The sequence below is a fragment of the Nicotiana tomentosiformis genome, chromosome 1, assembly GCF_000390325.3.
Source record: "Nicotiana tomentosiformis chromosome 1, ASM39032v3, whole genome shotgun sequence".
Classification (NCBI taxonomy): Eukaryota; Viridiplantae; Streptophyta; class Magnoliopsida; order Solanales; family Solanaceae; genus Nicotiana; species Nicotiana tomentosiformis.
Genome location: NC_090812.1, coordinates 72,803,558 through 72,875,646, shown reverse-complemented (window position 1 = coordinate 72,875,646; position 72,089 = coordinate 72,803,558). Strand labels below are relative to the sequence as shown.

Sequence of the window (72,089 nt, the reverse complement as noted above, 5' to 3'; positions counted from 1 at the left end):
GTACAAAATGAGGAAAGTTACAACAGTTAGGGGTGTACATGGACCGGGTTAGTTTAGTTTCATCAAAATCAAACCAAACTAACTATATTGGTTTGGATTGGCTCGGGTTTGTCGGATTTTTTGTGTTTTTATTTTGTTACATAAGTATTATTTTAATTTTACTTTGTTAAAGTTATAAATAAAGTTTGGATAAGCGAATATATGCTTAGTAAAAATTAAAAATACTGACAAATATATGATCTATTAAAATATTCTTATGGGAGAATTTTTTTAGTAATACATGATAGTTATTTTCTTAGTCGTCTAACAATAATTTTGTATTGATTTACATTTTCAAGGTTAACCGAATTTAATAATTAAACATAAAAAATTAATATGATACCTAAATAATAATATATTCTATTTAAATTTAAATTATTAAAATACCATTTCAAATTCAAAAAAGATATAAGAATTTAATAAGTTTTGATATATTAATATGGAAGAACAAAGATATTTACGCATTTTAGTAACACTTGATAAGAAAGTGATGATATAACCCATTATCTAAAGTAAACAAGAATGGATGCACTTCATTGTTCTATTGAATATTACATCATATGAGAGAATCCCAAATATTTATAAACATTTCTTAAAGAAAATTTTATATAGTCTTAAAAGTATATATAAAAATTATATATTTATATGTCGGTTTGGTTCAATTTTTTTTTTACTCAATACCAAACCAAATCAAACCAAAGTACTTCGAATTTTTTAATTAGTTTGGTTGACTTTACGGTTTGATATGGTTTTTCGATTCGATTTGAACACCCATAAATGGAGTATTGCACTACATGAAGTTGTTAATATTCTCAAATATGAAATCCGTTACTTGTGTGGAAAATGAGGAAAGTTATTTGTGTGGCTTTTTTTTTGTTAGTATTATTTATAGAATTAAAAACAAATCCTACGGACTCAACCAATTGGGCATCCGCTATTTATAAGGGCAGCGATTTTCTATTTTTACGGACAATATTTTCTTCAAAAGATCTTTCGGAAAAAAAGCTTTAAATTCACAATCTCAATGTCTAGGAAAAAATACTCGTGATATTGAAGCTTGTACAAATGGCGTAATAGTCTTATAGTGCCATACTTCTTTTTGGTCAAAAACAGTTTTTTTTTTTTTTTTGTGCGTGGCCAAAAGTATTTTTTTTTTCCAAGTTAAGATGTTTGATCAAGCTTTTGAATATAAGTAGAAGCAAAAGTAGTTTTTGAAAATTAAAAAAATTGTTTTTTCCCTAGACGCACTTTTAAGAAAAATACACTTAGAATCACTTTCTATAAATTTGGTCAAACATTAACTGATACTCAAAAGTATTTTTCAAATTGATTAACTAAACACAAATTGTCTGTCACCAAATAACTTTTCGAAAAGTATTTATGAAAAACATACTTCTTAAAATAGGTTGATTTAAGAAGCACAGCTGTATACGGTCGAGATCGAGTTCGCCTACGACATAAAAGGACATGCTTGGAACATGACAATGCAAGACTGAAGATCGGCCCCAAGTCACACCGGGCTAGAACTCGGAGTCAGAACACCTGCCTTCGTGTACATTGAGTCTGAGACCCCGGAGTCGACCCTAGCTCCGAACGAGCTCGGAGAAACATTGTTAGCATAACCAACGGAAGACCGAAATATCCGTAATCGGACAGATGTTGTGGCGGAAATCTCGGTGCATATCAGTAAGGAACCGACAATAAGCAAATCAAGAGATTTTTACCTTTTATAAAATTGTACCTAAAGTAGGACTTCTCTACTATATAAATGGGGGGTCTCATAATTTATTGAACACATTGTAACACGCATTCCAAAATAATATATCATTATTATTTCTCTTTAAGCTTTTGTTTTTCTGTGTCCTGACACCGATCGAAGCGTACCTCGCTCAAGGGTGATTAACCTTCCAAGGCTAAGACTGTTTAATTCGTGTGGTTTGCATTTACTTTGTCATTATTTATTTCAATTGCAATCTAATTTATCGTTTTGTGATAACTTAGTCCACGTATCCTTAAAACTGCTTACAAATTCAATTGTTATCCGATTTTGAGGGTAAATAGTTTGGCGTCCACCGTAGGGCTAAGGATAATAGTTGTTATTTGATACAAATATCCATAATACACACTACTTTACACTTGTTCTTTGAAGTGTCTCTAATTGCAGGTTAAAACTCAAAATGTCGAACTCTCAATCAGCACCCCTACATGTTGACAATGAGTCCAGTCATCACGGTGAAAATAATAACATAGCGCCCGGTGACGAGGTACCGCGGTACCGCCCATTGATCCCATCAGAATTCCGGCCGCGGACCCGATTAACGTTAATTCACATGAGGCTATCGACACAAACTTGCCTACCGACTCCGATAATAGCGTACGTGGTAGAGCCCGATCGGCAGCACAAAATACACAAAATATTGGAGGAGACGAGATCAGTTTACGGGTGATCTTCGAAATGCTGGAGGCTCAACAGATGGCGATAGCTTAGTTACATAATCAAAGTCGTACACCGAGCAGAGTTGAACCCGATCAACCCGGGAAGTCACCCGCAGGGATGAACCGGTCGCTGAAAAGTCAAATGAAAACAAATCGGGGGCTAACCCCGAGATCATAAAGATGCTCGAAGAACTGACAAAATGGGTATAATCAGGGGGAAAATCGAAGCTAATGACAAAAAGGTGGAAACCTACAATTCCAGGGTAGACTAAATCCTAGGGGCACCGCCGATATTGAAAGGCCTGGATTCCAAGAAGTTCGCGCAAAAACCTTTTCCTCCGAGCGCGGCTCCAAAGCCGATCCCTAAGAAATTCTTCATGCCCAAGATTGCTAAGTGTAACGGAACGACCGATCCAAATGAGCATGTAACCTTTTACACATGTGTCATCAAAGGGAACGACTTGGAAGATGATGAGATCGAGTTTGTCCTGTTGAAGAAGTTCGGAGAGACACTGTCAAAAGGGGCTATGATATGGTATCACAACTTACCTCCTAATTCTATTGACTCATTTACTATGCTTGCGGATTCTATTGTGAAAGCACACGTCAGGGCCATCAAGGTCGAGACCAGAAAATTGTACCTTTTCAAAGTTAAACAAAAGGATAACTAGATGCTCAGAGAGTTCGTGTCCTGGTTTCAAATGGAACGAATAGACCTGCCACTGGTCGCTGATGATTGGGCCGTTTAGGCTTTCACCCAAGGGCTCAATGTTCGAAGCTCGGTGGCTTCACAACAGTTGAAATAAAACCTGATAGAATATCCGGCTGTTACTTGGGCCGACGTGCATAACCGGTATCAATCGAAAATCACAGTCGAAGATGATCAACTCGGGGGCTCTTCGGGGTCTGTTTATCCTGTCAGAATCATCGACGGAGTCAAGAGAGACATCAATCGTGAACCGAGACCAAACAAGGATCGGTATCAGCCGTATAATGGAGACCGAAGAAGCAGTGGGTCCAGGCAGAACTCTATGATAAATGAAAGGAGAAGTGATCAAGGTCAAAGCAACCAGGGACTCATGAGCAAAAACAGCTTCGACAGGCCCATCGGGCCTAAAGAAGCACCGAGGTTATCGGAATACAACATTAATGTCGATGCTGCCACCATTGTATCAGCTATCGGACGCATCAAAGATACCAAATGGCCTTGACCTCTACAATCCAATCTATCCAAAGGGATCCTAACCATATGTGTAAATATCACGGCACTCACGGTCACAGAACGGAGGATTACTGACAGTTGAGAGAGGAAGTAGCCCGTCTATTCAACAATGGGCATCTTCGGGAATTCCTGAGCGACCGAGCCAAGAATTATTTTAGGAATAGGGATTCTAACAAACAGATCGAACAAGAAAAACCTCAACACGTCATTAACATAATCATCGGTGGGGTTAATGTCCTCTAGGGGCCTATGTTGAAGCGCACCAAAGTGTCCATCATGAGGGAAAAATGGACTCGAGATTACATACTGGAAGGAACCTTGTCTTTCAAGGACAAGGACGCGGAAGGAATCGTGCAGCCTCACAATGATGCATTGGTAATATCTGTATTCGTAAATAAATTTCGAAGTTAAGCGTGTGTTAATTGATCTAGGTAGCTCGGCCAACATCATCCAATCGAGGATCGTGGAGCAGCTTGGTCTACAAGATCAAATCGTGCATGCAGAGCGAGTACTAAACAGATTTGGCATGTGAAAACACTAAGGGGGAGATAACATTACCGGCGAACACTGTCGGGACCATCCAGGAAGCTAAGTTTTATGTGATCGAAGGAGACATGAGGTACAACGCTTTGTTCGGGAGGCCATTGATCCACAATATGAGGGCAATACCCTCGACTCTGTACCAAATGTTAAAATTCCCAACACCAGGTGGGATTAAAATAATCTACGGAGAACAGCCAGCCCAAAAGGAGATATTTGCGGTCGAATAGGCGATTTCGATATCCGCACTTGCAACGACAAAGGGGTCGGGTTCATCCATAGAGCAAGAAGATAAATAGCAATTACCGACACCAGCCCTGACTCAACTGGAGAAATAGGGGACTGACGAAGACGATGATTACGGGGTCTCCAGATCTTTCATAGCCCCTGATGACTCTGACGCTACAAAAGCAACGGTCGAGGAACTGGAACAAGTCGCATTAAGTGAATACTTGCCCGATCAAAAGGTATACCAGGGCACGGGGTTAAGCCACGAGCTCAGGAAAAAACTCATTCAATTTCTTATAACTAATGAAAATTGTTTCACTTGGTCCTACCTTGATATGACAGGGATCTCGCCGGAGATAACCACTCACAAACTGAGCCTCGACCCGAAGTTCCATCCGGTCAAGCAGAAGAGGAGACCCCAGTCCGAGGTCAAACATGCTTTCATCAAGGACGATGTATCTAAACTCCTTAAAATAGGGTCCATTCGGGAGGTCAAATACCCGTGTTGGTTAGCAAATGTAGTAGTACTCCCTAAAAAAGGGAGTAAATTAAGAATATTTGTAGACTATAAGGATTTGAATAAGGCATGTCCCAAGGACTCCTTCCCTTTGCCCAACATCGATTGCATGATTGATGCCACGGACAGCCACGAGATCCTCAGTTTTCTCGATGCCTACTCCAAGTACAAACAAATACGGATGAACCCGGATGATAAAAAAACCCTCCTTCATCACTAAGTACGACACATATTGCTATAACGTGATGCCATTCGGATTAAAAAATGCTAGTGCCACACACCAACGCCTAGTAAACCGGATGTTCGAAGAACAAATAGGAAAATCAATGGAGGTTTATATTGACCATATGTTGGTTAAGTCCCCGCGAGCAGAGAACCATTTAAAATATTTGCAGGAAACCTTCAGCATATTGAAGAAATATAATATGAAGCTCAACCCAAAGAAATATATGTTTGGAGTTGGATCCGGTAAATTCCTCGGGTTCATGGTATCCAACCGAGGAATCGAGATCAACCCCGATAAGATCAAAGCCATCGAAGATATCACGGTTGTGAACAACGTGAAGACTGTGCAAAGATTAACCGGGCGCATAGCCGCCCTGGGACAATTCATCTCGAGGTCCTCCGACAAGAGCCACCGGTTCTTCACACTATTGAAGAAAAGGAATAACTTCTCATAGACCCCGGAGTGCCAATGGGTCTTGGAAGAACTCAAGTGGTATCTATCGAGCCCATCGCTGCTTCACACGCCGAAGACAGACAAACAATTATACTTGTACTTGGCAATATCGGAGATAGGGGTAAGTGGAGTCCTGGTCCGGGAAGAGCAAGGTACGCAATTTCCAATTTACTATGTTAGCAGAACCCTAGGTGAGTTCGAAAATAGGTACCCTCACCGAGAAAAGCTGGTTCTCGCTTTGCTAAGCGCCTCTAGAAAGCTAAAACCATACTTCCAGTGTCACCCCATATGTGTCGTGACTACTTACCCATTGAGGAATATTATGCATAAGCCCGAGCTCTCAGGCTGGTTGGCCAAATGGGCCATGGAAATTAGTGGTTACGATATTGAATATCGACCCCGGGCCGCTATTAAATCTCAAATTTTGACAGACTTTATGGCCGACTTTACACCGGCCCTAATACTCGAGGTCAAAAGAGAGTTATTAATTAACTCAAGGACCTCCTCGGGGATCTGGAACCTCTTTACGGACGGCAATTCGAATGCAAAAGGTCCGGACTTGGCATCGTATTAAAGCCACGAACATGCAATGTAGTTAGACAATTTATTAGGACTGTGAAATTGACTAACAACGAAGCCGAATATGAGGCCATGATTGCAGGTCTCGAACTAGACAAAAGCATGGGGCAGAGGCGATCGAAGTCAAGTGCGACTCCCTCCTCTGGGTGAACCAAGTTAATGGGACGTTCGAGGTCAGAGAAGAATGAATGCAAATGTACCTAGATAAGTTGCAAGTAACATTACATCAGTTCAAAAAATAGACTTTGCAACACGTACCTCGGGATCAAAACAGTGAGGCTGATGCCCTTGCTAACTTAGGATCATCGGTCGAGGATGACGAGTTTAACTCGGGGGCAGCCGTACAACTTATGAGATCGGTAGTGGAAGAAGGCCATGTCGAGATTAACTCAGTGAGCCTAACTTGGGACTGGAGAAATAAATATATAGAATATCTGAAGACCGAAAAACTGCCCTCGGATACAAAATAATCAAGGTCCTTGCTTACAAAGGCAGCCCGGTTTAGCATGTCCGAATACGGGACCCTGTTCAGAAGAACATTCGATGGCCCACTTGCGATATGTCTAGGACTAGAGGATACCGAGTACGTTTTGAGGGAAATCCATAAAGGCACTTGTGGAAATTATTCAAGTGTCGAATCATGGTTCGAAAAATAATTAGAGTCAGCTACTACTGGATCGATATGAAAAAAGACGCGAAGGAGTTCATACGAAAATGTGATGAATGTCAAAGACACGCTCCGGTGATTCATCAGCCCGGGGAGCTGCTACATTCGATTTTGTCACCGTGACCGTTCATGAAATAAGGAATGGATATCGTTGGCCCCCTTCCATGGGCACCCGGTAAGGCTCAATTTAAATTGTTTATGACTCACTATTTTTCAAAGTAGGTGGAAGCCCAGGCATACGAAAAGGTTAGGGAGAAAGATGTCATCAATTTCATTCGGGACCACATCATATGTCGGTTCGGAATGCCGGCCAAGATCGTATGTGTAATGACCCAACCGGTCATTTTGACTTTTAAAAATATGTTCCCTAAAATAAAACTCCCCGAAAATGCTTTTATTAATTTATGACTTGCAAGGATGGTTAGTTCGGGATTTGGAAGCGTTTGGGTTGAAATTGGAGCACTTGGTTCCTTAAGTTAGCCTTAAAAGGCCAAGTTTGACTTCGGTCAACATTTTAAGAAAACGACCCCGGAATTGAGATTTGACGGTTCCAATAGGTTCGTATGATGATTTTGGACTTGGGCGTATGTCCGAATCAGGTTTTGCATAACCCGGGAGCGTTTGATGCTTAATAGTAAAAATCAACTATTTGAAGGTTTAAAACTTCTTTAAATTTGGTTTGGAGTAGGATTTTGAGTAATTGAAGTCCGTTTGGAATTTCGAGTTTGGGAATAGCTTCGTATAGTGATTTAAGACTTGCACGCAAAATTTCGTGTCATTCCGAGTAGTTTAAGTATATTTCGGCGCATTGAAAGTAAGTTGAAAAACTTGAAATTCTTAAGTTTGAATCAATTTGGTTTAGGGTATGATTCTTAGATTTGATATTGTTTTACGCATTCCGAGAGTTCGAGCGAGTACGTTTTATGATTTCAAACCTGTTGGTATGTTCGGGCGGGGCCCCGGGGGTCCCGAGTGTTAATCGGACGAGGCTCGGATCAATTTTTGGAAAAACTTGAAGAATAGCTGAAGTCTTCTGCTTCTGATAAGTTCACACCTGCGCTTGGACAGCCTCAGGTGCGACTCTCGCAGATGCGAGGTTTATGTGCAGAAGCAAAAAAGGGAAGGGAAGCCTACCATTGCAGGTGCGGAATCTCGGGCGCACCTGTGAACGCGTAGGTGCGAGAAAAAGAGCGCAGATGCGGAAACTGGGAAGCCAAGCTAAGCTCGCACCTATGAGGTTTTTCCGCAGGAGCGAAAGCCCCAGGTGCGGTACCTCTTTAGCAGGTGCAAAAGACTTGTTTGGCAGAAAGCTTAAAAGAACGGGAATTTACCATTTTTTCCCATTTTCTCTCCACATTTGGGCAATTTCAGAGCTTTTGAGATAGGGGTTTCAACTAGCAATTTGAAGGTAAGTTAATTCTACACCCCTTGAGTTAAATACATAGATTATAAGTAGATTACAACTAGTAAATCTTAGAAATCAAAGATTTAGATGAAAAACCTAGATTTTTATAAAAGTTTGATTTTAACCACGAAAATAGTTATGGAATTGGGTAGAAATTATATATTCAAGTTTTTGAGATTATGGGTAACATTTTCATCTGAAAATTTTCAGAATCCGAGTACGTGGGCCCGGGGTGAATTTTAGGAATTATACCATTTTGGATAGGGTAATTTATTTAATAGATGAATTTCGAATTATTGAACATATAATAATTATTTTATATAACTTTTGGATAGTTTCGGATTTTTCGGCATTGAATCAAGAATTTTACGCTACGCGATATTCGAAAAGTGGACTTTGAGACGAGGTAAATCTCTTGTCTAATCTTGTGAGGGAAAAATTACCCAATAGGGATTAAATTGAATAATTATTGCTAATTGCGGGGGCTACGTACGCACGAGGTGACGAGAGCTCGTGCGTAGCTACTATTATTGCTAAAGTCTGGGTAGTTAAGGACTCAAAGCATGAATTACTTGTGTAAATTGTATTCTTTGTTTAATTAATATTATTTGATATATTTATATATATGTTGTGAATTGTTAGATAAAAATATTAAAGGATGGGAAATTCATATGTTTGATTTTCTATTTAAATTAATTAATTGTTAAATTAAATTATTCTTCCTCCCGAATTTATCTTATAATAAAATATACTCTCCTTCCGGAGGTACATAAGAAAATGTCCTCCTTTCTTGTGGAGCGGGCCGAACGCCTCGATAGGATAGATGCATCTATGGATCGCGCCGCACGTCCCTTGGCAGTGTACATGACACTCTAGATCGGGCCGTACGTCCTCGGCAGAAATCGTGCTTAATAAGAATAATCACACGATACTTTAATAGTTTATTTCAGCTTGCGAAGCTAATTAATAAATTGAAAAATCCTTAGAATTTAATGAATTATTATTCTTGCTTGTTAAAGAATTAATTGTTATTCTTGTAAATGATATTTAATTGATAAATTAGAAATTTATTTGAATTGAAGGAATTTAATTAATATATTGAGAATTATTGCATTTGAAGGAATTTGATTATTTTCGTTGATTAAATAAATTATTTTAAATTCTGTAAATCATGTTGATTTAAATATCCTAGTTTTATTTCAATTATTATTATTGACCCATAGTGAGTGTCAAAGTTGGTCATCTCGTCTCTACCACTTCGAGATTAGGCTTGATACTTACTGGGTACACGTTGTTTACGTACTCATACTACACTTGTTGTACTTTTTGTGCAAGACCTGAGGCAAGTACTAGTGGGGGACCTATCGTCTTACATCCACGTTATCCAGGGGCATAGTGGTGAGTTGCACTTTCTGAGCCGTTCTGCAGCTACTAGTGTCTTTCCTTGTATTTTTATTCTGTCTATTTCTATTTCAGACAATATTTGAGGTTTTATATAATCTACTAGATGCGCATACACTTGTGACATCAGGTCTTGGCACACACATTGGTAGAATTTGGTATTTTATTATTTTTTTTGGTTTTTAATTGTATCAATATATGCTTAATTTAATAAGTTGGCTTGCCTAGCTGTAGTGTTGGGCGCCATCACGACCTATAGGTGAAATTGGATCGTGACAGTATGCGACAATGGAAAACAATTCATCGGCAGCAAAGTAACCAAATTTCTCGAAGATCATAAGATCAAAAGGATCCTATCGACACCCTACCACACTAGTGGGAACGGACAAGCAGAATCGACCAAATTAACCATACTCCAAAACCTCAAAAAGAGGTTGACCGACGCCAAAGGAAAATGGAAGGAAATTCTGCCCGAAGTTTTATGGGCATACCGTACGACATCGAAGTCCAGTACCGGGGCCTCCCCGTTCTCACTGGTTTATGGCGTCGAAGCTCTAATACCGGTAGAAGTCGGAGAACCAAGACTCAGGTTCCGATAATCACCCAAGGAATCAAACGGCGAGGCTATGAATACGAGCCTAGATTTATTAGACGAAAGGCGCAAAGCAACCCTTGTCCGGTTGGCCACCCAAAAATAGCGGATCGAGAGATATTACAATCGTAGGGCCAACCTTCGACATTTCAATATCGGGGACTTGTTGTTAAGGAAGGTCACGCTAAATACCCGAAAGCAGAACGAAGGGAAGTTGGGACCAAACTGGGAAGGCCCTTATCAAATTATCGAGATCACCAGTAAAGGATTGTACAAACTCGGAACAATGAACGGTGACCAACTACCGAACAACTGGAACATAGCTCACCTAAAGTGATACTACTATTAAGGTACGACCTCATTTAGTTCCTCTTATTTATTTGCATTCTGAACTAGGACTTGGAGGCAAGCATTAAAGTACGATACAATCTTTAGGTTTGAAAGCACGCGTTTCACTCTTTTTCCCTTGAACCGATTGTCCCAAATGGGTTTTCCGGCAAGGTTTTTAACGAGGCAACAGTAAATCGTGCTAACTTAGAATTGAAGGTCGGTTATGAATCGGTATCGAAGATCACAACAATAGTATTCGAGGCCTCTATATGATTAGCCCCGAATACTGGGGGGCATTAACCTCGGATAACGACTTTAGCAAGGAAAGAAACTTTATGACTGAATGGTCTCGGCTCGATCAATAAGATTTACTGTAAGGGCCAAACGGTCAAATGAACTGTGCTTGCATAGACTGCTCGAGCCCTGACACAAAATTTGTACACATGTGTAACTATTACGCACAAGAATAAAAAGAAGTTTCTATCTTGCGGATAAATATCTTATCCCTTAAGAATATCTCTTTTTTCTTTCCTCTTAAGGAATTTCCTACATTCGATCCCCTAAAGGTATTGATCCCAAGGGCAACCTTTATCCTGGTTCAAACGATCACTGCCAATCGAGGATTGCCGTCCAAAAACAAACTCAGACGGCTCGGGCTATCAGAGCCAAGGGCACAAGACCTATTAGACAACGCCCGAACCTTAAAGGGTACGACCATCCCTATTCGGGGACTGTTATCTTAGGCAAGCTCGGATAACTCGAGGTGACAAGCCCACGGAGCAACATCCGAACTAAAAAGGCTACGGTCATATTAAAATGGCTCGGAGACGTCCGTGACCCGTAATAAAAAACATGGCCTTGAAAAATTTCTAAACCGGTTCTAAAAGCTACCCTCGACAAACAATAATAGAAAAAATTATAAGTACCTTGGGGAAAATTTCTGGTCGTACCGAACCCCCACGATGCCTTAGAAACAATAATGTCAAAAGCAAGGCCCGTTCGAACCTTCGAACATTACCTAACTAGTTCATGCTAAGGCATTTTGATCTTTGCAAATATAAATAATAAAGCAAAGTACACAACAAAACTCAGAGATCGTCGAAGGTAAAAATAAGCCTTATATTATATATACAGTCTTTACAAAGGTCAAATGACCTTGACAAAAAGTACACAAGTACAAAAATACAAAAAATGTACAAGGCACTTGAACGGCCTGGTCTACACCAGAGCCCCCCTCGTCGCCAGGGTCTTCGAAGTCTCCTCCATTCTCGGATACGCTCAAACCCTCGGAGTCCTCCTCGGGATAAGCCAATCTCTTGGCCTCGGCTTCAAGCCCCTTAGCACTCTCGATTTTGGCCGATAATTTGAAACCCCGAGCATGAATCTCCTTGAAGGCCTCCCTTCGAGATTGCCGCTTCACGTGCTCGACGATATCTTTCTTTTGGACCTGGGCCGCCTCGGCATCTACCATATATTGGGCCACCATTTCGTCGGCATCGGCTTTAACAACAACGACCACCGACTTGGCCGTTTCCAGCTCCTTGGCAAGATTTCCTCGATCGGAGATGACCATACTTAGCTGAGACTGCACCTCGGCCTTTTCTTTTGCCGCTCGAAGCTGGGTATCAGCCAAAGCCAGCCGTACCCGAGCAGTCTCCTTTTACGAGGCTAGGCAGTCCATGTTTCCCCTCAATTCGTCGGTCTCAGCCTTAACAACGTCCATCTCAGCTTGTAGTTGATCGATCCGATCGATTTTTTGTTGGACCTACGGATTTCGACCATTAGTCACCGAGCCTAGCTCATCGTCACTAACTTCAAATATTTTTACCTGCTCAACCAAATCGGCTTGCTCATTCTGAGCCTTCTCTGGCTCAGCTCAGAGGCTCTTATCCTCCCGCTCACGCTGCTCGTTGAGGAGTTTGAAAGAGTCTCTCTTCTCAGTGAGCCCTCGGACCACGGACTCAAGCTGGTTTTGCTCGTCCCGATATCGGAGGAAGGTCTCATGATGAAGCGTCGAGGCCTAGAGACACAAAGAAAAATATTAAGGTTATCTACAAATTAGTCTAAGTATGAATTGAAATCATCAAGAGATATTTAAAGTTACCCGGTTTAGCACATGTTGTGCTTCGTTGAACAGGAAGGGCGCGTCTATCTCATTCATCTTAGCTTAATCCTCCTAGGTCACCAAGAATCGAAGATAGATGGCCACCCCTACGGAGGCAGAAAGGATCCGGGCATCCTACGGAACAAAGATGACGATCGACCGCTTCCGGTCGGGATCCACACTCGGAGTTGGAAACCGGTTGACCAGCTTCGGGCATGAAGAAGGCCTGTTTGTTCCCGAAAATGGACTTTTCTTCGGCACCACCAATTCACCTAACCCGGTGATATTTTCCGTGGCGGTAGAATCCACGCCATCAAAAAATCCACGGAAGGGGTTATCTGCTCCAATGACACCCTCGTTGGGATGTTCCTTCACCATCTGAGCCTCGGTGAACGAAGGCGACTCGGTGATATCGATCACGCCGTGTGCTTCCTTTAGGGTATCGCCCACATCCCGAGAAGTTTCTGCCACGGCCTCCTCGTCTGCCTCCCTAACTTGAGACAGATAGGCCTCATCTCTCTCCGATTTGGATGCCCCTTGCCCTTCGAGTTATGACGACACTCGGGCCACCAGATTAAAGGCTTCATCTTCTTGTTCTTCTTTGGATTTATCCCTCAGCCGATAGAGAGAATCCGAAGATGGTGCTCGAGCACTGGTGCTTTCTTTGGATTTATGCACTAGCCTTCTCCTTGGCTTCTTTTTTTTCCGAATTCGGAGAACTCGGAGCCCTTTTTCTTTTCTTCTCTTCACCCTGTCTCGGAGCAGGGGACTCGGTGGGGAAATCATCGCTACCGGATGAGGGCCTTATTTTGACATCCTTGGATAAACCTGCAAGTGACGACTTAATGATGCAAAAGAGAAACCAAATATTACTCTTGAAAGAGATCTCACCATACGAAACAGGCCTCCCATCGGCCCTTTGAAAGCTCACGCCACGAATGCTCGGAATAAGGCCTTTGTAAAACGATGTCATCGACCCACTCCTTGAGTTGAGGAACTGCATTCGGGATCCGAGCAACAACTGCACCACCACAGAACACCGATAAGAAGAAAGTAAAATAGCGATAAATTAAATCTTGGAAGCAAAATTATACTTACGTAAAATGTTCCACTTCTCAGGGAACAACATGTGCTCGACGGGGATCAAGTCCGAGGTCCTCACTCAGACGAAACGGCCTAGCCAACCCCGGTCCCGATTTTTATCGATATTCGAGAACGAGGCTTTACTATCCCGACGGGCGAGCTTGATCAGTCCCCCCAGTAGAGTTGGGGACTGTATAAACTCATGAGGTGGTCAATAGTGAAAGGGCACTCTTCGATATTGCTTACAAATAAACGGAGGAGGATTACGATCCTCCAGAAAGAAGGGTGAATTCGATAGAGGGTAACCTTGTATCTTTTGCAAAAGTCGGTAATAATCAGGTCCAAGGGATAAGTGTAAACACTTAAAACTCCTACGACATGGGTGGTGATGGCTTCGTCAGGTTCGGGAACCACCACATGTTTGTCAACCCATTTACGATCCTTTTTGACCTCGGAGAAAATATCCTCGCTTACCGAGCAGATGTACCTCGAGACCTCCTCGCACCGGCCTGGTACAAAGGAGGGCTTTTCGACTTTAAAATCAGTATTAACCTGGCACCCCCTCCTCGGGATGAACATTTTCAGAGGAAGTTTCGGTATTGGTTCCTCGACAGCAGTACGCGAAGACCGAACAGAAGTTCTTTAAAAAAGATCTCAAATAACCGAAATATAAGTGCCTGAAAATATTAAGATTGCTAAGGTATGAGGACAGAAGCTTTGAATGTAAAGTTTGAATGAGCAAATGAGGGGTATTTATAGTTTTTCAACGACGGTTCACATCCAGGAGTGGACGACCAGCGACTGACAAATATTTAATGCTATTAAAACTTGACTGACGAGACGTTTCGACTGTTTTATCATTTCTGTCGTGTGGTGTTGAAGAAAGAATCGAAAGTTCATGTCGTTTCTCGTCGTCTACTCTCCAAAAATGAGGGGACTATCTGTATACGGTCGAGATCGAGTTCGCCTATGACATGAAAGGACATGCTCAGAACATGACGATGAAAGACTGAAGATCGGCCCCAAGTCACACCGGGCTAGAACTCGGCGTTAGAACACCTGCCTTCGAGAACATTGAGTCCGAGACCCCGGAGTCGACCCTAGCCCCGAACGAGCTCGGAGAAATATTGTTAGTGTCACGACCCAAAATTCCACCACAGGCGTCGTGATGGCACCTAGTCTCTAATATTAGGTAAGCCGATTTAAATTACCTTTTGAAGCCATTTTTTTAAAACTAACAGCGGAAATAATTACAATGCACAACCTCCCAAGACTGGTAGTACTGAGTCACAAACTCTAACTAAATACATGGAATGATCACGAGGACCGAATATACAATACTGTTTGATTACAAATTAACAGTACAATGAAATGAAAAGACTCCAAGGGACTGTGACGACCAAGCAGCTCTACCTTGAATCCTTACGATCGCGCTTTAACTTTGCTCAAGTCCGATATCTTCAATACCTGGCTCTGCACAAAAATGTGCAGAAGTGTAGTATGAGTACACCACGGTCGGTACCCAGTAAGTATCAAGACTAACCTCAGTGGAGTAGAGACGAGGTACAGTCAAGACACTCACTAGTCTAATAACCTGTGCAATATAATATACAAAATAATAGGAAACAAATAACAATAAGGGCAGAATAAAACAACCAGTGATATATACAACAGACAACAAGAATACCATTTATATCACTCAACAATTAATAAACACAATTACACCCAATTAAATCAAGTCCTTCAAATAAATGTCGTTCACATATAATTCTTCCACATAACTCTCTTTCAAATATAATTTTCTCAAATAATTATTTTTCAAATATAATTCTTTCAATAAATCTTTTAAAATATAATTTCCTCAAGTAAATATCTTTCAAATACAATTCTTTCATATAATACTTTCTAAGTAAAAATCCTTCCAAATAAATATTTTGAATATAATTCTTTCAATTAAAAAGTCACTATGTGACACCTCATTTGATAATCATAAAAATACGGGTCTCGGCCCATTTTTATATTTTTCGTAAACATTGGTCTCAGCCCATTTTCATATTTCTACGGCACCTCGTGCCCATAATTAAATCATCATATTTTTCCAGCACCTTGTGCCCTCATTGCATATCACAACTGCACGGACAATTCACGTGCCAATTATCATTATCATTTCATCACAGCACCTCATGCCCACATTTCATATCACAACTGCACGAACAATTCACGTGCCAAATATCCTCATTATTTACTCATGGTACCCCGTGCCCACATTTTATTTTATAATCCGCCTGACAATAGCCACATGCGCTCAATTTCAACATAAATCAGATTGTTATCAATTTACCAACAATAAGACAAATTGCACAAGGTATAAAAATAAACACAAGAAAATCACAACATCACATGAAAATTATCAACACCACAACCCCCACATCATCACATATCGTCCCTGACAATAGTCGCCCTTATCGCTCCTATTGCCACCCTTATCGCTCCACCCAGACAATACCAATATACACCCTTATTGCTCATATTGCCACCCTTATCGCTCCTATAGCCACCCTTATCACTCCGCCCAGACAATATTCCAACAAATACAACAACAGTGAAATGCCACCCTTATAACCACATAATATCAACGGTGAAATGCCACCCTTATATTCCCAAAATAATAACTCACACAACACAACAATTTACACGAAAAATTAACATGGCAACATAATAAAATCAATTCATATTATAATTTGCCCAATGGCCACAACCAAATTCCAAAAATATATCAAAATCAATTAGTTTCAGAACAAATAGCTTAAGGCTCCACACAATGTATATAACACCCAGAAACAATCAATAGAGATAGAAATTTCTCAGCATAAAGCAAAGCCTTCATTAATACAAATTTAGATAATTATATTAACACTTCTTCTTAAGATTGCTTAAATTAATTATTTGCATAAGAAAATTCATATTGGAATTAATTTCCAAGAAATATTATACCAACAATACTCACAAAATTTCATAAATATGTCAAGTAACAATCACATCAAATTATCATATAAAAACAAATTCAACAATAAGGATTTAGGCATGACAAACAGATAATTTAATAATTTTTCACAATTTTTCAATTTACTACACCATAATGCCTAAGATTTTAATTCAATGAATTTTTTACGTATAAGCCCGAGTACGCACTCGTCACCTCGCGTATACGTCTTTTCATATTTCACAAATAGCACATAAGACTCAATGCCTAAGGGATAATTCCTCCACTCAAGGTTAAGCAAGACACTTATATTTTTGAAGTTATGCCGATATTTCAAAATCGTCTTCTTGCTTGAATTGACCTCTGGGCCGCTCAAATCTAACCAAATTAATTGTATAACTTCATTAAAATTCAATGAAAATAATTCCGGATAATAATATGTCGACTTAAAAATTTATTTTAAAAAGTCAACAAAAGTCAACGCGGGGCTCGCCCCTCGGAACCCGACAAAATTTTCAGAAAATTCGAATACCCATTCCGATACGAGTTCAACCATACCAATTTTATTGAATTCCAATAACAAGTCGACCTCCAAATCTTAATTTTTCGTTTTCAAATCCCTAAGTTCAAACCCACGATTTACACCTCAAAAACATGTAATCTAATCGGATTATTCAGTGATAATTCAATATTATGGAGTAAAAATGATCACAAGTGACTTACCTCAAGTTTTCCTTGAATTCTCTCTCAAATTCGCCCCCAAAACCGTGCTTGAAGGCCCAAAATGGCGAAAACTCGGAACCCCTTTGTTTTTAACATTCTGCTCAGGATTTTCGCACCCACGATTTTCGTACCCGCGGTGATTTCTTCGCACCCGCAATGATTTCTTTGTGCCTTCGGTCTACGCACCCGCGATGACTTTTGCACCCGCGGCAAATTTTTCGCACCCGCGATCTTCGCATCCGCGGCAAATTTTTTGCACCCGCGGTGCCTGGCCAGCCCATGAATTTTCCGCTTCCACGACTCATTTCTCACATCCGCGAGCTCTCACCTACGGCCCTTTTTCGCGCAGGTGCGATCATACCATATGCCCAACTGCTTCAACTCCTCCAAATCCAAATTCGATCCGTTAGGCATCCAAACTCACCCGAGCGCCCCCCCTCTCCCCCCCCTCCCCGGGACTTCAACCAAACATACCATCAATTCCTAAAACATCATACGAACTTAGTCAAATTCTTAAATCACATCAAACAATATCAAAACGACGAATCGCACCTCAAATCAAAATCTATGAACTTTGAACTTTTAACTTCTTTATTTTGTGCTGAAACACATCAAATCAATTCAGAATGACTTCAAATTTTGCACACAAGTCATAAATGACATAACAGACCTATTCAAATTTCCAGAATCAGATTCCGACCTCGATATCAAAAAGTCAACCCCTCCGGTCAAACTTCCCAAAAATTTAACTTTCGGCATTTCAAGCTTAATTCTACTACCGACCTCCAAATAATTTTTCGGACACGCTCCTAAGTTCAAAATTACCATACGGAGCTATTGATATCATCAAAATTCTATTACGGGGTCGTTTTCTCAAAAGTCAACTCTCCGGTCAACTCTTTCCATTTAAGCTTCAAATTAAGGATTGTTCGTTTAATTTAATTCCGAATCTTTAGTAAATCAAACTCTACCACACCTGCAGGTCATAATACATATTGCGAAGCTGCTCGAGACCTTAAGTCATCGAACGGGGCGTAAATTCTTAAAACGACAAGTCGGGTCGTTACAGTTAGCATAACCAACGGAAGACCAAAATATTCGTAACCGGGCAGATATTGCGTCGGGAATCTCGTCGCGTATCAGTAAATAACCGGCAATCAGCAAATTAAGGAATTTTTATCTTTTACAGAATTGTACATAAAGTAGGACTCCTCTACTATATAAAGGGGGTCTATTAATTCATTGAATACATTTGTAACACACATTCCAAAGCAATATATCATTATTATTTCTCTTTAAGCTCTTGTTCTTCTGTGTTGGTGTATTCTGACACCGATCGAAGCGTACCTGGCTCGAGGATGATTAACCTTCCAAGGCTAAGACTATTTAATTCGTGTAATTTTCATTTACTTTATCATTATTTATTTCAATTGCAATTTAATTTATCATTTTGTGTCAATTTAATCCACGTATCCTTAAAACCACTTACAAATTCAATTATTATACGATTTTGAGGGTAAACAACTGCCAAACATGCGGCTCAAAGAACACAACTGTCATATACTGTCTTGCAATTAAGCTTCATCCTTTAACTTAGTAATGGAAATAAGGAAGCTCCGAAATGGCCCAGTGGACCCTGCGTCCTTGGGCTCATCTAGGGGTGGCAAACGGGCGGGTCGGGTCGGATATGAACGGGTCGAAAACGGATAATTCAAAAAACGGATAAATCATCCGACCTGAACCATATTTAATAAAAAAAACTTGTTACCCAATGGATAATATGGATATGATATCCATATTATCCATGACTTCTTGAATATGTTTACTTTTGAGAGAATTTCTAGTCTTCCAAACTTGAGTAATCCCTAATTTGAGGCTTTACAAATGTAAAAGTAAAGCACATTAGTTATCCATTGGTTATCCATTTGGTTGGCCATTTTCTAAGTGGATAATATAATTCTTATCCATATTCGACCCGTTTTCTAAAAAGTTCATTATTCAACTCATTTTTTAATGATTAATATGGGTGAATAACTGTTTTCTTTTAACCATTTGGCCACCTCTAGGCTCATCCAATTTTAAGGTTCAAATTGTAGTTCCAATGTTCCAGCAAGTAAAATTATGTCTCATTAATTTCATTTGATGCACAAACAACCTACTGCATTTAAAGTGACAAAGAGGATTCTGGAATATCTGGTCCCAAACCAACTCCTGGTTTAGCCATTTATGGGCTGTGGCCTCTGGGCCTTCACTGTTGGATTTTGACGATACTTTACCAACTACGTCCTAAATTGTTATACGAGAACATTATCATATAGTACTCCCTTACCCAACAAAATAAAGAAATGTGTGTGGATTGAACTGTAAATTGGGCCTTATTTCATTACTCCCTTACAGGGAGAAATTCAAAAATAGCCATATTTACAAGTGTTAATTCAAAAATAGCCATAATTTCAAAAGTAATTAAAATTTAGCTATTTTTCATGTAAAGATAAATCTGAACGAAAATACTGTTCAAAATCTGAAAAATATTCCAACATAATATACTGGAGTTCCAGTATAATATACTGGAACTCCAGCATAATATGCTGGAGTTCAAGTATAATATACCAGTCCAGCATAATATGCTGAAAGTTCATACACAAGTGCTCCAATCTTCAGTATATTATGCTGGAACTTTCCGTGTGTTGAAGTTTCAGCATAATATATTGGAAGTTCATACACAGGTACACTAATCTCCGGTATATTATGCTGGACCGGTCCATGTTGCAGCAAAATAGTGGCTATTTTTCAATAACTTTGCAAACGCTGGCTATTTTTAAATTAGCAGTCCGAAAACTGGCTAGCCCGTGCTATTATTGCTCCCTTACATCTAAGCATTGTTGAGCAACTTGGATACCGTTTTCATATATGAGCCTGTAGTTGGTAGGTCAAATTCCTTTGTCCAAGTGATTGAGTTGGAGCTTGAGACATAGCTGATGTTGTTGAATGGAATTTTTTATGCCCGGTTTAGATGATAATTAGATTACCATTTGCATCAACATTGGGTAAAGTTCATTGATTAGACGTGAATTTTTACATTTAGACAAAAGTTATAAGTTGACAACTCATAGTGAATATGATTTTTAGAATTTTGTAGCTAGCTCTACTTTTGAACCTCTATAATTCCGTTACTTGAAATCTTGTTATAAAAGTGTTTTTAAAATTCACTCAGGTTGAAATTGAAGTGGATCCTATATCGATAAAACAAATTTCTGTGGTGCATTAGTGACTTTTCCTTGTCAGTGTATTTTTGTCGAAAACATTCAGAATTTTCCTTTCCCAAAGGACAAAAAAAGCTTTCTTTTGGTCCAATATTATGTATAGTATATTGACTAAGACTAAACAAAGACAATCAAGATCTACAGCAACAGCACGAAATGTTTCCATATATACGTTACTAGAAAAATCAGATTCGTCTACAGATCTATACACTACAAGTTGCCTGCTATTGTACTCTCCATTGTCAATTTATTAGAAAAATCAACTTTGTTGTAAATATTTATGAACTAGCTGTTTGAGGAATATTTCGAGTGAAATAATAATTTTTACTCACAAAATTTTAACCTTTTTTTTCAAATGAAAAGCTTGCCAACCACAATTAATTTATGTACTAGTCACTTTCTTTGCCGTTTAACTTCAAATGCTTTTTTTTTTACTAATTTCAATCAAATAATATTGTCCAAATGCCTACTATGAAATTCGGAGCATGATATTATACTCAACATTTATTTTAAGCCACATGTTAATTTCTTAGTAAGTCATATATATGTGATGATCACTATAGAAATAATGATCTATGTCCCTACTTGCATCAAAATTATTCTGTTGTTTAGCAATACCACAAACACGTTATGGAACACGAGGTCACGAAAGAAAAAAATAGTAAGACCCTTTCTACATCTAATTGTATAGATATTATGATTTAGGCCAATTTTAGTGTGAATTGCTGGCCTCCATATTCCAAAAAAGTTAAATAGTACATATGATTGAATGGTGAGTTATTTATTCAAAGAAATATTGATTAATTTTTATTTAAAATTTTTTTATTTATAAAAATTCTAAATCCGCATTTGTATAAGTGATTTTCAAAGTAACCCACTGTTTTTCCCACGATGATTTTATAGTAATAGAAGCACAATAAAACAAAATTCAAAGAGAGATCATGTTTATTTTTTATTTTTATATCTAGAATGTTCGTAGGGGAACATCATATCCTATAAGCAATCTTATTAGCCAAAGACAAGGAAAAAAAAAAATTGTTGGGAAGACGGTCATGTACCGTTGATTTTGTAATGTAGTCACAAGTTAGGTGGCACCAATTTCTACATTTTAAATTGTCGGTTTATAAGATTATCCATCCTTTTGTCACTTTACGATAATGTAGTTATTTTTTAATTTAGCAGCTAAAATAATGCTTGTGGTATCTGCACTACAATATGTAGATAACAAGAAACAAAATTGATAAGTACTATAATTATTTTAAAAAGTATACTAAATAAAAATTGACGGCTCCTTTAATTTACTAATGTTGACAGCTTGGCTGCCTCACTTTATTTGTTTCTTTCATCTATGTTAGTAGTTGAAAGTTCCTATAAGCATGACAATGAGTAATAAAATAATAACTTTTTTTGTGTATATGCACATTGTCTTATTCATTGTCTACTATAAGCACGTATGTGTATAAATATATGTGATTTAAAGTTACTTTATAAATATAGTATCTTCTGAACTCATTCGAAAACTAAAAACACTTTCCTTGTATCAACAGTACATCCTAGTTCAGAACATAAACATAATTTCTTTCATAATAAAATTTTATTATATTTGTATTTGCTGTTTCAAGAAAAAAAAAGGGGCCAAAAAAAGAAAAGAAAGAAAGAAGAAGAGAGATTAGTTGAACTAATTTCTAGTTTAAGAATTTTTTTTAAGAGGACGAATGTTACCAAATTGCGCCAAGTGGGCCGGGTCGAGCCTCAAACGGGCCGGTCTCGCGGGCTACAATCCCGATTTCGGTCTGATCTGGTCCGGTCCCTAAATAAATGGTTCAAACGGTCCCGGGTTAAACGTGCTTTCTGTAGGAATCAGTCCGGGACCGGACCCACTAACTCATGGTTCCGAGCAAAATAGGTCGGGCCCGCGGTCCAAACGAGCTAAATTGGCTCAACGGCTATGTAATTTATTTATTTTTAAAAACTAAATACAATTTAGAAACAAAAATATGCTAAAAAACATCTAAGGTAATGCCTTTTAATTTTATTATAGAATTGTAATCTAATTTTTGAATTCAAATTTAAACTCCTAATTTATAAATTTTCAGATTATAATCGTTGGTCCAACAGCTAATTTTCAAAAATAGTCGTTGCGACTGTTTGACTTGCAAATTGCATACAAGTTACATACTAATTTTTGAATTGAAATTTAGAAAAAAAATATTGTAAAAAAATATTCAAAGCAATGCATTGTAATTTTATTATAGCAATTAAAAATATGGCAACGTCTTTCTTAGTCTTCCTCCCCCCTATGGAATAAGCACAACAAGGTGTTAATACTATCATTGAGAAGATAACGGAACTAATCAAGAAGTGCCAAAAATACAAGTTACATACTAATTATTAAATTCAAATTTAAGCTCCTAATTTGCAAGTTATTGTGATGGGAAAAAACTTGCAAATATAATATTTAATATATTCTAAAAACTTATAATTAATTTTCATACCTATCTCTTACAAACTTCATAAATCATTCAAGGTTCGGAGGAAGTTCCGTTGGTAGTGGCGGAAAAGTAGCTTGTTCATCGCTGCTTCCATTGTCGGATGAAGCAGCATCCTCAGCAAGTTCAACTAGCATTTCTTTATAAGTTTCGTCTATCTCTAGTTGTGATTCAATAAATCCAAAATTCCTTCTTTCTGATCGGATCCAATCTCTGAAAAGTACTGATTTTCTAAGTTATCCCTCATAGACTGTCTATGATCACTGATTTGAAGTCTTGCTTGACTGAAAGTGATCTCTGATGCCACTGTTTGAAGCTTGAATAGTAAAAATATCTTGGGTCATCCTTGAAAGAACCGAAAAGTATTTTTCTTTGTCCTACCACTGGTAACAGTGTTAATTTTCGGTTGAAATTGATTTGAACTAGTACCACTAGGGTCAGTCAGACTAGGACTAGGTGTACTTTTTCCCTCGGCCAGAGCTTTCATACGATGATATTTGGCATTATCATTAAGGTGTTTAGCTATGTGTCTATTTAAAGATCATGTCCCCGACCGCATTGGTGCGTATTTATAAGCTAACTCTAGATCACAAATTTTACACTTAGCCTTACTTTTTTCAACTAGTTGAGTGAAAATGGCCAAATAGGAGATGTTTTCGTCAGTTTGGTAGGTTCTCTAGAAAAAGTAGGGGCAGTAACATGAGTATCAGTTGGGTCATCGTTAGGATTAGCAGCGTTATCACTAGTTGAGTCAACATCGGGAGCATGACTAGTGGGTGTATCATCGTCCGGTTGAGTTTAATCAAAATTAATTTCCTCATCATCTTTTTCATTAATAGTATTATAATCATTAGTGTGGAGAGCATTCATTGATTGATGGTCTAAAAATTCACCAGATGCAATATTGTGGAAATATTCAGTGTCGGAAAATTATAATAAACTATTATCGGTATCAAGAATAGAAGGTGTACGACGTTTACGGGGTTTGGATCAGGGAGTCGGGGGCGGGGGAAGAGGAATAGCAGTACCACTAGATTCGCTAATCTTAAATTTTTCCTTATTCTTACTTTTACCGTGCCCAAAAATATTTCTTAAGGAACACATATTAATTAATCAAGTAATAACAACTAAATAAAACAAACAAAACTATAATATTAAGACTTAAAAGTTGGAACGAGTTTACTGAAGTGACAAACAAGTTGTTGAAAATTGATTATCGTTGAAGACATGAAAACACCAATTCACCAACTTCACAAATTTTTCACAAATTCTAATAACCTCAATATTTTTTAAATAAAGTAAGCAATAGTAGCAAACTCACAACTTTTTCACTATCTTTTTTTTATAGAGTAAACAATTGTAGCAAGTATTGAAGAAAATTAGAGAGAGATTTTGACATATTGATATTGATTTTGTAAGAAAATTAAAGAATGAGGGGGTATTTATAATAGACAATAGGAAAAAGTATAATAATAAAAAGTTTGGGGTTAAAAATTAATTGGGGGGTTTAATGGCTTGTTTTTAAAGAGTCAATGACTCTTTTTTTTATAGCCATTTTTTTTAAAGCCAACAACTATTTTTTACAAAAATTCGTTGGGCCCGTTTGGCCCGCCATGGGACCGGTCCGGTCCTATGGCGGGCCAAAAGAGCCCGGTCCAAATGGTCTCAACGGTAAAAAGTGGTCCACGAGACCGGCACGAGCCCACCAATCACGGGTCAAACGATCCCAGCCTTTTTGGTCCGTTTAGCTCGCAATTCCGGGCTAGTCCTGGTCCCGACCCAACCCAACCCAATTGCCAGCCTTAAGTGGAGTACTACTATTTGGAAAGTCAGATAATGTTCGTTTTTTTTAACCAAGAAAAGAATAAAATAAACAAATTGACCAGAAAAAACTAAAATAAATTAGTTCTAAGGTCTTAACAACATTTAGATTTATTTTCTCATAAAGATGCAAAATAGAATCGTATTCGGTGAATTATAACACATTTAAGTATTTTAAAAGGCGCGGACCAGAAGCAAAGCATTTTATCTAATACGGAATGAGGAGCCTCATAATTTTTTAATTTTTAAAATTTTGTAAATTAATATAGTATAAATAAATATTAAAATAAAGTAAAATTACATAAAAATTATAAAAACTTCAAGAAAGCATAGAAGAAATCGAAATATATATATATATAGAACTGCTTCATCTTAAAGTACTAGTTAGAAATTAAAAATTAGCAATCGACTACAAAAATAATGGGCTTTTTTCACTTTTAGTTTGCGCCATAAACTATTTACATTCGGTAGCCGATGAAGTGTATAAAATTTGTATAGTTTTTATATATAACATACAAAATATATATATATATATATATATACAAAAAATATACACTTTTAACTATTATTTTGAGAGCGGCTATACAGTATTATTTTTCCAAAATTAATTAGAATGGCTTGACATGAAAAATAATCATAAATTGAAATATATGAGTAAAAATCTATAAACTAACTTGAAAGAGCAAAATAACTTGAAAGGAAAGAAAGAAAATTAATATACAATTAGAAGCATCGAACCATGGCAAATCACGAAGGAAGATGCATTTTTGTTTTGTAGTTGCTAATTGATCATTTTCAAAATAAAAGAGGAAATTTACCTCCTATATCAAATTATTATACCCTATTTATTATAAACCAAAGTAACTTCAAAATATTATTACTTATAGCTACATTTTCTATTTTATAGCAAAATAGGTATTTATTTTATACCCTACCATTAGGACATGAAATACGCTAATTATGCTCTCTCTCTCTCTCTCTCTCTCTCTCTCTCTCTCTCTCTCTCTCTCTCTCTCTCTCTCTCTCTCTCTCTCTCTATCAGCAAGATTCTCAATCATCTCTCTTCTCCCTCAAATCAGCAGAATCACCGGCGTCATCCGGAGATTCGATGTCTCCGGTGACTCGGAGAAATAGGTGGCGGTGGAGCTGCAGTGAAAAAATGGTGATTTTGGAATGGAGATATTTGAGTAGTAAGGAACACGTGCTGGTACAGTATGTTTTGGCTTCGTTTTGGGAATATTCAAATTAAAATGTCGTAAGTTATGTATGTTATTAATAATTTAGCTGAAGGAGCATTACTATAGTCAACACATATTCGAGGGCTATGGCTACGCCGGAGAAGATTTTGCGGGTTGGGTTTTTATTCGTCTCCATTTTTAGTTTTAATACAATGTATACAATATTTTACTTGGCCGAAAAACGCCATCTCCGGTGAACTTTCTTATGTTCTTTGCAATTTAGTAACATACAATGATACAAATACACTCAAATATATTGTATTGTTATATAAATATATTATTTTTTTCGCATGTATTCATGTATTCCGAAGGTCTGTATTTTTTTAATACAACCGAATATCACTATGTTTTGTGATTTTTTGTTGTTTGAATACAATCGAATTGAATACGGTGAATTGAATACAATGTATAATAGTGAATAATGAATATTTAAATACAATCGTGCGAATACATGGAATATAGCACAGTGGCAGCTGTAACGACCCGGCCGGCCGTTTTGAGAGTAATAGCCCCAGTCCCCTATTTACTATTTCTCCCATATCTATTTTCTGCTATTGTGACTTGCCGGGAGGTTTCGTTTTGATTTTTAGAGTATTTTGGGACACTTAGTCCCTAAATGGAGGTTTAAGTCTTGGGATTTAGACCGTAGTCGAAACTATGTGATGACGACTCCGGAATGGAGTTTCATCAGTTCCGTTAGCTCCGTTAGATGATTTTGGGCTTAGGGACGTGTCCGGATTGTATTTTGGAGGTTCGTAGCTTATTTAGGTTTGCAATGGCGAAAGTCGATTTTTTGGAGATTTGGACCGGTAGTGAAAATTTTGATATCGGAGTCGGATTCCGATTTCTTAAGTTGGAGTAGGTCCGTAATGTTGAATATGACTTGTGTGCAAAATTTGGGGTCAATCGAACGTGGTTTGATAGGTTTCGGCATAGGTTGTGAAAATTTGAAGTTTCAAGTTCTTTAAGTTTGAATTGGAGGGTAATTCGTGATTTTAGCGTTGTTTGACGTGATTTGAGGGCTCAACTAAGTTCGTATGGTGATTTAGGACTGGTTGGTATATTTGGTTGAGGTCCCGGGGGCCTCGGGTGTGTTTCAAATGCTTAACGGATGGAAAATTGGACTTATGCAATTGCTGAAGCTGTTGCACCTGGTGTAATCGCACCTGCGCACATTGGGCCGCAGAAGTGGCCACGGAACTGCAGAAGCATAATTGGCCTTGTCCAGCAAGGGCCGCATGTGCGGCGATTGGTCTGCAGAAGTGGACGCGCAGAAGCGAAAAAGAAACGCAGATGCGGGCTCGCAGAAGCGGTCCTTGTTCGCAGATGCGAACTAAGTCCCTCTTAAGTGATTTTCGCACATGCAATGGAATTTCCGCAGCTGCGGTTGAAGGCTCGCAGAAGCGAGTTTGCTGGGCAGAAAAGAGGGGTTCTAAGATTTAATTTCCCATTTCGATTTTGGGAGTTTGAGAGCTCGGTGGGAGACGATTTTTCGAGGCTTCCTCAAGGAAATTGTTGGGATAAGTGGTTCAAACTCAGATTGGGTTATATTTCATGAATATATCGTTATTTTTGTCTTCTTATTTGGGATTTGAGTTGGAAATTTGGGGAAAAATGATATAAACCTCATAGGCCATAATTTCGAGTTTTGGAAGGCGATTTGAGGTCGGATTCGAGTGATTCTTGTATGGTTAGACTCATGAGTGAATGTGTGTTCGTATTTTATGACTTTTATCTGATTTTGAGACGTGGGCCCAGATCGATTTTTTTAGATCCCCCTACATATTTGTTTTTAGACTAGGAACAGTATTCCGGGAGATCCCCTTGTACTGCACATTTACGTTTGGGACTACGAGACGGTATCTCGGGAGATCCCCTGTTGTTATCTCTGTGTACTAAGCTGTTGTCTTATATGATTTCATTCTTGTTAAATTTTAGTCTTTATTTTACTACAGTATTTTATTCTATCTTGTTTTATTTTATATATATATACCAGTAGGGCCCTGACCTGGCCTCGTCACTACTCGACTGAGGTTAGGCTTGGCACTTACTTGAGTACTGATTGTGGTGTACTCATGCTATTATCTGCACATATTTTTCGTGTGCAGATCCAGGTGCTCCTTATCAGCCGCATTGTTAGTGAGCCGAGACAGCTTTGGAGACTTCAAGGTATATCTGCCGCGTCCGCATACCTCGGACTCCCCTTCTACTCTTCCTAATATCCATTATCTTCTGTATTTTTCTTTTGATAGACTCCGATGTATAGAGACACTAGATTTTCCTTCTGTAGTTTGTGATTCACGATGTTCCGGGTTTTGGGATTTTTGTGTATTTTTGAATAGTTAGTTATTGTACATGCCAAGCGGCATGGTACCCAGTTATGCTGTTATTGCTACAATTAGTTGTTAAATTTATATTTTAATTTTATTATTCCACAAATGTTAGGCTTACCTAGTCGTAAAGACTAGGTGCCGTCACGACGTCATACGGAGGGTAAATTGGGTCGTGACAAGTTGGTATGAGAGATCTAGGTTCATAGGTGTCGTGAGTCACAAGCTAGTTTATTAGAGTCTTGTGGATCGGTACGGAGACGTCTGTACTAATCTTCTGGAGGCTATGGAATTGTTAGAAAAATTTCACTACTTTGATTCCTTGTCGTGCGAAGATTGTTGACTTAAAAATTTCTAAACTTTTGTATTCTATTCTCTCACAGATGGTGAGGACACGTACAAGCGGATCTGATGACCAGGCACCCGTGCCCCCCTGCTAGAGCCGCGAGAGGCCGGGGCCAGGGCAGAGGCCGAGGACGTCCACGTGGTGCAGCCAGAGCACCCGCACGAGCTGCTACAGAGGAGCCCCCAGTAGCTCCAGCTGGAGGACAGACACCTGAGGTACTTATTTCTGCACCAGCCCTCCAGGAGACTCTAGCCTAGTTTCTGAGCATGTTCATCACCTTAGCTCAGACTGGATTGATTCCACTTGCTCCTGCCACATCTCAGTTCGGGAGAGGAGCACAAAATCCCGTCGCCGGTACTCCAGAGAAGCGGGTTCATTCGACCAGGTTTCGGAGATTGTACCAATGCAGTCGGTAGTTCTAGCTCAGTCCGAGGTTAGGACAGTAGCTTCTGAGGAGGAGCAGCTCAGACTTGAGAGGTACAAGAAGTACCACCTACCTACCTTCAGCGGATTGGCTACAGATGATGCTCAGGGTTTCCTGGAGGAGTGTCATTGTATTCTCCGTACTATGGGCGTAGCGGAGACGAGTGGGGTTTCTTTTACCACCTTTCAGCTTAGAGGAGCAGCCTATCAGCGGTGGCGTGCTTATGAGTTAAGTAGTCCGACTGAGGCAGCTTTACTTACATGGACTCAGTTCTCGAATATGTTTTTTAGAGAGTATGTCCCTCAGAGCCTCAGGGATACATGGTGCGCAGAGTTTGAGCAGTTGCGCCAGGGATCTATGACTGTGTCAGAGTATGCAGTCTACTTTAGTGATTTGGCCCGACATGTACCGGCCTTGGTTGCCACAGTTTGAGAGAGGGTTCGACGGTTTATTGAGGGACTCCACCCCAATATTCGGATTAGTATGGCCAGGGAATTGGAGATGGATATTTCTTATCAGCAAGTTATGAGTATTGCAAGGAGATTGGAGGGAATGCTTGCCAGGGATAGAGAGGAGAGGGAGGCCAAGAGGTCTCGAGAGACTGGTTCTTATTCTGGTGCTCGTGTCCCAGCAGCTCGCCATGGTATGGGTTATGTGAGTCTCCCCGTTCATTCAGCTCTTCCAGCCGCCAGCGGTGTTCCAGCTCCTTAGGAGCCCTATTATGCACCGCCAGTATCTAGTGTGCCTCCTGCTCGGGGTGCTATTAGCGGCCAGTCCAACAAACCTGGCTCGAGCCAGTCACAGCAGCCACGCCCTCCCAGAGCTTATTTTGAGTGTGGTGACACTCGCCATATAGTGAGGGATTGCCCCAGATTTAAAAAGGGTATAACTCCACATATTTCTCAGCCACAACATGCTCAACCGAGTCCTCAGGTTATGATTCCATCACCAGCTGCCACCCCACCTACTCAGCCAGCCCGAGGCAGAGGTCGGGGAGGTAGAGGTCGCCCTAGAGTGGGAGGTCAGGCCAGATATTATGTCCTTCCTGCTCGTACAGAGGCAATCACTTCTGATTATATCATTACAGGTATTGTCCAGGTCTGTCATAGAGATGCGTCAGTATTATTTGACCGAGGCTCTACATATTCTTATGTGTCCTCTTATTTTGCCCCGTATTTGGGCGTATCTCGGGATTCTTTGAGTTCCCTTGTTTATGTGTCTATCCTGTGGGAGATTATCTTGTTGTGGACTGCATGTATCGGTCGTGTTTGACTGCTCTTAGTGGTTTTGAAACCAAAGCTGATTTATTATTGCTCAGCATGGTAGACTTTGATATTATTTTAGGCATGGACTGGTTGTCGCCCCATTATGCTATTCTTGATTATCACGCTAAGACAAGGACGCTGGCTATGCCAGGTTTACCGCGATTAGAGTGGAGAGGTACCTTAGAGTACACTCCCAGCAGAGTTATTTCATTTCTTAAATCTCAACGAATGGTTGAGAAGGGGTGTGACGCATATCTAGCTTATGTGAGAGATGTCAGTATTGATACCCCTACAGTTGAGTCAGTTCCAGTAGTGAGGCACTTTACAGAAGTGTTCCCAGCTGATCTTTCGGGCATGCCGCCCGATAGAGATATTAATTTTGGCATTAATCTATTGCCGGGCACTCAGCCCATCTCTATTCCTCTGTACCGTATGACCCTCCTGAGTTAAAGGAGCAGTTATAGGAATTGCTTGATAAGGGCTTCATTGGGCTCAGTGTCTCACCTTGGGGTGCTCTTGTCTTATTTGTGAAGAAGAAGAAGGATAGTTCTATGCGGATGTGTATTGATTACCTCTAGTTGAACAAAGTCACAGTGAAGAATAGGTATACATTTCCTCATATTGATGACTTATTTGATCAATTACAGGGTGCGAGAGTGTTTTCCAAGATTGACTTACGTTCAGGATATCATCAATTGAAGATTCATGAGCCAGATATCACGAAGACTGCTTTCAGGACCAAATATGGTCACTATGAGTTTCTTGTTATGTCTTTTGGGCTGACCAATGCCCCCAACAACTTTAATGCACTTGATGCACAGTGTGTTCCGGCCTTATCTTGACTCATTCATCATTGTGTTTAATGACGACATTCTGGTGTAGTCCCGTAGTCGGGAGGATCATGAGCAGCACATGAGGACTGCACTTCAGACCTTGAGAGAAAAGAAGTTATATGCAAAATTTTCAAAGTGTGAGTTTTGGCTAGACTTAGTGGCATTCTTGGGTCATATAGTATCGAGTGATGGGATCCAGGTGGATCTGAAAAAGATTGAAGCAGTGTAGGGTTGGCCAAGACCGTCCTCAACTATAAAGATCCGGAGTTTTCTTGGTTTGGCGGGGTATTATTGTCGTTTTGTAGAGGGATTCTCATCTACTGTAGCACCTATGACCAGACTGACCCGGAAGGGTGCTCCGTTCAGATGGACAGAGGAATGTGAGGAGAGCTTTCAGAAGCTTAAGACAACTTTGACTACAACCCACTATTGGTATTGCCTACAGGTTCAGGGTCTTATATTGTATATTTTGATGCATCGCGGATTGGTCTCGACACAGTGTTGATGTAGGACGACAGGGTGATTGCCTACACGTCCAGACAACTGAAGGTGCATGAAAAGAACAATCTTGTCCATGATCTTGAGTTAGCAGTTATTGTTCATGCCTTGAAGATTTGGCAGCATTATTTGTACATTGTTCCTTGTGAGATTTACACCAATCACCGGAGTTTGCAGCATCTGTTCAAGCAGAAGGATCTTAATTTGCATCAGAGGAGGTGGTTGGAGCTGCTTAAGGATTATGCTATCACCATTTTGTACCACACTGGGAAGGCCAATGTGATGGCCGATACTTTGAGTCGCCGGGCAGAGAGTTTGGGGAGCTTAGCATATCTACCAGCAACAGAGAGTCCCATGGCGTTGAATGTTTAGGCCTTAGCCAACCAGTTTGTGAGATTGGATATTTCTAAGCCGAGTCGAGTATTGGATTGTGTGGTCTCTCAGTCTTCTCTTTATGATTGTATCATGGAGTGTCAGTATGATGACCCCAATCTGCTTGTCCTTAAGGACACGGTCCAGCACGGTGAAGCTAAGGAGGTCACTATGGGAGATGATGGTGCATTGAGGATGTAGGACATGCTATGTGTGCCCAATGTATATGATTTGTGTGAGTTGATTCTCTAGGAGGCTCACAGTTCGCGGTACTCTATTCATCCGGGTGCCGCGAAGATGTATCAGGACTTGAGACAACATTACTGTAGAGGAAGATGAAGAAGGATATAGTAGAGTATGTGGCCCGATGTCTAAATTGCCAGCTGGTGAAGTATGAGCATCAACGGCCGGGTGGGTTGCTTCATAAGTTGGAGATTTCGGAGTGAAAATGGGAGTGGATCACAATGGATTTCTTTGTTGGACTCCCACGGACTCAGCGGAAGTTTGATACAGTTTGGGTGGTTGTGGATAGGTTGACCAAGTCGTCTCATTTCATTCTTGTGATGACTACTTATTCTTCTGAGCAGTTGGCTTGAATTTACATCCGTGAGATCGTTAGACTTCATGGCGTACCATTATTTACCATCTCTAACTTGGGTACACAGTTTACAACACGGTTCTGGAGAGCTGTACAGCATGAGTTAGGTACTCGAGTTGAGTTGAGCATAACATTTCACCCTCAGACGGACGGGCAGTCCGAATGCACTATTCAGATATTAGAGGATATGCTCCGTGCGTGTGTGATAGATTTTGGATGTGCTTGGGACCAGTTTTTGCCACTTGCGGAGTTTGCTTACTCAGCAGTTATCAGTCCAACATTTAGATGGCACCGTATGAGGTTCTGTATGGTAGGCGGTGTCGGTCCCCAGTGGATTGGTTCGAGCTAGGTGAGGCCAGATTATTGGGTACGGACTTGGTTCAGGATGCCTTGGAGAAGGTTTGCGATATTCATGGTTAGAGAACGGGTCTTGCTCCGGGTTTCGCCTATGAAGGGCGTTATGAGGTTCGGAAAGGGGGCAAGATGAGCCCAAGGTTTACTGGTCCCTTTGAGGTGTTGCAGCGAGTTGGGAAAGTTGATTACGAGCTTGCCTTACCTCTCAGCCTAGCAGGAGTTCATCAGGTATTCCACGTTTCTATGCTCTAGAAGTATCACGGTGATTCGGCTCGTGTATTGGACTTCAGCTCTGTTCAATTGGACAAGGATCTATCTTATGTTGAGGAGCTAGTGGCTATTTTAGACAGGCAGGTCAGAAAGCTAAGATCAAAGAACATTGCTTCCGTGAAGGTTCAATGGAGGGCACAGCCGGTCGAGGAGGTGACTTGGGAGACCGAGCAGGATATGCGCAGCCGTTATCCTCATCATTTCATCACTTCAGGTATGTCTTTATACTCGTTCGAGGACGAACGATTGTTTTAAGAGGGGGAGGATGTAATGACCCGGTCGGTTTCTTTGAGAGTTTTAGTCCCGATCCCCTATTTACTGCTTCTCCCATATCTATTTTCTGCTATTGTGACTTGCGTGAAGGTTTCGTTTTGGTTTTTGGAGTATTTTGGGACACTTAGTCCCTAAATGGAGGTTTAAGCCTTGGGATTTGGACCGTAGTCAGAACGGTGTGAAGACGACTTCGGAATAAAGTTCCATCGGTTCTGTTAGCTCCGTTAGGTGATTTTGGGCTTAGTGGCGTGTCCGTATTGTATTTTGGAGGTCCGTAGCTTATTTAGGCTTGAAATGACGAAAGTTGATTTTTGGAGTTTTGGACCGGTAGTGGAAATTTTGATATCGGGGTCGGATTCTGATTCTGGAAGTTGGAGTAGGTCTATAATGTTGAATATGACCTATGTGCAAAATTTGGGGTCAATCGGACGTGGTTTGATAGGTTTCGGCATCGGTTGTGGAAATTTGAAGTTTAAAGTTCTTTAAGTTTGAATTGGAGGGTGATTTGTGATTTTAGCGTTGTTTCACATGATTTGAGGGCTTGACTAAGTTCGTATGGTGATATAGGACTGGTTAGTATGTTTGGTTGAGGTCCCGGGGGGCCTCGGGTGTATTTCGGATGCTTAACGGATAGAAAATTAGACTTATGCAATTGCTGAAGCTGCTGTACCTGGTGTAATCGCACCTGTGCACATTGGGCCGCACAAGTGGAATTGGCCTTGTCCAGCTGGGGCCGAAGGTGCGGTGAGTGGTCCGTAGAAGAGGACGCGCAAAAGCGAAAGAGGAGCGCAGATGCGGGCTCGCAGAAACGGCCCTTGTTCGCAGATGCGGACTCAGTCCCTCTTAAGTGATTTTCGCACTTCCGATGGAATTTCCGCAGGTGCGGTTGAAGGCTCGCAGAAGCGAGTTTGCTGGGCATAAAAGAGGGGTTCCGAGAGTTAATTTCCCATTTCTATTTTGGGAGTTTGAGAGCTCGGTGGGAGACGATTTTTCGAGGCTTCTTCAAGGAAATTGTTGGGGTAAGTGGTTCAAACTCAAATTGGGTTATATTTCATGAATATATCGTTATTTTTGTCTTCTAATTTGGGATTTGAGTTGGAAATTTGGGGGAAAATGATAGAAACCTCATAGGCCATAATTTTCAGTTTTGGAAGGCGATTTGAGATCGGATTTGAGTGATTCTTGTATGGTTAGACTCGTGAGTGAATGGGAGTTCGTATTTTGTGACTTTTATCCGATTCCGAGACGTGGGCCCGAGTTGACTTTTTAGATCCCTCTGCATATTTGTTTTGAGACTACGGAACGGTATTTCGAGAGATCCCCCTGTACTACACATTTACGTTTGGGACTATGAGACGGTATCTCGAGAGATCCCTTGTTGTTATCTCTGTGTACTGAGCTGTTGTCTTCTATGATTTCATTCTTGTTAAATTTCAGTCTTTATTTTACTGCGGTATTTTATTCTATCTTGTTTTATTATATATATACCAGTAGGGCCCTGACCTGGCCTCGTCACTACTCGACCGAGGTTAGGATTGGCACTTACTGGGGTACCGATTGTGGTGTACTCATGCTACTATCTGCACATGTTTTCGTGTGCAGATCCAGGTGCTCTTTATCAGCCGCACTGTTAGTGAGCCGAGACAGCTTTGGAGACTTCAAGGTATATCTGCCGCGTCCGCAGACCTCGGAGTCCCCTTCTACTCTTCCCAATGTCCATTATCTTCTGTATTTTTCTTTTGATAGACTCTGATGTATAGAGACACTAGATTTTCCTTATGTAGTTTATGATTCACGGTGTTTCGGGTTTTGGAATTTTTGTGTATTTTTGAATAGTCAGTTATTGTACATGCCAAGCGGCATGGTACCCAGTTATGTTGTTATTGCTACAATTAGTTGTTAAATTTATATTTTCATTTCATTATTCCGCAAATGTTAGGCTTACCTAGTCGTAAAGACTAGGTGCCATCACAACATCATACGGAGGGGAAATTGGGTCATGACAAGTTGGTATCAGAGATCTAGGTTCATAGGTGTCGTGAGTCACAAGCTAGTTTATTAGAGTCTTGCGGATCGGTACGGAGACGTCTGTACTTATCTTCTGGAGGCTATGGAATTGTTAGGAAAATTTCACTACTTTGATTCCTTGTCGTGCGAAGATTGTTGACTTCAAAAATTCTAAACTTGTGTATTCTATTCTCTCACAGATGGTGAGGACACGTACAAGCGAATCTGATGACCAGGCACCCGCGCCCCCTGCTAGAGCCGCGAGAGGCCGGGGCCGGGGTAGAGGCCGAGGACGTCCACGTGGTGCAACCAGAGCACCCGCACGAGCTGCTACGGAGGAGCCCCCAGTAGCTCCAGCTGGAGGACAGACACATGAGGTACCTATTTCTGCATCAGCCCTCCAGGAGACTCTAGCCTAGTTTCTGAGCATGTTCATCACCTTAACTCAGACTGGATTGATTCCACTTGCTCCTGCCACATCTCAGGTCGGGAGAGGAGCACAAACTCCCATCGCTGGTACTCCAGAGAAGCGGGTTCATTCGACCAGGTTACAGAGATTGTACTAATGCAGCCGGTAGTTCTAGCTCAGCCTGAGGTTAGGACAGCAGCTTCTGAGGAGGAGCAGCTCAGACTTGAGAGGTACAAGAAGTACCACCTACCTACCTTCAGCGGATTGGCTACAGATGATGCTCAGGGTTTTCTAGAGGGGTGTCATTGTATTCTCTGTACTATGGGCGTAGCGGAGACGAGTGTGATTTCTTTTACCACCTTTCAGCTTAGAGGAGCAGCCTATCAGGGGTGGCGTGCTTATGAGTTAAGTAGTCCAATTGAGGCAGCTTTACTTACATGGACTCAGTTCTCGGATATGTTTTTTAGAGAGTATGTCCCTCAGAGCCTCAGGGATACATGGTGCGCAGAGTTTGAGCAGTTGCGCTAGGGATCTATGACTGTGTCAGAGTATACAGTCCGCTTCAGTGATTTGGCCTGACATGCACCGGCCTTGGTTGCCACAGTTCGAGATAGGGTTGGACGGTTTATTGAGGGACTTCACCCCAGTATCCGGATTAGTATGGCCAGGGAGTTGGAGATGGATATTTCTTATCAGCAAGTTATGAGTATTGCAAGGAGATTAGAGGGCATGCTTGCCAGGGATAGAGAGGAGATGGAGGCCAAGAGGTCTCGAGAGACTGGTTCATATTTTAGTGCTCGTGCCCCAGCAGCTCGCCATGGTAGGGGTTATGTGAGTCGCCCCGTTCATTCAGCTCTTCCAGCCTCCAGCGGTGTTCCAGGTCCTTCTAGGCCCCAGGAGCTTTATTATGCACCGCCAGTATCTAGTGTGCCTCCTGCTCGGGGTGCTACTAGCGGCCAGTCCAACAGACCTGGCCCGAGCCAGTCACAGCTGCCACGCCCTCCCAGAGCTTGTTTTGAGTGTGGTGACACTCGCCATATAATGAGGGATTGCCCCAGATTTAAAAGGGGTACACCTCCACAGACTTCTCAGCCACAACGTGCTCTACCGAGTCCTCAGGTTATGATTCCAGCACCAGCTGCCACCCCACCTACTCAGCCAGCCCGAGGTGGAGGTCGGGGAGGTAGAGGTCGCCCTAGAGTGGGAGGTCAGGACAGATATTATGTCCTTCCTGCTCGTACAGAGGCAATCACTTCTGATTATATCATTACAGGTATTGTCCAGGTCTGTCATAGAGATGCGTCAGTATTATTTGACCGAGGCTCTATATATTCTTATGTGTCCTCTTATTTTACCCTGTATTTGGGTGTATCTCGGTATTCTTTGAGTTTCCTTGTTTACGTGTCTATCCTGTGGGAGATTTTCTTATTATGGACCGCGTGTATCGGTCGTGTTTGACTGCTCTTAGTGGTTTTGAGACCAGAGCTGATTTATTATTGTTCAGCATGGTATACTTTGATATTATTTTAGGCATGGACTGGTTGTCGCCCCATTATGCTATTCTTGATTATCACGCTAAGACAGGGATGCTGGCTATGCCAGGTTTACCGCGATTAGAGTGGATAGGTACCTTAGAGTACACTCCCAGCATAGTTATTTCATTCCTTAAGGCTCAACGAATGGTTGAGAAGGGGTGTGACGCGTATCTAGCTTATGTGAGAGATGTCAGTATTGATACCCCTACAGTTGAGTCAGTTCCAGTAGTGAGGGACTTTACAGAAGTGTTCCCAGCTGATCTTTCAGGCATGCCGCCCGATAGAGATATTGATTTTGGCATTGATATGTTGCCGGGCACTCAGCCCATCTCTATTCCTCTGTACCGTATGGCTCCTCCTGAGTTCAAGGAGCAGTTACAAGAATTGCTTGATAAGGGCTTTATTCGACGTGTCTCACCTTAGGGTGCTCATGTCTTATTTGTGAAGAAGAAGAAGGATGGTTCTATGCGGATGTGTATTGATTATCGCTAGTTGAACAGAGTCACAGTGAAGAACAGGTATCCATTGCCTCGTATTGATGACTTATTTGATTAATTACAGGGTGCTAGAGTGTTTTCCAAGGTTGATTTACGTTCAGGATATCATCAGTTGAAGATTCATGAGCCAGATATCCCGAAGACTTCTTTCAGGACCAAATATGGTCACTATGAGTTTCTTGTTATGTATTTTGGGCTGACCAATGCCCCCAACAACTTTAATGCATTTGATGCACAGTGTGTTCCGGCCTTATCTTGACTCATTCGTCATTGTATTTATTGACGACATTCTGGTGTACTCCCGTAGTCGGGAGGATCATGAGCAGCACCTGAGGACTGCACTTCAGACCTTGAGAGAAAAGAAGTTATATGCAAAATTTTCAAAATGTGAGTTTTGGCTAGACTCAGTGGCATTCTTGGGTCATATAGTATCGAGTGATGGGATCCATGTGGATCCGAAGAAGATTGAAGCAGTGCAGGTTTGGGCCAGACCGTCCTCAGCTATAAAGATCCGGAGTTTTCTTGGTTTGGCGGGGTATTACTGTCGTTTTGTAGAGGGATTCTCATCTATTGCAACACCTATGACCAGACTGACCCAGAAGGGTGGTCCGTTCAGGTGGACAGAGGAATGTGAGGAGAGCTTTCAGAAGCTCAATACAACTTTGACTACAACCAAGTATTGGTATTGCCTACAGGTTTAGGGTCTTATACTGTATATTGTGATACACCGCGGATTGGTCTCGGCACAATGTTGATGTAGGATGGTAGAGTGATTGCCTACGCGTCCAGACAACTGAAGTTGCATGAAAAGAATAATCCTGTCCACGATCTTGAGTTAGCAGCTATTGTTCATGCCTTGAAGATTTGGCAGCATTATTTGTACGGTGTTCCTTGTGAGATTTACACCGATCACCGGAGTTTGCAGCATCTGTTCAAGCAGAAGGATCTTAATTTGCGTCAGAGGAGGTGGTTGGAGCTACTTAAGGATTATGATATCACCATTTTGTACCACCCTAGGAAGGCCAATGTGGTGGCCGATGCTTTGAGTCGCAGGGCAGAGAGTTTGGGGAGCTTAGCATATCTACCAGCAACAGAGAGGCCCATGGCGTTGAATGTTTAGGCCTTAGCCAACCAGTTTGTGAGATTGGATATTTCTAAGCCGAGTCGAGTATTGGCTTGTGTGGTCTCTCGGTCTTCTCTTTATGATCATGTCAGGGAGTGTCAGTATGATGACCCCAATCTACTTGTCCTTAAGGACACGGTCCAGCACGGTGATGCTAAGGATGTCACTATGGGAGATGATGGTGCATTGAGGATGTAGGGCAGGCTATGTGTGTCCAATGTATATGATTTGTGTGAGTTGGTTCTCTAGGAGGCTCACATTTCGCGGTACTCTATTCATCCGGATGCCGTGAAGATGTATCAGGACTTGAGACAACATTACTGGTAGAGGATGATGAAGAAGGACATAGTAGAGTATGTGGCCCGATGTCTAAATTGCCAGATTGTGAAGTATGAACATCAACAGCCGGGTGGGTTGCTTCAGAAGTTGGAGATTCCGGAGTGGAAATGGGAGTGGATCACTATGGATTTCATTGTTGGACTCCCACGGACTCAGCGGAAGTTTGATGCAGTTTGGGTGATTGTGGATAGGTTGACCAAGTTGGCTCATTTCATTCCTGTGATGACTACTTATTCTTCTAAGCAGTTGGCTCGAATTTACATCCGTAAGATCGTCAGACTTCATGGCGTACCATTATCTATCATCTCTAACCGGGGTACACAGTTTACAACACAGGTCTGGAGAGCTGTACAGCATGAGTTAGGTACTCGGGTTGAGTTGAGCACAATATTTCACCCTTAGACGGACGGGCAGTCCGAATGCACTATTCAGATATTAGAGGATATGCTCTGTGCGTGTGTGATAGATTTTGGAGGTGCTTGGGACCAGTTTTTGCCACTTGCGGAGTTTGCTTACATCAACAGTTATCAGTCCAGCACTCAGATGGCACCGTTTGAGGCTCTGTATGGTAGGCGGTGTCGGTCCCTAGTGGATTGGTTCGAGCCAGATGAGGCCAGCTTATTGGGTACGGACTTGGTTCAGGATGCCTTGGAGAAGGTTTGCGATGTTGCATTCATAGTTAGAGAGCGGGTCTTGCTCCGGGTTTCGCATATGAAGGGCGTTATGAGGTTCGGAAAGGGGGGCAAATTAAGCCCGAGGTTTACCGGTCCCTTTGAGGTATTGTAGCGAGTTGGGGAAGTTGATTACGAGCTTGCCTTACCTCCCAGCCTAGCAGGAGTTCATCAGGTATTCCATATTTCTATGCTCCGGAAGTATCACGGTGATTCAGCTCATGTATTGGATTTCAGCTTTGTCCAATTGGACAAGGATCTATCTTATGTTGATGAGCTAGTGGCTATTTTAGACGGGCAGGTCAGAAAGCTAAGATCAAAGAACATTGCTTCCGTAAAGGTTCAATGGAGGGGACAACCGGTCGATGAGGCGACTTGGGAGACCGAGCAGGATATGCGCAGTCGTTATCCTCATCATTTCACCACTTCAGGTATGTCTCTAGTTTGAAGTTTAAAGTTCTTTAATTTTGAATTGTAGGGTGATTCGTGATTTTAGCGTTGTTTCACGTGATTTGAGGGCTTGACTATGTTCGTATGGTGATATAAGACTGGTTGGTATGTTTGGTTGAGGTCCCGGGGGCCTCGGATGTGTTTTAGATGCTTAACGGATAGAAAATTGGACTTATGCAATTGCTGAAGCTGCTGCACCTGGTGTAATCGCACATGTGCACATTGGGCCGCACAAGCGGAATTGGCCTTGTCCAGCTGGGGCCGAAGGTACGGTGAGTCGTCCGCAGAAGCGGACGCGCAGAAGCGAAAGAGGAGTGCAGATGCGGGCTCGCAGAAGCGGCCCTTGTTCGCAGATGCAGACTCAGTCCCCTTTAAGTGATTTTCGTACCTGCGATGGAATTTTCGCAGGTGCGGTTGAAGGCTCGCAGAAGCGAGTTTGCTGGGCATAAAAGAGGGGTTCCGAGAGTTAATTTCCCATTTCGATTTTGGGAGTTTGAGAGTTCGGTGAGAGACGATTTTTCGAGGCTTCCTCAAGGAAATTGTTGGGGAAAGTGGTTCAAACTTAGATTGGGTTGTATTTCATGAATATATCGTTATTTTTATCTTCTAATTTGGGATTTGAGTTGGAAATTTGGGGGAAATTGATAGAAACCTCATAGGCCATAATTTTAAGTTTTGGAAGGCGATTTGAGGTCGGATTCGAGTGATTCTTGTATGGTTAGACTCGTGAGTGAATGAGTGTTCGTATTTTATGACTTTTATCCGATTCCGAGACGTGAGCCCGGGTTGACTTTTTAAGGACGGATTTCGAAATTTTTATTAAAATCTTGATTTTATTAATTAGATTAGTCTATTATAGTTGTATTTATGATATGTAATTATTTTTGGATAGATTTGGGCCATTCAGAGTTGGATATTCATGAAAAAGGTATTGTTACCGATTGATTGAGCTTGATTCGAGGTAAGTGGCTTGCTTAACTTTGCGTGGGGGAAATTCTAGTAGGATTTGTACTACTTTTGATATATGAGCGCCGTGTACGTGAGGTGACGAGTACGTATACGGGCTAATTGTGTAAAAAAACCCGATTTTTCTACTAAGTAATAACTTGATTTCCTCCTTATTTGAGTTCCATCAACATGTGTAGTATCCGACTAGATTAGAATAGCATGCCTACTTGCCTTAACTGTTTACTTGAACTACGTGCAGCATGTTTAGTGAATTTACATGTCTTTTCTTAACTGGTACTTAGGTTGAGCCGTAGAATTTCGTGCCGTAACTATTAAATTCTATTATTTGGCTGCATATCTACTTTGGGACTGCGGAACGGTATTTCAGGAGATCCCCATGTACTGTATATTTACTTTAGAACTACAGAACGATATTCCGGGAGATCCCCTTATACTGTATATTTACTTTGGGACTACGGAACGGTATTCCGAGAGATCCCCTTGTACTGCACATTTACGTTTGGGACTACGAGACTGTATCTCGGGAGATCCCCTGTTGTTGTCTCTGTGTACTAAGTTGCTGTCTTCTATGATTTCATTCTTGTTAAATTTCAGTCTTTATTTTACTGCGGTATTTTATTCTATCTTGTTTTATTATATATATACAAATAGGGCCCTGACATGGCCTCGTCACTACTCGACCGAGGTTAGGCTTGACACTTACTAGGTACCGATTGTGGTGTACTCATGCTACTCTCTGCATATATTTTTCGTGTGCAGATCCAGGTGCTCCTTATCAGGTGCACTGTCAGTGAGCCGAGATAGCTTTGGAGACTTCAAGATATATCTGCCGCGTCCGCAGACCTCGGAGTCCCCTTCTACTCTTCCCAATGTCCATTATCTTATGTATTTTTCTTTTGATAGACTCTGATGTATATAAACACTAAATTTTTCTTCTGTAGTTTGTGATTCACGATGTTCCGGATTTTGGAATTTTTTGTATATTTTTGAATAATTGGTTATTGTACATGCCAAGCGGCATGGTACCCAGTTATGTTGTTATTGCTACAGTTAGTTGTTAAATTTATGTTTTCATTTAATTATTCCGCAAATGTTAGGCTTACTTCGTCGTAGACACTAGGTGCCGTCACGACGTCATATGGAGGGGAAATTGGGTCGTGACAACAATAAGTTTTATGTAGAATTGATTTTGTTGAGTTAAATTAGGAGTGATACATGCTAATTGTTCCTCTTTCCGTTATTAAATAGCTGGAGTCCCCTATTTTTAGGCGAAATTCCGCTACTGTATTCATGAATATAGTAGCACGAATATAGCGAATATAGTCGCACAACTGGACTCCCCTATTTTTAGACGAATTCTGCTACTGTATTCATGCGAATACAACTAATACAGTCGCGTAACAACTAAATAGTAGGTATATGAAATAATTATGCATATATTAGCTATAAGAAGTTAATAGCCACTAAACAATAGTGGTTTATGAAAATTTCTCAATAAAAAACCATCAATACCCTAAGAATATGCTTTTAGCAATGGGCTTATGCCCCGCGATTTTTTCGTTCTCCAGATTGTCTCAATGAATTTTTACTATATCTCGCCCTAAAACTCGTCTCAAAAATATCTTTTAAAATATTAATACGTTGGTTTCATTTTATATTTTATATGACAATCTTTTTATTTTCGTGTATTTTAAAAAAATTAAATACTAGCATTCATTCCCTTTGATTTTTTTATTCTACAACTTTAAAAGTGTCATCCCATTTTAGTTTTAGTTGTAGGGTAAGTTTTTCGGAAACTTCTAATATTTGCAATTTTTTTTTATATCAAATCAACTACTGTTGTATAAAATAAAGCGGGTTGAATCACTTTTTTTCTGACTCACTTATTTATTTATTTCATCGAAAACCACAAGCATTTTCCATTTTTCCTTCTATTTAATGGGTAACGGAGAAGACAGTTGGGAGGCGTTTTTGAATGCTGTCGACAACTTCAAGGAGTTCGATATATATATATATATATATATAGCGGGCACTACTTAAACAGTAGTAGAAGTCTCCACCCTCAACTAGGGTTTGTCATCTTCCTCTCTCATAACTGCTTTTTCCTTACACAGAGGGTGACAGAAACAAGGAGAAGTAGTAGAAGGAGATGGGAAGGCCACGGTGTTATTTGGACATAAGCATAGGAGGAGAGCTCGAAGGAAGAATAGTTGTGGAGCTTTACAATGATGTCGTACCTAAAACTGCTGAGAATTTTAGGGCTCTTTGTACTGGTGAAAAGGGTATTGGTCCTAACACTGGTGTTCCCCTCCATTACAAGGTGCTCCTCCCTTTTCTCTCTCTCTCTCTCTCTCTCTCTCTCTATATATATATATATATATATATATATATATATATATATATATATATATATATATATATATATATATATATTATTTATTTATTTGTTTATTTATTCTTTCTTTGCACGCATGTTTCCAGATCCCTGGTCACTAATGGATATGAAATTACATATACCCTTTTGGAGTTCTGAACTGATAACAACTTTTAATTATTGGGTCGCTCTTGTTTTTCTTGTAACAAGTATATATTCTATCAAAGTTTGAATTTTGTGGCGTTTTGTGTTGTGTAAAGCCGAGTTTCTATCAGAAACAACTTCTTTATTCTCTCGTGCAGGCTAAGGTTTGCATATACACTAGCCTCCCTGGACCCCACTTGTGCGATTTTACTGGTTTGTTGTTGTTGTTGTTGTTTGTGTTGTGTAAAGCTTGTTTCTTGATCTGAGTAAAACTGCTGAATAGACTAAGAAATTGCCGGTGAACCTTTTCAAGATTCTTGGTGCTGTGAACTGCCAATGGAAATGAAATTGGATATAACCATATGAATTTCAGCAGGAATGAAAGCTTTTAATTCATGGGACTTCTATTTGATCAGTCTTTTCTTGCTTATCGGAAGTATACACTGTATAAAGACTGAGTTATGCGGTAAAGTCTATTGTGATTTATGTCGTGTGAAGCTTGTGTATTGTTCTGAAAGGTTTTAAAGGGGCTGAATAGATTAAGAAATTGTGACTGAATTTCTTTTCTTTCATTGGTTAGTATGGTTCTATTAATTCTCTTGTAGAAAAATTGGGTCTTTCTACCTCTACTTTAGCGTCCCTACATTTGCTCCTCCAAGCGGATTGCAAGCTATTTTGTACTTTTGAATTAGGTGTTCTATTTTGATAAATTTAATAGCCATTTATTCTAAGACCTCATCTAGTGGTTCTATATGGATATTGTCCATTGTAGATCTCAATACAACTTTTTGACTTCTCTTGCACTCCTAACAAATTAGAACTTTTTTTTGGTTTCAAAATTAATTGCAGCATAAGTGTCTACAAATATCTGCTTCCATTCTGCAGGATGAGATTTCGTCTGACTATTACTATTTGCTTCTCAACTAGAAAGAAATGAGAATTTTGTTTTATGTCAAGAACTTATGAATGTTTGCTTCATTGCTGGGGAGGATGAAAATGTTTTCCCTTCCTGCTAGAAAATGATGAAATATTATTTGAGTGCTATTTATCGCTGGCTTCTCACAGATTTGGAAATTAACTGTCTGCTAATTGCTCTGCACTGGTGAATTAAGGAACTTTATTTAATTCACTTGATTCCCTCGAGAAGATCACTTTTGCAAGGTTTTTGAATTTTGACAGCGGATGCTCTTAAGCTCTTGGTTTTTGTACTCTAGAAATCCCTTTTTGTCAAGTACATTTACTGTGTAGTAGATAGTCAAGTTGGATTTAGATATGCTGCTGATTGCTTGTATATGGTCAAAGAGGCTTGGTATATGATATTGAAGTTTGTCTTTGGCAACTGGTTTTTTGCTCCTTATCTTTGAGTATATTGAAAGGGAAGATTTAGATAAATGCTTCACCTATCGTTGAATTCATGATTAACACTTTACAAACCTTTCAGGGAGTTCGTTTTCATCGTGTGATTAAGAGCTTCATGGTACAAGGTGGTGATATTTCTGCTGGCGATGGTACTGGGGGAGAATCTATCTATGGGCTAAAATTTGAAGATGAAAATTTAGAATTGAAGCATGAAAGAAAAGGAATGTTATCTATGGCTAATGCTGGGGCTAACACCAATGGATCTCAGTTTTTCATCACAACTACTCGAACATCCCATCTGGATGGAAAACATGTAGTTTTTGGGAAAGTAATCAAAGGAATGGGGGTTGTTCGTTCTATGGAACATGTGACTACTGGTGATAATGATTTCCCAATGGTAGATGTCAGTATAGCGGATTGCGGAGAAATTCCTGAGGGGGCTGATGATGGTATTGCAAATTTTTTCAAAGACGGAGATCTATATCCTGATTGGCCTGCTGATCTTGACAACAATACTGATGATATCTCTTGGTGGGTCACCGCCCTTGAGGCTATTAAGGCATTTGGTAATGAAAATTTTAAGGTATTAATTTTACAACAACATCATGCGATTAACTGTTGCACACCCTTGCTTCTTTTTCTCATTGACATTTGACTATATTTTTTTTAGCTATCTTTCTAATGTATGCCAAGCTTCTTCCTGTAGAAACAAGATTACAAGATGGCTCTTAGGAAGTATCGAAAAGCTTTGCGCTATTTGGATATCTGCTGGGAGAAAGAAGAGATAGATGAAGGTTGGCATTGCAAAATCTTCGTAACTTGATTGGCTCTGAAACATATATATCTGCTTGTGAAATAGGGATATGCTGTAGAAACTGTTGCCATATGACTTGTAACTTTGCTAGTGTCTGCTTGTTTCTTGCAGACAGGAGCGCATATTTGAGAAAGATGAAATCACAGATATTTACCAACAGTTCGGTGAGTCCCCACTCTACTGCTTTTGGTTGTTGCTCTACTGAAGTTACATTGTAGGCAATAATTAGGGTTTTCCTTGTTGGTAACAATCCCCTACTCTGATTTTTGTTACAAATGGCGGTAGTAAATTTTAACTACATCAAGATCATTTCAGAGATGAGGGGGGACTAAGCAAAATAAAGTCCATTATTCTGATTTTTGTTACAAATGACGGTAATATAGTTTTACTATGTCAAGATCATTTCAGGATGGTAGAGGGACAGAGCAAAATAAAGTCCATTATTATGATAAATATATCAATTCCTTTTAATTGCGCTTTCCTCTTTATCTTAGTTCCACTTTGTTTTCACGTCTTATAATTGCTTCATTGCTTAATGCATGTTTGTCTTTAATTGAGACCACATGTTTCTAATTTCATCACTTGAGTTGAACTTCAACCATTGCTTCATGAATCCAGTTGTCAAGCTTTCTAACTTCATATTAGTTTGCCGATTAACCAACCAAACCACATAATTGATATTTGTCATGTATAACCAGGCTTGTAAACTAAAGCTGGGAGATCTGAAGGGAGCACTCCTAGATGCTGACTTTGCAATGAGGGACGGAGAAAACAATGCGAAAGCTCTATTTCGTCAGGGGCAGGTTAGTATCTATCAAGGGTTTTTGGTTTCTGCAGCAGCTTTGATCATCTTAACTATCCAATAACCTGTTTGTTATTTTGGGTGTTGGACTGGTTGATATAAATTAGATTGCAAGCCTTTTCGCTCTAGTGCTGAGCAAGCACTACCCAAGTATGGAAGTAATAGATATATATACCTAACAGCTTTACAATCTAACTTGAGTGGTTTCTGCTTTTCTTGATAAAGGAGTTGTTAGTGGTCTACAAAGTTGAACGCACCTTATTTTGGCACTTGCCGGTGATTAATTTTTCCAACTGATGGTTCTCTAGATTAATAGTGTGGTAGGGCATGGATATCTTAGTTCTCTTGGCACTGATTAGGGTGTTCATTATTTGGTTAAACCTGTAAGTACCACTGTAAGCAGCTAGTGTTGCAAATTTTTTCTCTCAAAAGTTTCAGAAGGTGCAGGGATGTGTCATTCTTGTGGTTTCTGGTGCTTATTCTGGAGATTATTTTGCTATAAAAGCTTGTTGAAAATGTGAGCTATTCGACATGTTCATCGACGGTTAAAAAGGCAACATTTCTTTTGTTTTGGGGTGTTTTGGGGGGGGGGGGGGGGGTTGGTCAAGGTATGGTTAGTGTTAAGTTGCATGTATCTGCTGTTTAATCGCAATTGTCGTAGCTGCTTTTTAGCTTTTATATGTCATTATGGCTACAGTGGTTGGTCACCCATGTTTACTCACAGCTTTCTGTCACTCCTTACAATGGCTCCTCTGTCCTCTTCAATAATGTATGTCTTACTTGACCAATCAGGCTCACATGGCTCTTAATGACATAGATGCTGCAGTTGAAAGTTTTATGAAAGCGTTGGAACTGGAGCCAAACGATGGTTAGTGAGATTTCCATAGTTTGTTTTGTATTCATTTTCTGGTTAATCTGTTAACCTTTTTTTTCTTCCTTTACATCGGAGTATTCACTTTAAACTGTGATAAGAGCTAGTAGGTTTGGACATGTTTTTGTTACCAAACTGGAAGTAACACCGACTGGAACAATAATTATCAAAAAATGTTAAACTGTGATGTGATACCCTTAGGTGAATGTAAGGACGTGTTTACTTTAATGTTGTAAGAATTGTTTAATTATATCATAGGTGGCGTGATTAGCTCCATGAGAACAGTAGTGATAGCTGGATGGGGATAAACAGTAGTAATTGCTTAATTACACTTGTAGGTCATTTTTTCTATAGTTTGACTTATTTCGACATGAATTTTCAGGAGGAATAAAAAATCAGCTTGCTGCTGCTAAAAAGAAGGTTAGCATATGGGACTCAGCTGTTGTTAAACACATACCAACATTAGTTTTTTCCTCGGGCAGTAGGAGCATATTTGTCATACACTTATTTTCGTTTCTTTCTTTTTCCTTCTGATAGATTGCTGATAGACGTGACAAGGAGAAAAAAGCATATGCCAGAATGTTCCAAAAATAGTTGCGGTTCAATTAATACTTATCATTCTGGGAGTTGCTTATGCTTTTCTGAAACGGGATAGTTTATGCCTTGTTTAGATACATTGGTCCTGATCTATGCACTGAACTGATTTTATATGAACTGCTCAGGCTATTCTTGGTTACCTTCAACCAATTAGCGGAAGGGGTTTTGTGGTTGTTACTAATCAGCTGTTAATAAGAAATAATTATGAGCATCACCTATCCAATCTCTGTTGTCATATATTTCCCTAACATAAGATGAGGTAACTGGTATGTAACTTAACTGCAAATGGTGAGGGCGTTTGACCTTTGCTTTATCGGCTGTTGAAAATCTCGGCTCACAATACATAATGTTATTTTATCTCTATATTTCTTTTGACACGCAAAAGGAGAAGAGAAAAAAATGAGGAGGGCCATGTCGTCTGTTGGTCTTACAAGTTCTAAGCCTGTCCTCTTTTCCTGTTGAGATGTTCAATTTTCTTGAGACTATGCTAGCATTTGAACATAGATTTGATTGAAATTTAAAAAAAGAGTTTTTGAAGTTGTTAGAAAAATAATTTTTGAAAGTTGAAGTTGTGTTTGGACATGCATTTTATTTGAAGAAAAGTTGAAGTTTTGTGAATGGAAAAAATATTTTTATCCAAAAACTAACCCTAAATCAGTTTTTAGGAACTTGAAAATTTTTAATTTTTTTCCCCCAAAATATTATCATATTTTATAAACAAATAATTTTTTCAATTTGTTTTTTGGAAAAATGAAGCCAAAATATATGGGCAAATGGGAGCTATATCTATAGCAGTTTAAAGGGTAGGAAAAAGAATAGCTGGTGAGTTGTGTCTTAGAACTAGCTATTAGCACTAGTGTTTTGGTTCAAAAAATTTGTATGATCAGCCTTTTAGGGATAGAAACAAAAGCGTCTAACAAAACCAAGAATGAGAGTCCTTTTTCCCGCTTGTACAGGTTTCTTCTGCGCACAAAAGAGAGTAAAAGGAAAAAAAACAAATGCTTCAGTATAGAGTGCAGTTGTTGTACCCACCTTTTTGTGGAAAAAACAATGAGGTCCTATTTCGGCAGAACTGCTTGTTGGTTCAGTCAAAGATAAAGTTCCAATACGCTGCTGCTGAAGAAAACAGGGAAATGCAATTTGTTTGGACTTATTTTAAAATTGGATGTTAAAGATATTAAACCAAGAAATTATTTGGATCAAGAGCTGTACTATCTGCTAAGAATAAAGAATACGCTTGTTCTTTAATTGAGAGGTTGTCGATTATTTCCTCGTAGGTGCTTTAGAAATTTGCTTTCCCTTGTCCTCGGACAAAATTTCCCTTAAGAAACAGAGAAAAGAAAGAAAAAGTTTATCTGTTTGAGACTGTTCCTCCTAATTTGATGTCATTATTACACCAAGGAAAAGTTTATTGTCGATAAAAATTAAATCATTGTTATGCCCATTTTCCCAGCCGACTTCTGTATTCAGTTCCAAAAGCATTATTTCACAGCTATTTTCGCACCAAATGATGGATTATCAGTTTTTCTCGATAAACATCCCACTAAACCAAAAATAAGTTACAGTTGCTTTGACTTCTAAAGGCCTTACAAATTGTAGCGGAAAACTTCAAAGTCAAATTGTTGACATATTTATCTTTAAAAAGAAAAATTTAAAAACTAAAAAGCAGATGAAGAAGCTTAAACCCTGCAACAAGTTCAATCTAGAATGTCAATTTGCAACGAGAAATGGGCACTAATTTACGGTTGATTTACAACGTAATGAGCAAATTATATATTTAAAGGCTGAGTTGCAAGTTGGAATATTCTAATTTTCTGCTTTAATGTTGATGTTACATTGATACGCTCTCTGTGCTTTTTATCTATCACTTTAGTAAAACAAATTTGTTTCTCAACATATTTGTCACTATAGAATAAATAGACATCATTAATTTATCTCAAATTCCATCTTTATTGCTCCAAGAAGGAATATAGTCATCAATTACGCAGGGAGATACAAGAGAAATTAATCCAATACCCCTTATAAGTTATAATTAACACTATTAAGTGAGTGTTTTAGTGGACCATGAACTAAACCGCCACTGCTTATTGAGAGACTCGAACCTAGGGGTGGTACGTGGGCTGGTCCGGTCCCTAAACGGGCCAAGTGGGCCGGACTCGTGGGCCACAGTTTTGAGCCAGTCCCTAAATAAACGGGCTTAACGGTCCCGGGCTAAACGGCCTGTTTGTAGAAACCGGCTCGGGACCGGACACACGAACTCATGGTCTCGGGCTAAACGGGCCGGGCCCGCGGGATAAAATGGGCTAAGTGGGCTCAACGGCTAAATAGTGATTTAAAAAAAATAAATTTAATAGAAATTATAGACAAAAAGATGTTAAAAAAATATCTAAGGCAATGCCTTGTAAATTTATTATAGAATTGTGACCTAAATTTTTTAATTCAAATTTAAAGACAAAAATATTGTAAAAAGATATTCAAAGCAATGCCTTGTAATTTTATTATAACATTAAAAAAAATGACAATATCTTTCTTAGTCTTCCTCCCCCCTATGGAATGAGCACAACAATGTGCTAATACCACTATTGAAAAGAAAAAGAAACTAATCAAGATGTGCCAAAATACAAGTTACATAATACATACTAATTTTTGATCATACAAGTTACATGGTATCTCTTACAAACTTCATAAATCCTTCAAGGTTCGGAGGAAGTTCCGTTGGTGGTGGCGGAAAAGTAACTTGGTCATCGTCGCTTCCATCGTCGGACGAAGCAGCATCCTCAACAAGTTCAGCTAGCATTTCTTCGTAAGCTTCATCTTATTCTGGTTGTGATTCACCAAGTCTAAAATTTCTTCTTTCCGAACGGATCCAATCTCTAAAAAGTACCGATTTTTCTAAGCTCTCGCTCATAGACGCTCTATAATCACCGAGTTGAAGTCTTGCTTGACTGAAAGCGCTCTCCGATGCCACTGTTGAAGCTTGAATAGTTAAAATATCCCGGGCCATCCTTGAAAGGATCGGGAAGTATTTTTCTTTTTCTTTCCACCATTGCAAAATATTAAAGGAGCTGTCGGGATTCACTTCCTCAATTTGCTGCGACAAATAAACTTAAGCTCATTTAGTTATGAAAAATCATTAATACTATAACCAAAAGAACCCCTAAACCCTGCCCAAGCCCTAAATGCTCTTACTTCCGCAGTTCTTTTAGATGATTGAGAATCAGAAGAAGAAGGAGTTGGAACATTTGGTCTAGCATTATTTAATGCAACTTGATAAGCATTATAAATTGTTTGAGCATTTATTTTAATTGAGACTATTGCTTCCGGAAGTTTAGGCAACTCATCATCTTCAACTGCTAAACCATTATAAACTGTTTCATATTAAAATTAAGGACCTCCTAATTTCATACAAGGATTTAACAAAGCACCAACATCATAAATATGGGGAATAGGGAAAAAAATATTTTTAAAACTTTTTTCTCATAGAATCAATAGCAAGTTTATAAATTTCCACACCCTTTGAAAAATGAGCAAAAAGATTTGCAAGTTCTGCAATATAAACTAAACAATTAGAAATAGTAGGATAATATTGCCCAGAAAATTCATTTGTAGCAATATGAATTTTTTCTAAAAAATCAACAAGCATTTTAATATTAGACCAATCCCCATTCGTAAGGTACTCATCATCATCACTTACATGTGCATTAAACGTTGAGTTTATGGGGTTTCTATATTCATATGCAACAATCAAACTTTCATATATGTAATTCTATCTAGTTGGACAAGGTTTAGGAACCTTTTTTTCTTGTATGCCACATTCATCGCATCTTTTAAAATATTCTCTAAGTTTACTTCTACAGTTTGAATGAAAAAGCCAGTTAAGAGCCATTTTAACCTTTTCAATTTGAATATTTAAAATTCTCATACCATCACCCACAATTAAATGGTAAATATGACAAATACATCTAATATGAAAAATATTACTAAATGCTGGATTTAGTGTAGTGGTAATCAAGTCTATAGCATTTGTGTTATTAGTAGCATTATCCATTGAAACCGACATTATTTTATCACTAATGCAAAAATATCTGCAAATATCCGTAACTATGCTAGCAATATACTGCCATGTGTGACGTGAAGCAATTATTCTATAAGCAATTATGCGCTTTTGCATTATCCAATCCTTATCAATCCAATGACTGGTAACAGTAAGGTAATCACAGTCGTTGCCACTTCTACCAATATCAGTTGTAATAGCAACACGGCAATTTATATGAGTAAATAAATAGCGCAAATATTGTTCATATTCATGCTTATATTTAAAAATATCGCTCTTTACGGTTGTGCGAGGAAAACATTTATAAGTAGGATTAAAAAATTTTCTAATATAATGCACAAACGAAAGGTCAGAAGGAAAACTATAGGGTAAGCACATAACAATTACCATTTTTTGCCAATTCTTCCCGATTTTTTTTGGTTCATAATATAAAATACCACCGGTAACAGTGTTAATTCTCGGTTGAAATTGATTTGAACCGGTACTAGGGTCAGTCTGACTAGGACTAGGTACACTTTTTCCCTCGGCCAAAGCTTTCAGACGTTCATATCTGACTCTATCTTTAGGGTATTGTTTTATGTGTCTAGTCAAAGTTTTCGTCCCCCCGCAATCCAAAATATTTAAAAGCTTATTCTATACCACAAGTTTTACAAATGATTATTTTCTAAATAGCCAACGACTATTTTTTAAAGCCCAACAACTCTTTTTTTAAATAGCCAAACGACTATTTTTAAAAAAAAAATTACCGTTGGGCCCGTTTGGCCCACCAAGGGACTGGTCCGGTCCCGGTCCTAACGGCTCCTACTCATGATCCGTCCCACGAGACCTGTCCAAGCCCACCTCTAGCGATTCTACTGGTCCCGACCCACTTAGCCCACTTAACCCGCGGTCATGGACCGGTCCCGGACCCGGATATGGACCGACCCACTTGCTACCCTTACTAGAACCCTAACGTGGAAACTTCGAATACGAAACTGGGTTCTCTTCTAGCCACCTATAAAACATGTTTAATAGAGAAAGATATGAACTCTTGGAATATCTCAAGTGTAGAACCGACCATTAAATATGCTAATTAGTCTAAAGGGTCCTCGGTTTATGTCAGTAACCATTTTAAAAATTCTTAACGTTTATTAGCGAAAATGGCGTTTTGGTGGTGGGCTGCAGATATAGTTAATTACCAAGTCTCTCATATAAAATACGAGAATGTTGAAAATGACAATGAAGCGCATTTTGCACTAATATTCCTGTCTCACCAACCAACTTCATGAAAAAATTGACTCATTTTCGTCTCTCTCATTTCCTAATTAGTCATAGTTTTGTACTTGCCTAGTTGCCCTCCTATATATTTAGCCCATTCATTTGGCTCTCTCATCAACACCATCAATTCCATTTCTATTCTCTTCGTTGGCAAAGCAAAGAACTATTTTTTTAAAGGAAAATGGCTTTGGCAAATGCAGAAGCAATTTTGTTACTTGTAGTGTTCTATTTCATGTTTGGCATTTGTTTGGCCAACTTTAACTACACTTGGGGTCCGGGAAACTGGAATAAAACCAATTGCCCCTATGGTAATAATCACCCAAATGCTACTCAAACCTCAAATAAATTCATTGTTGGTGGTTCCGAAAATTGGCATTACGGCTTCGACTACATGGATTGGGCTCGCAAGAATGGCCCTTTCTTTGTCAATGACACATTAGGTACGTCTTATTTTATTTAAAAATTAAAATTTCTCTTTTTACATAACTCATCACTTATAATTATATGCACGCGCACACACATATATAGAATTTAACTTATATATACATTTATATAAGTGTACTATCTGAATCTGTTGTAGAAAGTATATAATATAACTTATTTTACAGGTTATTAATCCCATTTTCTATAGACGATTACTTGTCTTTTTCTTTTATGTGACCTCAAATTATTTTATATTTTTAATATATTGAAATTAAACTCATATTTGTAAACCAAAATATGGTGCATGTATTATTTGCTGGTTAACTTTAAATTTTGATTTCGCCTCTAACTGTATGATACAGTTTTCAAGTATGATCCGCCAAATCCAAATGGCGGGTTTCCACACAGTGTATACTTATTACCAAACTATTGGAGCTTCATCAAGTGCGACTTCCGAAGGGGTAAAAGGATAGCAGATCCAACCAAGGGTGCAGGTGAAGGATTTGAGTTCGTGTTGAAGAAAATGCAGCCTTATTATTTTGCCTGTGGAGAGCATGAGGGAATCCATTGCAACAATGGAACAATGAAGTTTGTTGTGATGCCACTCAAACGTTGGCCTAATTTCTAAGTTGGCGATTACATCTTGCAGGCTTTTGCTTCAAACTTGTAGGAGAATGCCGACCAAATACAGTACTGTCATTTTGTTTGGAATAAACTAACGTCTGTTACACTTTGTAGATTTTGGAATTTCATTTTTAATTTTATTGTGATTGAGTTTTGATTAAAGAGGCGCTATAATAAGATATATCTGTAGCTATTACATGCTCCGATATTTGCATTGTTGGCAAATTAAAGTCTTCCATATATTTGAACTTGGCATTTGAGTGACAAAATTTGTTTAAACAACAATCGAATATAATTGTCACCTTCTAGCAGAGACGCCCCAGAAATTAATGTAGCTTATCCTAGTGCTGTCTTTCCATTGCACCAAAATAGATCGAGGCACTATAGCTTTCTCCTCGATAAGACTATATATATAGTAGCTGATGTTTTCTTCTTTCTCTTTTTATGTGATAGTAGGATATTCTCTTGGATAGTTTTGCTTTTGTATGTTATATACACTTCAGTGTAAGATTACAAGATTCGAAAAATTTCTTTACATTCTTTTACGTAAATACAGGTCAAGTCTTTTCATCTTTCACTTGAGTGAATGTTTGCCACCTGAATTGAGTAATTTGTTTAGACAGCATTTAGACTTCTTAAGAAGAGATAAATGGAAAATTAGGAGGAAAAATTATCCAAAGATGTAATTATGGCCAATATTTTGGCTAATGCAGTCCATCTCACATAAGCATAAGCATCTTTGCAAAGTGTAGACTTTGTTGGCAATATTCTTTGGGACCCAAAAATATTGCATTATGTGGTGGACATCATTTGCACAAGTTGTATCACTTCTTTTACACCTAAGAGGCCAATACTTTTTTGCTTATAAAAGGAAAGGCAATTAGTTCATTTTAGACACACCAACAAGACTTGTCTTCAATTCTTGTTTCTTCCTTTCTTCCTTTATTAAGAGTGTTTTGTATGAGAGTTAGTGTTGGGAAGCACTTGTGTGAACCCTTTCTTTGGAGTGATCTTGTGAGGTTATTCTCTTAGGGTATTTGGGATTAATTAGAGTGTTTACTCTAATTTTGTACTCTCTTTTGTACTCTTATTGTTATAGTAAATTGCTCCTCTCCGCTTGTGGACGTAGGTCACTTTGACCGAACCACGTTAAATTTGTGTCTTCTTTATCTACTTTAATTGTCGTTGTTATCAACTTCCATTGTCTTTGTTATTTCCATTATACCGTTGTTTGACTATATTCCGCACTACGCGAGTTCCCGATCCTAACAAATTGGTATCAGAGCCGGATCTAACCGGGTTAGTTTCACTAGCCAAAATGACTCTAATAAAGACCTATGTTGAGAAATTTAACCGAAGTGCAAACTTCAAAATGTGGCAATTAAAGATGGAAGTTATCCTAATTCAGGATGACTTAGACTTGGCATTGCAAAGAAATGAGAAGAAGCCGGATAAAATGACGGATGAGGAGTTTGCCGTCATAGATAAAAGGGCAAAAACAGGTATCATTTTAAATCTCTCAAATGTGGTTTTACGTGAAGTTTCTATAGAAACCACAGCCAAATGCATGTGGAAAAAATTGAAAACCTTATATATGAAGAGGACCGTGGAAAATAGACTTTACCTGAAGCAGAAATTTTATACAATTCGTATGGGTGAAGGTACCTCTATTCTCTCTCATCTTGACACCTTTGATTCCATTCATATGGATTTGAGTAATATAGATGCTGATATTAAAGATGAGGATCAAGCCGTGTTACTGCTTTGTTCTCTATCCCCATCTTTTAAATATATAAGAGATACTATGCTTTATACAAAGGATAATATCTCTTATAAGGATATTAAATCTATCTTAAAATCAAAAGAACAGATAGATAGTGATATTACTGGGGAAGCTAGTGGAACTCAAGCGGGAGTTGGCTTGTTTGTTAGGGGCAAATCCGACTCCAATCCCAGATCCAATAATTTAGAGTGTCGCTATTGTCATAAGAAAGGTCATAATATCTCTGAATGATATAAACTGAAAAATAAAAAAAAGCATAAAGAAAAAAAAAATGAGCACAAAAATACTGACACCGCCGAAGCTAGTATAACAACTGATGAGATCGAGGGAATTATATTTTTAGCAACTGAAACTAGTTTTAGATTAGACAATGAGTGGATTTTAGATTCCGGTTGTTCATATCATATGTGTCATAGCAGGGACTTATTTTCTACATATGATTCAGTTGCAGGTGGAGTTGTCCAACTGGGTAACAATGTTACTTGTAACGTTATTGGCAAAGGTATAATTCGGGTCTGAATGCATGATGATGTGGTGAGAACTCTCACCGATGTTAGATATGTTCCTGAGTTGAAGAAAAAACTCATATCTTTGGGCACTTTAGAATCCCTCGGGTGCAAATTCACTAGTGAAGGTGGAGTTTTAAATTTTTTTCAAGATGCTCTTGTGATCATGAAAGCACACAGATCTGGTTCGTTGTATACTTTATTGGGCTCCACTGTTATAGGCCCTACTACAATTTCGGTATCAAACAACTTGTCTGATTTTGATGGCATTAAATTTTGACATATGCCCATTGGGGCTTTTGCGGAGAAGGTGGAGCAAATTTACTATATCAGCCAAAATTATGCCAAGGTGGAGATTTGTAATTATGGCCAATATTTTGGCTAATGGAGTTGATCTCACATAAGCATAAGCATCTTTGCGAAGTGTATATTTTGTTGGTAATATTCTTTGGGACCCAAAAATATTGCATTATGTGGTGGACATCATTTGCACAAGTTGTATCTCTTCTTTTACACATAAGATGCCAAGACTTTTTTGCTTATAAAAGGGAAGGCAATTAGTTCATTTTAGACACACCAACAAGACTTGTCTTCAATTCTTGTTTTTTCCTTTCTTCCTTTATTAAGAGTGTTTTTGTATGAAGTTAGTGTTGGGAAGCACTTGTGTGAACCCTTTCTTTGGAGTGATCTTGTGAGGTTATTCTGTTAGGGTATTTGGGATTAATTAGAGTGTTTACTCTAATTTTGTACTCTCTTTTGTACTTTTATTGTTATAGTAAATTACTTTTCTCCGCTTGTGAACGTATGTCACTTTGACCGAACCACGTTAAATTTGTGTCTTATTTATCTACTTTAATTGTCGTTGTTATCAACTTCCATTGTCTTTGTTATTGTCATTATACCGTTGTTTGACTATATTCCGCACTACCCGAATTTCCGATCCTATCAAAAGAAAAAACAGAAAAAAGATAAATATGAATACTACATACTGGCCAAAAAGAGAGCCACATCACTTTACTATATAGCAGTTCGTACTAGACAATGACAGCCTAACTATTTTGCTTGTGGAGAGCACGTACGATGGCATTCACTGCAAAAATGGAAACATGAAGTTGGCGGTTATGCCACTTATACGTTGTCGGTCGCTATCTTGGAAAATTAGAGGGGTGAATGCAGAATGCTCTACTATATATTAACAAATTTAATTAGCTTCATTTTGGTTTTACTTTACACTCATCTTTGATCAATTTCTACACTGGCGTTGAATGATTGAATATCGTTTAATTTTCATAATTATGAGTATGATAATAAATTAAAAGACCTTTTAGTTTGTTTCACCCCTCTTTTTGTGTTTTATTACAAAAGATTTTTTAATTTTGGTAAACAGATATTTCCCTCAACAGTTAATAAAAATTAGGGTATCAAATTGTCCGGTTGGGCCATATCAATCTGATCTGATTTAACGAGTTGATTCAATGAACCGCTTGACTCTTAAAAATTTGCTGGTCAATTTAAACTAAACAATCAACTCGCCAATTCAAAGTCATTTTTCAGTTGTTTATTTGTTCTTTTATCGTTTTATTAGCCAAATTCAATTTAAAAAACGGTTTTCGTTTTATTTATCATGGCTCTCTCTCTCTCTCTATATATATATATATATATATATATATATATATATATATATATATATATATATATATATATATTGTCCAATTGGCCCAAGCTTTTCTAATGTGGATTAAACCCAAACTGACTCGGCAATGAATATATGTTTACTTCAACCTTTCCAAACTTAATTAAGATTAGGCTGAGTCATATATATTCATGAGTTAAATCCGATGCACCTAATAAATATAATGGGATAACATACCAATGTTGCTGCATGCAATAAGATCGATGTAGTAGACTATATATGATATATCCAACTATTGACGAGTACAATAGATCAAAAATGAAAACCACTTTAAAGAAATTCCATTCAATTAAAAGGAGCAGGCATAATTAAGTTTATACCGAATACAAAGAAGCAGAATTAATTGTGCATATGCTTGGAAAAATAGACATAAAATAGAGAAACTTCAGTACAAGCTAGACTGAATTTAAGCAGCAAATAATAGTACTACTGAACCGTCGAAACTCCATAACAAATGTTGTAATATCAGCAAACAATAGGTACGAGACCAACCCTGTTGGTGACGTCATCATAAAAAACCAGAACACGAGTGCAATCCTCTGGAACTGGAATGCTTTGTCCCATTTTTAAACGTACGACATGAAGATTTGGGTTCTCTTTCTTTATTATATTCACTGCTTGGTTGACATCTGCTGCAACAAGCTCTGGCCACGAAGACTTACCTATATATACACATTAACAATTGCAAATATATTACTACATTCAGAATAAAGACGAAAACATTAAAAAGAACAAGACACAAAACAAAGTGAAAAATGAACAAAAGCTTACCCTGAATTGTACACTGCGGAAACGGACAGTGAGGAGTACTCATATCTAGCTAATTGCCTAAGTACTCTAATAGACAATATATATAGATTTGCAATTGTTTGGAGAAGATGACTGCTATATTTATAGGTGTCATGTGTCTTTGATTTTAATGTGTTTCCATATTTAATTAATCCTAGTATTCAATTTGCAGATTTACTTAGGAGTTGAAATATGGAAGTCTTAAGGTGTTATTTGATTTACGTATAGAAATGGATACAGATATTAAAGACATAATTATGTTAGGAATATGCATAAATTGCATTCTAAAGTTGCCCCCAAAAAGTTATTGACACACTTCAACTTTCGAGCATTTCCAGATTTACCGACACTAGTTTTAAACTGAATCGCGTTAATTAATATGAAATATATACAAATTGTTGAAAAACAACAATGAAAGTTAAACTAAATGGAATATGTGTTTAACTGATGAAAATAAATATTATTACATTGACACAATATAGTTGATTTTAATATTTTCTCAATAAATTTAGTATAATTAGTTCTATAGTATTTATAGTTATAAATATTATATTATATAAGACACAAATATGCAATGTTATTTTATCTCACCTATCATCTTTTTATAAATTCTACTTTCATTTGTCATTTTATAAGAAAATAATTGTTCCTTCAAAGTTATTCAAAATTATAGATAAGCTAAGTTAACCTCTTTTTATGTGATACAATTGCCTAGATTCTTATTGATCTAAGAGCGTGTTTGGCCAAACTTCTAGGAAGCTAAAAATACTTTTTTTTTGGGGGGTAAATTAAAGGTGTTTGGCTAAAATAGAGAAGTGCTTTTGAGCATCAGTGGAAGCAGTTTTCTGCTTTTGGGAAGAAGTTGCAAATTTTAGCTTCTTCCAAAAAGCAGAAATAGAAACAAAAAAATAATTTTCTCAAGACAAATATCATTATCAGAAAATTATATTTCTCAAATTATCCCTCCTAAATTTGATTTTTTTCCTTTTCTTTTTTTGTTTCTACCATCTATATCTTTTTTTTATTTTTATTTTCATCATTATTTATTCTTCTTATATTCTTCTTTGAAATAATCTCAATACTATTAATGGATCTCTTCTTTTATATATGATTCATGGAGTGAATTTACAGTACATGCATTGCGCGTGTATCCTATCTAGGTGGATTATTTTTTTTTAAAAAAACTAATCATATTAAAATTATATTAAAAATTATACTTATTTAAGTTAATAAAAATTAAAGTGTAAGTTCTTAAAATTGAGAAATATTAATCCTACAAATACCTAACTTATAAGGGAAGAAATTTCCACATAGAAGTGAAAAATATCATGCAATATACAACTAATGAACAGGTTTAAAGAAATAAAAATATTATTTATCAAAAAGAGAGATATTTATTCGAAATAATTTTATATTAGTTGTGTTGAGGGGGGAGGGGATGATAATTCATATATATATATATATATATATATATATATATATATATATATATATATATATATATTGATTTTTTAAATCTTAAAATATTTTTATGAAAATTTTCATCTCTATATTCCCCATCAATAGTTTTCAATTTTTGTGAATACACTCATTTTTATATGCGGCCTATTCAATTGAGTTTGGTTTCTAAAAACAATTCTTTCATTTTGTTTTTAAAGAAATACCACCTTAAAATCTTAATAATTAATCATTGAGTAGTTACTTAATTATATATATATTGTAATTGCTTTTATTGGGGAATAAAATGCTACTCCCTCCGTCTCATATTAACAGTCATGGTTATTAAAAATAGTTGTCTCAAATTATTTGTCATTTTAAAAGTTCAAGACAAAATTGATTATTTTTTTCTTTTTTACCCTAATAATTGTTCTTAAAGATGGGGATAACACATAAATAGAATAAATATTCAATGAAGAGAGATTATATCTTAAGACATAAATAAGGGTAGAATAGTTCAATCCCTTTTCTAATAAATATTTCTTAAGGGGCGTGCAAAAGAGAAACACGAGACATAATATGAGACAGAGGGAGTAATTGATTAGTAACTCTCACCAACTTCAGGGAGTATATTTTCATGAGCTATTTTTTTTATTACAAAAATATTTATATTATATAGTTCACATAAGAAAAAAATTTAATACACAAAGTTTAGTTGATTTTAAAGTCTAAAATATTAAAATATACCTAAATGTTTATTCCTAAATATTAGAAAAATAATTAAAGACTATTTTGTCTAGTATGAAATCGATATTACAGGAGACAATCTAATTTATAATTTGTTTAAAACATGCAATTGAGGTGGCATTTATCAATTATACCACATAAGAAAAAATAATAATTAATTAATAAGACTTAGATCGGATGTCTAACTAATTCTCTGTTATGAACTGTAATTGTCCAGCCAACCTGTATACAATTTATAAATTAAGTCAAATATGAAATTAGTTAATCCATAATATGAAGCAAAAATTATATGAAAATTAATAGAAGTTTGCAAGATGTCAAATATAAAATCAACCCAGCCAAATCCAAATTATGAAACAAAGAATTATATAAAAATCGTTTATAAGATAAAGAGCACAACAACAACAACCCACTATAATCTCACAAGTTGAGTCTGGGGAGGGTAATGTGTACGCAGACCTTACCCCTACCATGAGGTAGAGAGGTTGTTTCCGATAGACCCTCGCCACAAAAATTATAAGATAAAGAGCACATAAATTTAATTACCTTATATTTTAAAACAAAACCATTATCGAAAAGAAAGCTTTGAGATGATGGGTTACACCGCTTTCAAAATAATAACCGAAATATAATATAGAAAAGAAAGCTTTGAGATGATGGGTTACACCGCTTTCAAAATAATAACCGAAATATAATATAGAAAAGAAAGCTTTATATATATATATATAGAGCCGGGAGGTAAAAGTGATATTTGTCCGTGAGATTTGGCCTTCTAAACGCGCTTGAGAAGCCAAACGAACGTTATTGTCTATGTGTCATTTTTCAATTGGATCCTCTTTTCTTATTACATTTATTTTCGACTAGTAAATTTGTCTTAGCTTCTCGTGAATATATTTTCCAATATTAAAATATAAAAGTATTTCTAAGATTATTTTTAATTAGTGTTCAAATCTAAATAGATTAGATTTTAAGTTTTACTCCATTTTACTATTAACACTTAATTTTATATTTTCCTTACTTTTTCATCGCGTAAGAATTTTTAGTATTCTAGAGATACTTGAGTTTTATATACCTGAATTGGTGAAACTAAACATGCATAAATATGAAGAAATTAATTTAAACTATAAGAGAATGTTGATTTCTTTATGTGCATATTTCTAACAAATTCTAAAAGATGGCTTTCCTTGTACATCTAGCTAGTATACGGTGCATTTATGTGACTCACATAGTAAAATATATTGATACATTGGTAATCTGATTTTTCCCCCTTTCATTAGAGAATTCATTTTTTGTTGTTGTGATATTTTCCTTGTTTAAAATCTAAAAAGAAGGTAAAGAAAAATAAACAACAATAAAGTAGGATGAAAGGGAAGAAAAAACAAACAAAGCAAAACCGAATCCATCGATACCAATTAATTTGACGAATCTCTTCTATAACTTCTATCTTTAATTTTTTGCTTTTCTTTCCTTTCTTACTTTTTTACCCGTCAGTTTTCGGGTTGTCTAACTTGGAAGTAGTAACTGCTTTTTAAGTGGGTGGGAGTGCTCGGTTTTGTGTCCACATATATATACTGATTTGAAAACACAGTCTCGTCACACATGTTGTGCATGATGCAGTATATGTATAAAATACTTTTGGTTGTGAGGCATGACTTTCTTTAGATGGGTACTATAGCAACAACAACAATACATTCATTATGTACTTAAACCTTACTCCTATCTTATCGAGGTAGTGAGGTTATTTTTAATAGACCCTTGACTAAAGAAAGGGGAATTATAGTAAATGGAGAGAATTTCTCCGGTCCGAGTCGTCAATTTCTTTCACAAACTTGTTTCTTCAGTCTTCCAGTCATAGTATGTGTACAAGCGTAAATTGCTTCTAGATTGCCACCTGCCATATCATTCCCAATATAAGTTGACGGAGAAGAGAAGGGATAATCTTGCAGGTGAAGATCTTTATGAAACAAAATGTGAATTTACATAGGCAAAATGGAGGAATACCTCAAGGGGTCATAAACTAGCAAGTATGTATATATATTACTTAGCTTGGACTTCACTATTGATCGGTAGCAAATAATTATCGGGTGCGAATAAATGTTTACTTGTTGATCACTTAGACTCTACTACGTACGGACATATCTGATGTGGGATATGCATGTCTTAAGTATCAGGTGTACATATGTGCGGCTATTTAGAGGGATTTGTACAAAATATTAATCACACACGTCAAAATATGAGTATCAAGACAAATGAAAGATTCACATAACAAGAAGAGATCAGGGCATGCTTTCCTCCTAATTGATGTCATTATTACATCAAAGTGTTTGGCATAAATTACTGAGCTCGTTGGGTGTTCAAAAAAAAAAGGGTTCTTGTTATGCAAATCTGGTAGTGACTCTATAGTTAGTTGTGTGTTTGTTATGCTCATATACATCATTTGGCACGAGAGAAACTTGATTCGATACCAGTAGGGACGATTTGATACAGGCAAAGTTTGTAAAGAGATTGTTTTTCATATGCATATCAAGGGCCGAACAATTCTCACATGGCGCAGGACTTCGATGACTTTGAATAGTTTTCCTTAATTGATGTAATGTGGTTGATTCCTTTAGCTCATGATTCTGGTTTTTTAAAATAGAGTAGGTTACTTCTGTAACTAGTTGCGTTTAGTATATTGATAGGTGAAAGAATGAGAAGAATAATTTGAAGATTTTCTCCCTTGTATTTTCAGTATATGTATTTGCAGTACATGCTTGGATTATATACAAATCTGAATGGATCTAGGGCTACATTCTACATTGCCAAGTGACAATGTCCTATTAGCTAGTACAAAATTGTACCTAAAACAAATACATGGATGGAGCAAATAATTAAATTATATGTATAAAGTTGTACATGAATGGAGCAAATAATTAAAATACACATTCACATGTGCTATGACTATGTGAATAACATATCTGGAAAAGGGCAGGCCCAGAAGTGGGCTGTGGGCAATTAGGCCCAATACAAAAATGCATTGAGGACCCAAAGTTAGGCCCAAACACCGACTGGCCTCATATTTGTTCTGTTAATCAGATCTGTACATATGCATCGGCTCCAACAATAGGATATATAGTAAATGATCAGCATCTACTTGCTTTGTAACTTTGCATTTTTTGTAAATGGAAATTTTCTTTAACCCAAATAGCCGTATTATATATGTGTAATGAATGTATAATCTATGTATATATCTTTAAAAAGTAAACAATAAATATGACCGTCTATTTTTGTAAAGATCCCAATTTTCTTTGTCAAAAAAAATAAAGAAAAAGATGTCATTATTACAACAATCCACCGTCCGTAAAGATTAAATCCTTCTTATGTCTACTTTCCCAGACGACTTCTCTGTAGTCAGTTCCAATAGCAATAGTTGACTGCTACCATCGCACCAAATGATGGATATTACTCCTAACCTTTTCTTGATCAACACCCCACTAAACATAGAAATAAATTACAGTTTCTTTTGACTTTTAAAGGGCTTGTAAATTGTGACAGAAGATTTCGACATAAAATCTTTAAAATGAGGTTTTTCTAGATAAAATTAGAAAGAAAATAAGTAGATGAATCAATCTAGAATATTACTTATTTTATATCTCATATGAATGGACTTTTTGAATTATTTTTAATTACAACAGGGAGGAAAACAGAGAAAGAGAAAGGTGAAGCTACGCTACTGATGAAGTTTGAACTTGTTGAGGTTTTTGTTTTTAAGATGAAATAGTCTTAAAATGAGGGTGAATGGGAAATGGAGGGAAAATGAATTTTTTGAGTAAAATTTTAAGTTTTCCCCTCTTGACAATGAGACATTGTCCCATATTGGAAGAGGAAAAGATTTTTGGTGGGTATATATATAATTGCTCTTCTTGTAGCTCTTAAAGAGTTAAGAAGAAAGCAAGCCTCGCGCCGTCGTCGTCGTCGTTCGCTCGGCTTCGGCTTCGATCAAATGATTGATTGATTAATTTTTTAGACCAAATTTATTTGTTAATAGTAAATATTAACGTAAGATTATCCGCATTTGTAACGGATATTTTTCTATCCGTGTATTGACCACAAGGCAGCCGCCTAATGCTCTTCCCATCATGATTGTGCTTGCTCCACAAACAAGCTAATGCTTGCTCCACCATGGAGGGTGGACGATTGTTCTTCTTCAACACTGGCTGCTATATATATGTGCAGCAGCTGTTGAAGAAAGACACACACAAGACACAAGACACAAACTGAAATCGCTCAACAGATTTGGCTATACATTGCACTCCTTCCTCTCAGCATTTCCATACGATTTTCTGAGTTTCTACTCCCTCGTTCTGCATTGTTTTTAACTTCAAACAAAGCAACTGTAAGTGTGATTTGCTACCGAACTTTGTGTTCGCTGAAACACTGGGGTTTGAAGTACCGCTACACCAGTGTGTGATTCGTTCTATCTTGGGAGGAAATAATCCATTACCTTGGGTACTAGGAGGGGATTAAATTCCTTAAGGAAACACTGTGAATTCAGTGTGCTCGAATTAATTACTGTTTTATTACGATAACTTATATTTTGCAAAATTATTATTTACAAATACAGCAATATTGGCGGGAATAACAATCTTAAGGAATTTAATATTTATTTCTGTATTTGTGTTATTCTTATTATTCTGTAAACTAAAACCTTTGTGGTTTTGTGTACTCCCGTTTTGGAGAGTAAAGCCTTCGTGGCGTTTTGTTGGAGATTAAAATCTACGTGATTTTTATTCCAGTTTGAAAACGTTTATTAAACGTTTGTTTGTGTCATTCTTTTACAGAAAAAATGACGACTGAAAGCGAAAACCAAGCTATTCCGATGGTGACTGCCAACGCATCGACAAGCCGAACACCGGCGTTGGCACCGGCAGAAAAACCCAAAAAATTTTCCGGGATTGATTTCAAGCGCTAGCAGCAGAAGATGTTCTTCTACTTAACTACGTTATGTCTACAGAAGTTCATCAAGGAAGATGTTCCTGATCTGCCAGATAAAACTCCAGAGAATGAACGCTTTCTCGTGATTGAAGCGTGGAAGCATTCTGATTTTTTATGCAAGAATTATATTCTTAGCGGACTGGATGATAATCTGTATAATGTATACAGTAACGTGGAGACGTCAAAAGAATTATAGAATGCGCTTGAAAAAAAATATAAAACTGAAGATGCCGGGATAAAGAAATTCGTTGCCGCAAAATTTTTGGACTACAAAATGGTAGATAGCAAGTCTGTTATTACTCAAGTCCAGGAATTGCAAGTGATTATTCATGATCTACTTGCTGAAGGTCTTGTCATCAACGAAGCATTCCAAGTAGCAGCAATGATTGATAAGTTGCCTCCGTTGTGGAAGGATTTCAAAAATTATTTGAAACACAAACAAAATAAAATGTCCCTTGAAGATCTCATTGTTCGGTTGAGAATCGAAGAGGACAATAAAGCTGCTGAAAGGAGATGCCGTGGAAATTCAATAATAATGGGAGCAAATATTGTTGAAGATAACAAAAAGAGGAAGAAGGCTTCTGGTCCGAAATACAACCCAAGCAAGAAGCGGTTCAGTGAAAACTGCTACAACTGTGAGAAAACCGGACACAAATCTACGGAGTGTCGTGCTCCGAAGAAAGACAAGAAAAGGGGTCAAGCAAACATGGTAGTAAACCATGATGATGTTGATAACTTGTGTGCCATGCTTTCTGAATGTAACTTGGTGGGAAATCCTAAACTGTGGTGGTTTGATTCAGGAGCCACTCGCCATGTTTGTGCAGTTAGAGAAGCTTTTGCTACTTATGCTCCTGCTGGACCCGGAGAGACAGTTTATATGGGAAATGCTTCAACAGCAAAAGTTGAAGGATAAGGGAAAATATTTCTGAAAATGACTTCTGGCAAGGTCATGACTTTGAACAATGTCCTTCATGTTTCCGAAATGAGAAAGAATTTAGTCTCTACTGGACTTCTTGTTAAGCACGGTTTTAAGTGCATTTTTGTGTCCAACAAGGTTGTCATTAGTAAGAATAAAATATTTGTAGGAAAAGGTTACCTCACCGAGGGCCTTTTCAATCTGAACATAATGGTTGTGGAAAACAATAATAATATTTCAGCTTCTTCTTACTTAGTTGAGTCAAATGATTTATGGCATGTATGTTTGGGTTATGTCAATTATAAAACCTTGCGGAAAATGATTAACTTGGAAGTACTGCCTAAGTTTGAATGCGAAAAATCAAAATGTCAAACATGTGTGGAATCTAAGTATGTTAAACATCCTTATAAGTCAGTTGAAAGGAATTCAAATCCTTTAGACTTAATTCACACAGATATTTGTGACATGAAGTCAATACCATCTCGCGGTGGAAAGAAGTATTTCATAACTTTTATTGACGATGGTACTCGATATTGCTATGTTTACTTACTGAATAGTAAAGATGAAGCAATAGACGCATTCAGGCAATACAAAAATGAAGTTGAAACGCAACTTAACAAGAAAGTAAAAATAATAAGAAGTGATAGGGGTGATGAATATGAATCTCCTTTTGAAGAAATATGTTTAGAATATGGAATTATTCATCAAACAACAGCCCCTTACACGCCCCAATCTAATGGGATTACGAAAAGAAAGAATCGCACATTAAAGGAGATGATGAATGCGTTGTTGATAAGTTCTGGTTTGCCACAGAACTTGTGGGGGGAAGCCATTCTTACGGCTAATCGAATATTAAATCGAGTGTCCCATAGCAAAACACAATCCATTCCATATGAAAAATGAAAAGGAAGGAAGCCCAACTTGAATTATTTTAAAGTGTGGGGGTGTTTGGCAAAAGTGCAAGTTCCTAAACCCAAAAGGGAAAAGATAGGACCAAAAACCGTTGATTGTGTTTTCATAGGATATGCGACAAATAGTAAAGCATATCGATTTCTGGTTCATAAATCAGAAAATCCCGACATTCATAATAATATGGTTATAGAATCAGATAATGCTGAGTTTTTTGAAAATATATATCCGTATAAAAAGGAATGTGAGTCGTTTGGTGAAGGATCTAAATGACCTCGGGAAGAAACAAAAGAAAGTACATGTAATCAGGAGGATCCAAGACGTAGTAAACGTCAAAGAACGTCTACTTCATTTGGACCAGATTTTGTGACTTTCTTATTGGAGAATGAGCCTCAAACATTTAAAGAAGCTATGACTTCTTCGGAATCATTGTTTTGGAAAGAGGCAGTCAATAGTGAAATAGAATCCATATTGAACAACCATACATGAGAATTGGTTGATCTTCCTTCTGGAAATAAACCTTTGGGTTCTAAATGGATTTTTAAGAGAAAAATCAAAGATGATGGCACTATTGATAAATTCAAGGCAAGACTCGTAGTCAAAGGGTATAGACAACGAGAAGGTCTAGACTACTTTGATACATACTCTCCAGTTACAAGAATTACGTCCATACGGATGTTAGTAGCATTAGCTGCAGTGTATGGTCTTGAAATTCATCAAATGGATGTTAAGATCCATAAGACTCCTCAAGGTCTGGCATTATCACAATCTCATTATATTAAGACAGTACTTGAAAAATTCAAGCACTTGGGCTTTAAAGTTGCAAAGACTCCAATTGACGTGAATCTTGCATTAGCAAAGAATAAAGGCCAAAGCATATCACAATTGGATTATGCTCGTGTGTTGGGATGCTTAATGTATATCATGAATTGTACACGACCAGATATAGCTTGTGCTATAAGTAAACTGAGTCGATATACGAGCAATCCAGGCCAATCTCATTGGATGGCAATGAAACGAGTTTTGGGATATTTAGAACATACCCAGAACTTTGAATTGCACTACAGTAATTTCCCTGCGGTGATTGAGGGATACTGTGATGCAAATTGGATCACCGGTTCAACTGATTCTAAGTCCACAAGTGGATATGTATTCACTATTGGTGGAGGAGCGGTATCTTGAAAGTCGTCCAAACAAACATGTATTGCCCGCTCTACAATGGAGGCTGAATTCATAGCCTTAGATAAAGCCGGTGAAGAAGCTGAATGGCTCCGGAATTTCTTGGAAGACATTCCATTTTGGCCCAAACCGTTGGCACCAATATGCATACATTGTGATAGTCAAGCGGCAATTGGAAGGGCTGGGAGCGTTATGTATAACGGTAAATCTCGTCATATACGACGAAGACATAAAACCGTTAGGCAATTACTCTCTAGAGGAATTATCACGATTGACTATGTAAAGTCAAGTGATAATATGTCGGATCCACTTACAAAAGGCCTAACTAGAGAGGTAGTTGAGAAATCATCAAGGGGAATGGGGCTATGGCCGAGAACAAGTCATTGTGGCGGTAACTCTACCTAGAAGACTGGAGATCCCAAGATCTAGGTTCAAAGAGATCAAACAAAGTTATTACTGACTATTCAACATTGTCAAATAAAATTTTAGTCCGTTCTCGTGATGAGACAATGTTCAGTACCAAGGATAAAGCATTAAGGCTTTTTAATGATTTCTAAATTTGATACGGGGTATATCAAATAGTGTATCTACAGGATGACACATTTAGGAATCACCTATGTAAGTGTAAAGTGTTAGCCGCTTCAAGGAGAACTTTGTAAGGCCAGTTCTCTACGCACATATGAAATCAGGCGGTGTTCATGGCTAAAACGAACACAACAATGAGAACCAAAGACGGTTAAGGGTTGATTGTGTGACTTATGGTTGTCTAGGTATACACCAAAGATCGACGGTTCAAAGATATCAAATCTACCAATTGACCGAGTATATCCGACATAAGTTTACTACGGAAAGTTCAAAGGGAAACCTACTTATCCAGATGCGATTAATCCTTGCTTGTAAATCACACAGTTTTTTCATGCATACTTCCGTGATATAGCCATTCCCCATTCATGTGGGGGATTGTTGAGGTTTTTGTTTTTAAGATGAAATAGTCTTAAAATGAGGGTGAATGGGAAATGGAGGAAAAATGAAATTTTTGAGTAAAATTTTAAGTTTTCCCCTCTTGATAATGAGACATTGTCCCATATTGGAAGAGGAAAAGATTTTTAGTAGGTATATATATAATTGCTCTTCTTGTAGCTCTTAAAGAGTTAAGAAGAAAGCAAGCCTCGCGCCATCATCGTCGTCGCTCGCTCGGCTCGGCTACGGCTATGGCTACGGCTTCGGCTTCGGCTTCGGATTCGGCTTCGGCTTCGGATTCGGATTCGGATTTGGTCAAATGATCGATTGATTGATTAATTTTTTGGACCAAATTTATTTGTTAATAGTAGATATTAACGTAAGATTATCCGTATTTTTAACGAATATTTTTCAATCCGTGTATTGACCACAAGGCAGTCGCCTAATGCTCTTCCCATCATGATTGTGCTTGCTCCACAAATAAGCTAATGCTTGCTCTACCATGGAGGGTGGACGATTGTTCTTCTTCAACACTGGCTGCTATATATATGTGCAGTAGCTGTTGAAGAAAGACACACACAACACACAAGACACAAACTGAAATCGCTCAACAGATTTGGCTATACATTGCACTCCTTCCTCTCAGCATTTTCATACGATTTTCTGAGTTTCTACTCCTCGTTCTGCATTGTTTTAACTTCAAACAAAGCAACTGTAAGTGTGATTTGCTACCGAACTTTGTGTTCGCTGAAACACTGGGGTTTGAAGTACCGCTACACCAGTGTATGATTCGTTCTATCCTGGGAGGAAATAATCCATTACCTTGGGTACTAGGAGGGGATTAAATTCCTTAAGGAAACACTGTGAATTCAGTGGGCTCGAATTAATTACTGTTTTATTACGATAACTTATATTTTGCAGAATTATTATTTATAAATATAGCAATATTGGCGGGAATAACAGAACTCTCTGCCT

At 38.2% G+C, this 72,089-nt stretch overlaps 3 protein-coding genes across 5 annotated transcripts; all 3 read left to right on the top strand.

Annotated features, from left to right (window-relative positions):
* Nucleotides 1–36,978: 36,978 nt before the first annotated feature.
* LOC138906848 (uncharacterized) lies at nt 36,979–38,276 on the top strand. The gene is made up of 2 exons (XM_070196554.1): nt 36,979–37,138; nt 37,849–38,276. Exons 1-2 carry the CDS (start codon nt 36,979–36,981, stop codon nt 38,274–38,276), a joined length of 588 nt encoding a protein of 195 aa, XP_070052655.1.
* Nucleotides 38,277–43,858: 5,582 nt separating this feature from the next.
* Nucleotides 43,859–49,086, top strand: LOC104090437 (peptidyl-prolyl cis-trans isomerase CYP40). Of its 3 annotated transcripts, none has more exons than XM_009595532.4 (8): nt 43,859–44,222; nt 45,862–46,362; nt 46,486–46,573; nt 46,705–46,757; nt 47,292–47,396; nt 48,188–48,263; nt 48,649–48,686; nt 48,804–49,086. In XM_009595532.4, the coding sequence occupies exons 1-8, from the start codon at nt 44,052–44,054 to the stop codon at nt 48,858–48,860; spliced, it is 1,089 nt and encodes a 362-aa protein (XP_009593827.1). In that variant the 5' UTR covers nt 43,859–44,051; the 3' UTR covers nt 48,861–49,086. The 3 variants fall into 3 exon arrangements, with proteins under 3 accessions (XP_009593827.1, XP_009593828.1, XP_009593829.1); XM_009595533.4 differs by lacking the exon at nt 43,859–44,222 and adding an exon at nt 44,443–44,584; XM_009595534.4 differs by lacking the exon at nt 43,859–44,222 and adding an exon at nt 44,748–44,886.
* Nucleotides 49,087–54,308: 5,222 nt separating this feature from the next.
* Nucleotides 54,309–55,414, top strand: LOC104090439 (uncharacterized). Its single transcript, XM_009595535.4, has 2 exons — nt 54,309–54,614; nt 54,960–55,414. The coding sequence occupies exons 1-2, from the start codon at nt 54,356–54,358 to the stop codon at nt 55,223–55,225; spliced, it is 525 nt and encodes a 174-aa protein (XP_009593830.1). The 5' UTR covers nt 54,309–54,355; the 3' UTR covers nt 55,226–55,414.
* Nucleotides 55,415–72,089: the final 16,675 nt, after the last annotated feature.

Bases quoted from the DNA above. Each gene is read 5' to 3' on its own strand.
- LOC104090439 (XM_009595535.4), top strand. From the start codon at position 54,356: ATGGCTTTGGCAAATGCAGAAGCAATTTTGTTACTTGTAGTGTTCTAT. The intron at 54,615-54,959 runs GTACGTCTTATT...TGTATGATACAG, and splicing joins CTTTGTCAATGACACATTAG to TTTTCAAGTATGATCCGCCA.
- LOC138906848 (XM_070196554.1), top strand. From the start codon at position 36,979: ATGGCCAGGGAGTTGGAGATGGATATTTCTTATCAGCAAGTTATGAGT. The intron at 37,139-37,848 runs GTAGGGGTTATG...ATATTATTTTAG, and splicing joins TGCCCCAGCAGCTCGCCATG to GCATGGACTGGTTGTCGCCC.
- LOC104090437 (XM_009595532.4), top strand. From the start codon at position 44,052: ATGGGAAGGCCACGGTGTTATTTGGACATAAGCATAGGAGGAGAGCTC. The intron at 46,574-46,704 runs GTTGGCATTGCA...TGTTTCTTGCAG, and splicing joins GAAAGAAGAGATAGATGAAG to ACAGGAGCGCATATTTGAGA. The intron at 46,758-47,291 runs GTGAGTCCCCAC...ATGTATAACCAG, and splicing joins AGATATTTACCAACAGTTCG to GCTTGTAAACTAAAGCTGGG.